A 72,089-nucleotide genomic window follows, 5' to 3' on the forward strand; every position below is an offset into this window, starting at 1 on the left:
CCTGTTGATGTGGATTGAGCCAGCAGGTGGCCTGTCACTGTACTTTACAGGGGTACATTGATGGTAAGTAAGACAAAACAGCTTGGCACAAAAGCAGCCTCTATATAGCATTTCCTTTGGGGAAGGGGTGCCTGGTGGGGTTGCGGTGTAGAGACGTTTTATCCAATATGGTTATCTGCAGATCCCGAGATTATTGCATATTCCAAAGTATCAATCCCTGATAACATTAAAGAGAAAGGATTCTGTCTGACAAGGTTGACTTTTGTGCTGGCGAAAGAGGAACACTGTCAGGTCTGGCATTGCATTTTTCTGCATGTCCAGGGAAGTACAAACTGGGATCCATGCAATCGATGCAACTCAAAACACCTTCTAAATACAATTCCTTCCAATGAACAATCCAGAAAATCATGGAACCTTCACCGAACCTTGAGGAGCACCTATTTCAAGATCTGCACCCTGAAAACATCTCGGTTCTGTCGAGGCTCGCTCCTTTCAGTAATATTATCACTGACAGCCATACAGAAGCAGCTCTATAACTCAGGGACTCAGAATCACTGATTTTATGGGGAGGGTGTTTTCTCTATTAACAAAGAAGCCATAAACAATGCATGTTGTAGCAGAAGGTCACGCTGCATTAGAGAGTCTTTTAATGAGAAGTACTGTATTTCTAACAAACCCTAATCAAGGCTAGGACAGACAGCTGGCATTTAAAAAAAAATCAAACAAAATGCTTTATTAGAACAACAGGAAAGCAAAATGAAAGAGATAAAAAGCCAGTTTATCGAAAGCTTGTAGTTTGTTCAAGTTTATATTGGGAGGATTACATTTTTATTAGTCACACAAAATACACATGTTGGCCAATAAATAGAAAGCTGTCACATTAAATTTGAGGTTTTAATATATTTGTTAGATACTGACACAGCACAGAAGGAGTGGAACATGCTAAACTGATATTTATCAAGCTCTTACTCTGCTGGGAATTAAAGGAAGGAAATAAAAAGGCGTGGGGGGGGGGTGGTGTGATTACATGAAATCTGAAACTAAATAGGATGGACACACTCTTGTGTTAAGTTCAATAGCAATCTAGGTGAACAGGGCTTATGGCTTTACTATTTTTAAATCTGCTGTCTATGATATGAAACGATACGTTTCAGTCTGATCTTTTTTTGTGCTGGTGGTGCTTGTAGGCAGATGAGTGTTTCTCACTGTGGCGTCCATCATTCCTTGCCAGTCTTGTCTATTAACAAGCACTATCATCCCATCTCAGGATGACAGCTGCAACACTTACTCTGGCGCAATAAACAGCTAAATGAGGCGCACAGCAATTTTGCTTGTCACCAGGGCCCTCGGCACGACTGGCTGCGCAGCTTGATGCATAAATTCATGAGGCTGTTGCATATGATGGAGCGTGTCCAGCTGAGAGAAGTGATGGATAACCGGGTGGCTAAAATTGGCCATCACCTTGACTGTGTCAGGACTTTAAAAAAAGACTAGGGGAAGGTGAGGGGGGGGGGGGGGGGGGGGGAGCGCGGGAGGAGAATGTCCTTGTATTTTGTGTACAGTACACTATCGTGTGGCAGAACTCATTGTTCTCATTTTAAGGGAACAACATTTTTTTAACCATTGGAAATTAAACCCATGAAACCTTCAGCACAATCTCCCTTTAAGTCTTTAAACTGTAGTCTATTATTGTTGTAAAGTTCAATGAACAACAACTAGTTCAGTGACTTTTCTGACACGTTTTATTGCAAAGATTAGGCTTTCCATTGCTGCAATGGTGTGGTGAAGGCACACTATTCAGCCCCACCTCAAATCAGTGGCTATGGATATTTAAATCTCCTTCAGTTATCTTATGTCAATTATAGATTATCATTATGTTGCTGGCGTGTCTATCGTTAAGCTAGTTAAATACCAGGAATAGCCTTGTACTATAATAGAAACCCCAAAGTACCTGAATAAATAATTCAAATCCAAAGTTGATCGAAAGAATAACATTGCAGAATATTGATTCTGATCACCTTGTTGTCTATTTTCTCCCTCTTTATCTTGTGTTACTTATTTATTCTGACTTTTTTTAACCTTTGAATTTGCCTTATTCGGTTTAATCTCTCATTTCCGCACCTTACATTCTGTTACTGTGAAAAGCCCCTCATCGCCACATTCCGGCGCCTGTTCGGGGAGGCTGGTGAGAGCAGATCCATAAAATAAGGCTTTTATTCAAACAACAATAATAATAATCTTTATTACTGTCACAAGTAGGCTTACATTAACACCGCAATGAAGTTACTGTGAAAAGCCCCTAGTCGCCACATTCCAGCACCTGTTCGGGTACACGGAGGGAGAATTCAGAATGTCCAAATTACCTAACAGCATGTCTTTCGGGACTTGTGGCAGAAAACTGGAGCACCCGGAGGAAACCCACACAGACACGGGTAGAACGTGCAGACTCTGAACAGACAGTGATCCAAGCTAGGAATCGAACCTGGAACCTTGGAGCTGTGAAGCAACAGCGATAACCACTGTGCTACCGTGTGCCCACAAAATCACAAAACTGATTTCTGTAGCATCATGCCACATGAGCTGACTTTGTCAAAGTGTGTCAAGCAAAATTGGATCCTTTTCACTAAACTGCCTTCAGAATTTCGGGAAGTAAACTAATTCATAGCGCTGGAAGAATTAAATCCAGTTGGTTATCACAGTAATTACATCAAAAGGGTAGTTAGATTATCGGTGTACCAACATGTCAACCATGCAATGGAAGATAAGGTCTGATTCCTTCAGACCTTCTGTGTGGAAATGCAGGAAGGAAGCTAAGTATATTTCTGACTTAACACTCATGTACCTTTATGATTCACAATTTGAATTTATATAGTGGCTTTGGAAAAACATCCCATGACACTTCAGTGGAGCAGCATCAAACAAAATAGGACACTGAGCCACAGAGAGATGTTGGAACAGGTGAACTAACCTTGGCCAAAGAAATAGATTTTAAGACGAGGAGGAGAGATAGGTAGAGAGTTGGGGATGGTTAGAGGGGCAATTCCAAAGTACAGAACCTGGGCATGTATGGTGATTGTCCCTTTAAGGGTAACACAGCAGAGTAAGGGTCACATGGCCTGTGTGACCAATTGGGACCCAGAGTGTCCGTGCTTAGACATTTTTGGAGCTTGCTGCAGCCAGACAGCTGCTGTACAGTTCCCACTGATAAATATCTTATGTGTTCACTATCGAAGTCTGTGGAAGTGTAACTTTACAGCATGGCTGCCAATGGTGGTGAAATAAAATTTGGGGATGCACAGGAATTTAGGTATCTTGGAAGGTTGTAAGGCGGAAGGAGTTAGAGAGATAGGGAGAAGTGAGTCCATGCAGGGATTTTTAAATTAAGGATGGGAATTTTAAAAGTGAAATGCTGCTGGACTTGCAGCCAATGTTCAGAGTTCATAGAATCATAGAGTGCATAAGGAGGCCATTCGACCCATTGAGTCTGCACAAACACTCTGATGGAGCACTCTACCTTAGCCCACTCTCCCCGCCCTATCCCTGTAACCTCACCTAACCTGCACATCCCTGGACAGTAAGGAACATTATTTATCATGGCCAGTCCGCCTAACCTGCACATCTTTGGACTGTGGGAGGAAACCGGAGCACTGAGTGGAAACCAACGCAGACACGGGGAGAAAGTGCACACTCCACACAGACAGTCTCCCAAGGCCGGAATTGAACCCGGGTCGCTAGCTCTGTGAGGCAGCAATACTAACCAGTGTAGGTCAACGAGTGCATGAGTGATTGGTGAATGAGACTGATGCGAGATAGGATACAAACAGCAGATTTTGGATGAGTTCCAGCTGACTGAAATTTACCAAGAAGCATTAGTGCAGACCTGGGAGTACATCATCCATCCACTTTCAACTGCACAATATATGCCCTGGGGGTATCAGGTGAACTGAACAACATACTCTAGTGTTTAAAGTTGGCTTTTCGTTATAATTGATTGGGCACAAAGTGACATTTAATTCAAGTAGGTGAGAAATAAATTGTTATAAATCTCTGTTATAGACTTGTACAACCAGAGAGAACCAAATTAAGTTAAGAGAACAAGATCAATGATTTGGATGGATGGATGGATTTGTTTATTGTCACGTGTACCGAGGTACAGTGAAAAGTATTTTTCTGCGTGCAGCTCAAACAGATCATTTAGTACATGAAAAGAATAAAAAATACATAGTAGGGCGACACAAGGTACGCAATGTTAATACCTAGACACCAGCATCGGGTGGGACATACAGGAATGTAGTATTAATCAGGGCAGCACGGTGGTGCAGTGGTTAGCATTGTTGCCTCACGGCACCGAGGTCCCAGGTTCGATCCTGGCTTTGGGTCATTATTTGTATGGAGTTTGCTCATTCTCCCCATGTTTGCGTGGGTTTCACCCCCACAACCCAAAGATGTGCAGGGTAGGTGAATTGGCCACTCTAAATTGCCCTTTAATTGGAAAAAATGAATTGGGTACTCTAATTTTTTTTAAAAAATGGAATGTAGTATTAATCAAGTCAGTCCATAAGAAGGTCGTTTAGGAGTCTGGTAACATCGGGGAAGAAGCTGTTTTTGAATCAGTTCGTGCATGTTCTCAGGCTTTAGTTTCTCCTGCCCCGATGGAAGAAGTTGGGAGACTGAGTAAGCTGGGTGGGAGGGGTCTTTGATTATGCTGCCCGCTTTCCCCAGGCAACGGGAGTTGTACATAGAGTCAATGGATGGGTGGTGGGTTTGTGTAATTGACTGGGCATTGTTCACGACTCTCTGAAGTTTCTTTTGGTCTTGGGCTGAGCAGTTGCCATACCAGGCTGTGATACAGCCCAAAGGATGCTTTCTGTGGTGCACCTGTAAAAGCTGGTAAGAGTTAGTGTGGACATGCCAAATTTCCTTAGTTTCCTGAGGAAGTATAGGCATTGTTGTGCTTTCTTGGTAGTAGCATTGACGTGGGTGGACCAGGACAGATTTTTGGTGATATGCACACCTAGGAATTTGAAGCTGTCAACCATCTCCACCTTGGCGCTGATGATGAAGAGTGGGGTGTGTACAGTATGTTGCTTTCTGAAGTCAATGACCAGCCCTTTAGTTTTCTGGCATTGAGGGAGATATTGTTGTTGTTACACCACTCCACTAGGTTCTTTATCTCCCTCCTATATCCTGACTCATCGTTGTTTGAGATCCAACACACTGTTGTCTTGTTGTGAGCAGACCTGTAGTTGGAGTTGGAGCCAGGTTTTGCCACACAGTCATGTGTGTATAGGGAGTATAGTAGGGGGCTAAGTACGCAGCCTTGCGGGGCCCTGGATTGAGGACTATCGTGGAGGTGGTGTTATTGTTTATTTATTGATTGTGGTCTATGGGTAAGAAAGTCAAGGATTCAGTTGCAGAGTGAGGAGTCAAATCCTAGGTTTTGGATCTTTGATATGAGTTTGGTTGGGATTATGGTGTTAACGACGGAGCTATAGTCAATAAATAGGCGTCTGATGTAGGAGTTCTTGTTGTCGAGTTGCACCAGGGATTAGTGTAGGGCCATGGAGATAGGGGTCTGCTGTGGACCGGTTGCGGTGGTGTGCAAATTGCAGTGGATCTAGGCGTTCTGGGAGTATGGAGTTGATGTGCTTCTTGACCAACGTCTCAAAGCACTTCCTTACCATTGATGCCAGGGCCACCGGACGGTAGTTATTGAGGCACGTTGCCTGGTACTTCTTTGGCACCGGTATGATGTGTCTTCTTGAAGCAGGTGGGGGACCTCGGAGCAGACATGTCAACATGACTGTTCCTTCAGTGTTCTCTACCATCTTATTTTTCACTACATTACACGTTTTGCAAATTTATAAATATGGCCTAAAGTTTTGCCCAAATTAACGGTAACAAGTTTCAGCATTACTGCTGCAATTCAGCAATAAAACATTCATCCACTTTACCTCTGATTACACGGTAGCCATTTTTTCTCGGAAACCTCTGGTGGCATGCACAGCCTCGTTGCTGATTATACCCTGTCCTTGCTTTAGCCACAACCATGGCGTTAAAAAATATCTAAAAATAAGAAATCAGGTATGGGGTACACTAAGGGGTGATTTTCATCTGAAAAATGGATGGCCAGCTGTGGAAAATCAGATTGAGGGGAGGCAGGGGCTGGAAGGTTGGCCATGCCATCAACACTGAAAGCCTGTTTGATACAGTTTTCAGACAAGCCTATAAATGGGCACACATCAGGTCCGCAGGAAATGCACAAGAATCTCCTGATGCAAGTTAGAGCCTCACATCAGCTGCTTAGCCGCATTTACAAGTTTCAGTACATGATCTGATCATTCGTATCAGGCAATGAGTAGACAATGGTCTTCAAAGGGATGAGTGATGGTTGCTGTAAAAACAGCCCGGTTCATTATTGTGGAGGGTGAGGGGGGGGTTATTTGTGGAGCTGAAAGCAGCAGAGATGCTCCTCTGTGTCCACAAAAATGCTACTGTCGACTGCAAGCCCAATATCTGTCTCAAAATTCTCACTTTCTCATTTAACTTCCAAATATTTAAGTGTGTATGTTTTTGTGAATGTGTTTGGACAGGGCGCAGTTTTTATTCCTGTTGCTCATTGCCCACTTGGAAGCTGACCTGAGTTAAGTGAAAGGAGGACCAAACCTAGAGACATTACAAATCTCTCAACACTGGCTTCAGGCAGGAGATGCAGCCACTCTGTTGACTTTGCATCTGTTCTATGCAGAATTTAAAAATTCCCCCCTACAATTTGATGTGCACGGGATATGACGATAAGTAGTAGGAACAGGAAGAGGCCAAACAGACCCTCGAACCAGCTCTGCCATTCAAAACAATTATGGCTGATCGTCTGCCTCAACTCTACCGATAGCCAACCTCCCATATATATTGGTTCCCCAAAAGAGCAAAAATCTGCCTATGTCAGCTTTGAATGTCTTCCATGATGGAGCACCAACAACCCTCTGGAGCAGAAAATTCTAAAGATTCACAACCCTCTGAATTAAGGAGTTTCCCCTCATTTCAAATCAAAATGATCAGTGCCTTATCCTGATTACCCCCAAGATCTCGATTCCCTAGCCTGACAATACTACCTCCCAGTGCCAGATCTTCATAACTCGAAGCGGAGTTGACTCACAATTGGTGACCATTAAAAATCAGAGTAGTGCTTGGTTCCATGATTCCCATTCCCATTCCTGGTGCAGTCAATTTTTAGCAGAGTAGGAAAGAGGGAGGCTTGTGAGCCCACACCTAGCTGCCCTATCACTGCTGGTTCCATTGCGGAATTGGGTATTTCAGAACTTGCAGTCAGGCCTGCTTTTGAAGATGATGTGGTTTACACCAGCATCGTGGCATCATGTACCATGGGGAACCCTTCTTTGGAGTCAGCATTCATATGAAAGATACGTTAAAAAGATGTTGTCAACTTCGCATCTCAAAATGAAATGCTATATGATAGGTTATGTATGTTTTTATTAGTGATTGCTGAAAGAGCTTCATTCCAAAATATAAGAGACTATTAAGTTAAACAGCATTATGAAAGTGGAAAAGCCTGCAGATGCATCAGAGTAAGTTCTTCACTGGATAAAGTGAAATTCTGCACTGTGAAATATTGAAATTCAGGCTGACTGTAACAATTGTCCTGTTTGCATTCATGCTTTCCTTGAATTTCAGCTCAGCCATGTGTTTGGCTTTGACAGATGGGTGAGCAACTGGTTGACTTCAAATGCTTTAAACTGTTCAGCTCTGGAGGCTTTATCTGAGCATCCTCATTGTGAATGCTTGGCTGAGTTCAAACTTAGAAATAGATTCAGATCACCAGGTTTGTTGACAATCAATGGGAATGTGAGTCTGATCTTATTGACAAATTAATGTCAGTTTTGAGAATTATAAGTAAAATGTGAGGTGGTTTGTTTATTTTGACAGACTTATGAGCTTCTCAAAGATTTCCCAATGTTATTATAGGACTCATGGGTTCTGCATATAATGGATGCTGGGTGAGTGGATAAGGGATGTATGGAGGAGTTAGGAACGGAATATGGGATGTATGACCATTAGGGAGTATGGCATTGAATGATATGAGGAGGTAAGGGGTGAGGGGTACGGATCCTCATACCCATCTTCAGAAGTGGGCCAATGACCTCGTGAACAGATATTAGACTTTTAACCTGGTCGCTTCAGCATCCGAACACCTGTCTCCATCTTAGGCCTGCGTGGGATGTGAGGGCCCCAGCCAATCTTTGTCACCCCGACATGAAAATAGCATTGGTGGGCACTGCCAGGCAGGAGATGGGATCATAATGTTGGGAAATCCCTCAGTTTCTGATTCTCATCTCCAAGATGAAAAACAAACCCCTAGATTTATCTAAGGAAATAAGGGAGAGTATCAAATTGAAGGAAAAAGCATATAAAGTGGCAAAGATTGCTGGGAGATTAGAGGACTGGGAAATCTTTAGGGGGCAACAGAAAGCTACTAAAAAAGCTATAAAGAAGAGTAAGATAGAGTATGAGAGTAAACTTGCTCAGAATATAAAAACAGACAGTAAAAGTTTTTACAAATGTATAAGACAAAAAAGAGTGGCTAAGGTAACTATTGGTCCTTTAGAGGATGAGAAGGGAGTTTTAATAATGGGAAATGAGGAAATGGCTGAGGAACTGAACAGGTTTTTTGGGTCGGTCTTCACAGTGGAAGACACAAATAACATGCCAGCGACTGATAGAAATGAGGCTATGACAGGTGAGGACCTTGAGAGGATTGTTATCACTAAGGAGGGAGTGATGGGCAAGCTAATGGGGCTAAAGGTAGACAAGTCTCCTGGCCCTGATGGAATGCATCCCAGAGTGCTAAAAGAGATGGCTAGGGAAATTGCAGATGCACTAGTGATAATTTACCGAAATTCACTAGACTCTGGGGTGGTCCCGGTGGATTGGAAATTAGCAAACGTGACGCCACTGTTTAAAAAAGGAGGTAGGCAGAAAGCAGGAAATTATAGGCCAGTGAGTTTAACTTCGGTAATAGGGAAGATGCTGGAATCTATCATCAAGGAAGAAATTGCGAGGCATCTGGATAGAAATTGTCCCATTGGGCAGACGCAGCATGGGTTCGTAAAAGGCAGGTCATGCCTAACTAATTTAGTGGAATTTTTTGAGGACATTACCAGTGCAGTAGATAACGGGGAGCCGATGGATGTGGTATATCTGGATTTCCAGAAAGCCTTTGACAAGGTGCCACACAAAAGGTTGCTGCATAAGATAAAGATGCATGGCATTAAGGGTAAAGTAGTAGCATGGATAGAGGATTGGTTAATTAATAGAAAGCAAAGAGTTGGGATAAATGGGTGTTTCTCTGGTTGGCAATCAGTAGCTAGTGGTGTCCCTCAGGGATCCGTGTTGGGCCCACAATTGTTCACAATTTACATTGATGATTTGGAGTTGGGGACCAAGGGCAATGTGTCCAAGTTTGCAGATGACACTAAGATGAGTGGTAAAGCGAAAAGTGCAGAGGATACTGGAAGTCTGCAGAGGGATTTGGATAGGTTAAGTGAATGGGCTCGGGTCTGGCAGATGGAATACAATGTTGACAAATGTGAGGTTATCCATTTTGGTAGGAATAACAGCAAACGGGATTATTATTTAAACGATAAAATATTAAAGCATGCCGCTGTTCAGAGAGACTTGGGTGTGCTAGTGCATGAGTCACAGAAGGTTGGTTTACAAGTGCAACAGGTGATTAAGAAGGCAAATGGAATTTTGTCCTTCATTGCTAGAGGGATGGAGTTTAAGACTAGGGAGGTTATGTTGCAATTGTATAAGGTGTTAGTGCGGCCACACCTGGAGTATTGTGTTCAGTTTTGGTCTCCTTACTTGAGAAAGGACGTACTGGCGCTGGAGGGTGTGCAGAGGAGATTCACTAGGTTAATCCCAGAGCTGAAGGGGTTGGATTATGAGGAGAGGTTGAGTAGACTGGGACTGTACTCGTTGGAATTTAGAAGGATGAGGGGGGATCTTATAGAAACATTTAAAATTATGAAGGGAATAGATAGGATAGATGTGGGCAGGTTGTTTCCACTGGCGGGTGACAGCAGAACTAGGGGGCATAGCCTCAAAATAAGGGGAAGTAGATTTAGGACTGAGTTTAGGAGGAACTTCTTCACCCAAAGGGTTGTGAATCTATGGAATTCCTTGCCCAGTGAAGCAGTTGAGGCTCCTTCATTACATGTTTTTAAGGTAAAGATAGATAGTTTTTTGAAGAATAAAGGGATTAAGGGTTATGGTGTTCGGGCCGGAAAGTGGAGCTGAGTCCACAAAAGATCAGCCATGATCTAATTGAATGGCGGAGCAGGCTCGAGGGGCCAGATGGCCTACTCCTGCTCCTAGTTCTTATGTTCTTATGTTCTTATTCCACCTTGTCAAGTCTCTTCGGAATCTTATATTTTTCAATGAGATCACCTCTCGTTCTTCTAAATGAGGGTGTGTATGGTCTATTCCTCTCCTATTTCTTCTGTTCATATCTTATGTACATCAAATGGTAGGAAGAGATTTTATCATTCTGCACCGAACAGGTGTGAAGTCAGCAGATCAGCTGCATCACCTGCTTGAAGCCAGTGTTGAGAGGCTTGTACTACCTTTAGGTTCGAATCTTCATGAGCTTAACTTGGGTCAGCTGCCAAGATGCGAAGTGGGCAGTGACCTATGGGAATAAAGACTGCCCTATCCAAATACATGCATGAAAACACACAGACCCAAAAAACTATTTAAATATAAGCCAATCCACTCAGCCTCTTATCAGAGGGCAACCTTTTCATTTCAGGAACCAATCTGGTGTACATTTGTGATATGGCCTCAAATGTAGGTATATCCTTTGTTAAATATGAAAACCAAACCTCCATATTGTACTCACTTTGTTCTCACCAAAGCCTGTAAAGTTGTTGCAAAACGTCCTTAATTCTTGTACTCCAGTCTCCTTGCAATAGAGGCCAACATGCCATTTACCTTCCTAAATGCTTACTGTATCTGTGTGTTAACCGTCTGTGTTCCTTATACAGGTGTACTCAAGTTAATGTTTACAAAATTTTCCCCTTTGAAAAAATATCTTGCTTTTATATTGTTATGACCAAAGTAAATAACCCCACACTTCCACATATTATAATTCATCTGCTACCTTGTAGCCCATTCATTTAACATGTCCATTTCTCTTTGTGACCTCCTTACTACTTACATTCCCATCTAAATTCATGCCATGAGCAAATTTAGTTACATTACTCTCTGTCGTTGTCATAACTGTGGAGATGACAGCGACCACGACACCACACAACCCTGCCAGGGCAATCTCTGCAAGACATGCCAGATCATCGACATGGATACCACCATTACACGTGGAAACACCAACCAACAAGGTACGCGGCACATACTCGTGCGACTCGACCAATGTAGCCTACCTCATACGCTGCAGGAAAGGATGTCCCGAAGCGTGGTACATTGGCGAGACCATGCAGACACTGCGACAACGAATGAACGGGCATCGTGCGACAATCACCAGGCAGGAATGTTCCCTTCCAGTCGGGGAACACTTCAGCAGTCAAGGCCATTCAGTCTCTGATCTCCGGGTAAGCGTTCTCCAAGGCGGTCTTCAGGACACGCGACAACGCAGAATGGCCGATCAAAAACTTATAGCTAAGTTCCGCACGCATGAGTGCGGCCTCAACCGGGATCTTGGATTCATGTCGCATTACATCCACCCCTTTACCATCTGGCCTGGACTTGCAAAATCCTACCAACTGTCCTGCCTTGAGACAATTCACACCTCTTTAACCTGGGATCACCCCTATCTCTGAATCTGTAATGATTTGATTACCCGCAAATGCTCGCATTCCAAGCATTATCTGGCATCTCTGACTTTGTCTATATAAATGTTTCTGGAACATACCTCTCCATTCACCTGAGAAAGGAGCAGTGCTCCGAAAGCTGGGGCGCGATTCTCCCAAGTTACGAAAAATCGGGAAGCTGGCGTCAAAAACGGGCGCGTTTGACGCCAGCCTCCGCCCCCCCGACCGGGAACCGATTCTGCTCCCCGGTCGGGGCTAGCATCGCGCGGCCGTGAACTCCGGCATTGCGGGCTTAACGAATTTCGTTAAGCCCGCTAGCCAAAGTTAGCGACGGCTGACGCGTCAGATGACGTCAGCCGCGCATGCGCGGATTGGACGACTTCAACCCGCATATGTGCGGATGACGTCATCACGCATATGCGTGAAACCCACGCATGCGCGGGCCGGTATGCCCCTCAGCCGCCCCGCGAATGGATCCAGCGGGGCGGTGGAGGGAGAAAGAGTGCGCGGGGTAAGTACCCGCTGCCCACGATCGGTGCCCACCGATCGCGGGCCCATGGCACCCTTGGCACGGCCGTGGTACGGCCGTGCCAATCGGTGCCATGGTTCCCCAGATCGGGACTTTACGGCCGTTTTTACGAACGGTCAGACCAGGTGTGTTTTACGTTCATAAAGACGGCCGTAAAGGCCTTGGAAATCGGCCCATCGGCCAGGGGAGAATCGCTGCTCGCCGTAAAAAAACAGCGAGCAGCGATTCGTGTCGGGGGGCGGCCGTGGGGGGGGGGGGGGGGGGGGGGGGGGGGGAGAATAGCGAGAGGGCGTCGGACCAGCGTGTCCGTTAAAATTTACGCCGCCCGCTATTCTCTGATTTTTCGTAAGTCTGGAGAATTGCGCCCCTCGTGTTTGAAACAAACCTGTTGGACTTTAACCTGGTGTTGTAAGACTTCTTACTGTTGTCATAACCGGCACACGCTTTTGGGGTGGCAACAATTAGACTCCCCGTTAACCACGCCGAATACAAGTTCCCCCGTTAAGGGGGCAGGGAAATCTGAATGATGTGTCATTAGCTCTTGTATGAAAGTCAGCCGGTTTAGGTACCAACGGGAGAGACATGGCTGAACCTTCCTTAAACCTGTAACAAACAGTGTAGATTTCACTGCCCGGCGAAAGCACTGAGAGGGGTGCAGGAAATCTAGGGGATGTTAACGCCTTCGGGCGCAACCCCTCCTGCCAGACAACCCCTCTGAAGATCGGTACCCCGCCCTGGATCGAGCACCGTACTGGCCTGACCTGCTGGTCGACAAAAAGTTTACTTAGACAACAAATATACCTCACCAGACTCTGCAGAGAGGGCACCAGGTCATTGTACGGCATGTGGTTGTGGGCCCCGACAGGAGTGCAAACAGTACGTCAGCCAGAGATCTAGGTGCCCCAGTAAAGGAAGGCGTTCACCTTGGGCCTGCACCTTCCATCTGGAAGAACTAGAGGGAGATGACTGCATGCAGCTAACTTGGGTGGTGGAACCTCGAGTTGCCCTCATAAAGTGTCACGGTGCAGGTGAACAGGCATTTATTGGATATGGAGCTGGATACTGGAGCTGCAGTATCCGTTGTGGGACAGCAAACGTTTGACCGCATAAAAAAGGGCGTTCAGAAATTGGATCTAATGGGCATGAAGGCTCAGTTGGCCATTATACCGGTGAGCCATTGGATATTGCGTGAACCACCATGACCCCAGTGGTTTATGCTCACCTGAGGGTGTGCCTCCCACTAATTGTAGTTAAGGGACATGTCCCCAGCTTGTTCGGCTGCGATTGGTTGAGGTGCCTACATATCAATTGACAGCACATGTTCCAGATGAAATCCAAGGGCCTGTACGAGGTACTGGGGAAGTACTCTGTGGTTTTCTAGCCCGGATTGGGAAAAATAAAGGGAGCTATAGCCGAAATCCACATCAACTTTGGTGCACATCTGCGATATTTCAGATCCTGTCTGGCCCCTTATGTGTTGCTGGCAAGGATGGAGGCTGGGCTCAGCCAGTTTGAAGGATTCCGGATTATCCAGCCCGTGTGTTTCACGGATTTGGCAGCTTCAGTAGTTCCTGTGCTGAAGCCAGACAAAACAGTACAGTTATGCGGGGATTATCAATTGACAGCGAATAAGGCTTTGTGTTTGGACCACTACTCGATACCCCACATAGAATACCTTTACGCTAAATTGGCAGATGTACTCTTGTTCACTAAACTTGATGAGAGTCATGGGTATTTGCAGCTCGAACTAGACTCGACCCCTTGAAAATACCTAATGATAAAGACGCATTGAAGCCTGTGTGAATACACCAGTTATTGTTTGGCATGTCATCTGTCTGTGCCATATTCCAGAGGGTGATGGAGAACATTCTGTGCGGATTACCGCAGGTAGCGGTATACTTAGATGACGTGTTAGTCGCCAGAGCTACTGAGCAGGAACACCTAGACAACCTGGCGGAAGTGCTTTGACGTTTCTCGAAATCTCCATTAACCATGCCGAATACAAGCTTCCCTGTTAAGGGGGCGGTGAACTCTAAACTATGTGTCATTAGCTCTTGTACAAAGTCGGCCGGTTATGGTATTGGCAGGAAGAGACCCAGCAGGGATCTTCCGTGTAACGTATTTAATAGTTTATTGGAATGTAATTTTGTTTCCTTTAACAATTCGGTGTAGACTCCTTCCGGTCCACAAAAGTCCTCATCTAAGCCATTCATATAGATTGCAAATAGCTGAGGGACCAGCGCCGACCCTGCCGGCACCCCACAAGTCACACCCTGACAACTTGGAAATGCCTCTTTATTCCGACTTCCTGCCCATTAACCAATACTCTATCCATGTCTCCAAATCTATGAGCCCTTATTATTTGTATTTTTTAAAAAATAAACTTAGAGTGCCCAATTATTTTTTCCCAATTAAGGCCAATTTAGTGTGGCCAATCCACCATCCCAGCACATCTTTGGGTTGTGGGGGTGAGACACACGCAGACATGAGGAGAATGTGCAAACCCCATATGGACAGTGACCCGGGCTGGAATTGAACCCGGGTCCTTGGCGCCATTAGGAGGCAGTGCTAACAACCGTGTCATCCCTATTATGTGTATTAAAGATTTGCATAACACTTTCTCAAATGCCTTTTGGAAATCCAAGTATATTACATCAATCTACTGGTTCCTTTGTGGACTCAAGTTAAATCCTCAAAGAACTAAAAACTTTGTCAAACGTATTTCTCATTTTGCTTTGTTTGATCCTACTATGATTTTGCTAGTGCATTGTTAATACTTAATTAATAATAGGTTCCAGCATTTGCCAGAAAACTGATGTCAAGCTTGTAGTTCCATGTGTTTTACCTCCCTCCTGTTTTGAATATGGTAGCACATTAGGTAGCACTGTTGCTTCACAGCTCCAGGGTCCCCAGGTTTGATTCACGGCTTGGGTCCCTGTTCTGCGTGGGTGCACTCAGGGTTCACTCCCACAAGTCCCGAAAGACGAGCTGTTAGGTAATTTGGACATTCTGAATTCTCCCTCGGTGTACCTGAACAGGCACCGGAATGTGGCGACTAGTGGCTTTTCACAGTAACCTCATTGCAATGTTAATGTAAGCCTAATTGTGACAATAAAGATTATTATTAGTAGTAGTAGTGATTACACCTGTGACTTTCTCAACCCCAAATGGAGGGTTAGCCACCATCTTTATTGGGGAGCAGAGCTTTAACTCTCTCATTATTGTGGAGCTGCTAGAAGTGAATACCATGATAAAAAGCAGAAATTGAACAGCCTAATATTAATACGACCTATTTTTCATAAAACTAAAACCGATAAATCATTTATTAAAATACTGGCTTCAAATGAGTCCAACAAAATCTTCACACTTGGTGTAACAATAATATGTTGAAGGAATTTCTCGCCAGTAACATATTTGAGAGGTGCTTGCCAATCATGAACCATTAACGACAATATGCAATGGGCTGGAATTTCAAACCCCCGACACCAGCAACATGGATCTCGATCGGGTGGAGAATCGGGCATCTTGCCGAAATTGAGGTCCACTCTTGGCGCTGTTCCGACCGCTGGTGGTGAGATCGGCTTTGTCCAGCGCGCAAGTGGGAGGATGCTAATGCGTGCAAATGGGTCTTCAACCTTGAGTGATTTTTAAGTGCTGAGCTGGGAATTGACAGCATTTAACTACCTTTGAAGTGGTTAATGTTTGTAAACATTGTGGGTTTTTTAATGTTACATTTTTTAAACTTTTACAATTAAGGGGTAATTTGGCGTGGCCAATTGACCTCTCCTGCACATTTTTGTATGTTGTGGGGTGAGACAACGCAGGCATGGGGAGGATGTGCAAATGCCACACAGACAGTGACATGGGGCCAGGATCGAACCTGGGTCATCGGCGCCGTGAGACTGCCGATCAGCATTGTGATGACAGCAATGCAGGGTTACTCATCCATGAAGGGAATGAATGAAGCAAGGCTAACAACTCTGTTCGTGGAAACTGTCCAACACAGCCCACTAAGAGAAATAAATGAATGGCTTACAGCTACAGGATCTGAGGGGTTTAAACACAGGTCACTGCTTTTCTCTTTCCAGGAATGGACACATGCCAGCAGGTATATGCCCTGGTGAGTTTACAACAGCAATTTTTTTCATTGTCGTGTCTGGACTGCTCTCTAGGTTCCAGACAGGGGTCTCCTTTCTGGGGGTGTGTAGGGTGGGTTCCTTTATTGGAGGGTCTCTGGGAGGGGGCGGGGCGGGTCCCTTTAGTTAGGGGGTCTCTGAGGGGAATGCCTTTAGTTAGGGGATTTCTGGAGGTCCCTCAAGTTAGGGAATCTTTGGAGGACCCCTTTAGTTCGGGGGCCTTCCTTAGGTTAGTGGGTGTCTGGAGGGGTACATCTAGTTAGCGGTTCTATGTTGGGGTTTCCCCTATCCAGGGGATCTCTGTAGGGGGTCCCCCTATTCAGGGGTTCTCGGCGAGGTCCCCCTATTCAGGACATCTCGGTAGGGTCCCCAATCTCGGAAATCTCAGAGTGTCCCCCTATTTAGGGGGCCTTGAGGTAGTCCCCTTATTAGTGGGTCTCTGGGAGGGTGGGTGGGTCACCCCTGTACCTGGGGCAAGGGGGCTAACCCAGAAAAACCAGGGGTGGTGGGGCTGATCTGTGATGTGTGCTGAGGGGGAAGGTGGCTGCTTTGCGATGCTCAGGGGTGGCCAGCTGCAGGGCTTCGCTATTGGGCCACCCACTCAGAATGGCGGCTCGATAGTGGGGTTCACTTGGGAAGCTGTCATATTCCACGTCATGCATAAATTGGCATGCAAGTGAATTGCTTCCTGATTTGCATTCCCGCTGAGAGCACAAATCAGTTCCCATTCACCTGGTGGTGTTATGTTTATTTGTTGCCACAAAGAGAAAATTTGTGGCAAATATAGCATGGCCAATCCATCTAAGGTGCACATCTTTGGACTGTGGGAGGAAACCGGAGCACCCGGAGGAAACCCACGCAGACACAGGGAGAAAGTGCAAATTCCGCACTGACAGTGACCCAAGCCGGGAATCAAACTTGGGACCCTAGAGCTGTGAAGCAACTGTGCTAACCACTGTGCTACTGTGCCCACCATCCCCCTGTATGGTGTACGATATTAGACCTGTTTTTGCTAGGATCATAGCTGCTACCCATTTCTCATTAATGGTTTAACTCCGAGCTAGAACTCACTCGCCATGCTTTAATGCTCATCTTTCAGAGATTTTCTCCCTCTTAGCAATTTATGTTTGTTGTTTGACAGTCTCTGAAGTATCAGGTGGTGTTAACAAATCAAACTGTTTCCTCGTGAACAACAGCAATGCCGGTGAACTTTGCTTTGTAGCATGTACGGTGTCCCGATAAGATATTAGGAATTTGTTAGTCTTCTTTTTGTTTTATAAAATTAGAGCACCCAATTAATTTTTTCCAATTAAGGGGCAATTTAGTGTGGCTAATCCACCTAACCTGCACATCTTTCGGATATGGGGGTGAGACCCATGCAGACATGGGGAGAATGTGCAAACTCCACACGAACAGTGACCCAGGGCCGGTATTCGAACCCGAGTCCTCAGTGCCGCAGTCCCAGTGCTAACCACTGCACCACATGCTGCACATGCTCTTCTTGATAACGCTCCCTGGTCCTTTGATGCTTAGATAGAACGCTTTAAGGATTGCACAGAACTTTCAGCTAATCCTTTTGTTGCTGGATGATATGGAGCTGACTTGATATGGCATATGCTGTTCCTTTTCAAATAGTCCTCAAGCACCTCCAAAGTAAACTGCGTACCATTATCACTGACAATCTGCTCCGGTGTTCCAAATCTTGCAAATATTTTGTCTCCCTTCTAGATGGTCTGTTTAGACATTGCTGACTTTATTATCGTGACTTCTGGCCATTTTTAGTGCATGTCCACAATCGCCCGAACATGTGACCCTCTAGTGGACTAACACAATCGATGTGTATTCTCTGCCATGGCTGTGTCAGCCATTTCCACGGATGTAATGCTTGTAATGGTGGAGTGTTCCTTAGTTTTGCATAAGATTGGCGTTGCCCAACCTTCTCTTCATTTTCAACGTCTAATCCTGGCCACCAATAATAATGCGTGCTATTTCCTTCATCCTTACCACAGCAGGGTGTCTGTTGTGCAGTGGGTCAATAAATCTGCTACATAAGATTGAAGGAAGAATGACATGGATTCACCACAATCAAACTCCATTCTGCACTGTCAACTCAACTCTTCGCGTGATGTCGGGCTTGAGGTCTGGGTTTTTCTTATGAACGTCTGACAGCGTTCCTTTTTGGACTATGTCCATCGCCTTTGCCATCACTGAATCAGTTCTATATATCCTTGAATGTGAGACAAAGTCACAGTACACTATCCATGAAAGAGAAATACAAAATATTGATTAAATGTTCTTCAGCGTCATGCTTAACTTGGAATAGCAATCATGATAAAGAATCGGTATTTGCACGATGCTCAGACTTGCGATACAGGAAGTGTGCGCAGACAATATCAATAACCATCTTTGCAATCTACTGGCTGCCAAAGAAGGTATAACTTTATTTGGCCCAATGAGTGTAGTCAAGGGTCGATGGTCCATCAAGTTTAGGTCAGTGGGCCAGAAAGCTGGTTTTTGATGCAGAACAAGGCCAGCAGCGCGGGTTCAATTCCCGTACCGGCTAAGCAATTCTGAATTCTCCCTCTGTGCACCCGAACAGGCGCTGGAATGTGGAGATGAGGGACTTTTCACAGTAACTTCATTGCAATGTTAATATCAGCCTACTTGTGACAATAACATTTATTATTATAAAAGGGTAAAATGCTCTCCTGAAGGCAAAACGTGTGAGACGTCTGAATCCCATAAGCCAATTGCAACTTCATTTTTGGATTATAATGAACCAACAGCTCTGATTTCAGTGAAGCTTCTTTCACTTCATTGTATGTATTTTCACATTCTTCTGACCAGTGCCATGCTTGTTTGACACATTGTAACCTGTGTAAAGGCTTCAATCATGTTTCTAAATCTGGCACGGATTTACCCTAATAATTGATCATTCTTACCCAATTCTTCTTTCTTTTTTCCAATTAAGGGGCAATTTAGCGTGACCAATCTACCTACCTGCACATCTTTGGGTTAGTAGGTGTGAGACCCATGCAGACACATGGAGAATGTACAAATTCCACACAGTCAGTGACCCAGGGTCGGAATTGATCCCGGGTCCTCAGCGCCTTGAGGCAGCAGAGGCAACGATTGTGCCATTGTGCCGCCCATAATTGATCAGTCCTATCAATATCCTTAATTGTATCACATATTGAGGATGTGGTGCTTTCACGATTTCTGAGATTTTCTTTGGTTCCTTGTTTAACTTGACGATAATATGACCTCACATAGGCAGCAGTGCTTCGCCCGTGCCTGTGTGTGTTCGAGTCCGGTCTGGGGATTGTCCGTCGCTCCCAATACCGTCCTGCAATTAGTCAACAAATATATTCTTTCCAGCGATTTTTTCTGCCTCAATCCTCATCGCCAGTATTTTTCTCTTTGTTGCCACATTTTGTTAAACCTTTACATTGGCGGCAGTGCTTCACCTGCGCCTGTGTGTGTGTGAGTCTGGTCTGGGGATGGTTCATCGCTCCCAATGCCGACCCACAATTAGTCAACAAATATCTTCTTTTCAGTGATTTCTTTGTTGCCACATTGAGAAAAACTATGCAAACAAGATGGTGACCAGCCCAAAGCCCGTACACTTTGTTGACGTCACTGCACATCATGTGACACAGAACCAGCATGATTATATTCCCAGATGTAAAGCAGATAGAAATTTTGACTTTGAAAATTTAATTTCCAAATGTTTTACTGACACGGTGAGTTTTTGCCCTGATTCATGCATTCCAGATTAAAAACAACAGGGTTATGCAAATTGCACTTTACCTTTCATAATGAGAGGGTGAAAGTTCTGCAGAAAGAATTGTCTCTAAATCTTTTGGTTGTTTGTTTGGTATTGGCAGGACCCTAGGGTGACTTTGCATTGCCAGAGAATGTCTTTGCTGTGGTGAATGTTGCTGCTAATCTATTGAATTTGTTGGGGAGCAGTTGACTGCAGGGACTGATGGTGGTTCCATTTCTTGTTCAACTGGTGAAACCAACTCTTTCTCATGAATTGACTGCAGGGAGCAGTTTCTTTGGTTGCACCTATATGTCTGCAGTTGTGATGCTACATCTTGTAATTTACTTTCACCCATGTACAATCGAGCTGACGTTTGTTGAGTGCGTTTGAAGTTTGCACTCTGACAAGATCTCCAACTCTCAACTCATAGAATAGAATTTACAGTGCAGAAGGAGGCCATTCGGCCCATCGAGTCTCCACCGGCTCTTGGAAAGAGCACCCAACCCAAGCCCACATCTCCACCCTATCCCCATAACCCAGTAACCCCACCCAACACTGAGGGAAATTTTGGACACTAAGGGCAATTTTATCATGACCAATCCACCTAACCTGCACATCTTTGGACTGTGGGAGGAAACCGGAGCACCCGGAGGAAACCCATGCACACGAGAACCCACACGAGAACGTGCAGACTCCGCACAGACAGTGACGGGAATCGAACCTGGGACCCTGGAGCTGTGAAGTAATTGTGCTAACCACTATGTTACCGTGCTGCCCTATAACTTTGGCAATGATTTGGCTGCTTAATCGGTGAAATTTGCTTTCCGCTGTTTCACTTTTATTTTGTCACTCATTCCTACTAATTATCCTCGTGCAGTTGTTTTGTTCAGCCATTGGAAGAGTAGTTTGGGTGCAGTGTGACATTTGGGTGGGGAATCTCCATTCCAGAGTCCAATTGCTCCTGCCAATCGAGACTTGGGACTGTTCCTGTTGGCGTTAGGAGCAGCACCCAAGTGTGAGTCACGATCCTTTGGCATGCAAATATATGACAAGCGGGTCGGATTCCCATCACTCACCTGCTTCGGCTGCCATTCGAAACGGGTGCCCCGATCCCAAAGTCCAATAGCAGGATGCCCTCCCTCCAGCAGAGCTAATGTGAAGTCCCCGCTGCCAAGGGGAACACCCCCACCCCCTCATCAAAGAGGGGCATCCTCCTCCCACCATGGGAATTGTCACAATATACACCAGTGTATCATGGTGCAGACACACACTGATGGACACACACAGGGACCAATCAACATGTACAAACACCACAACCAATCACCAGTTAGAATACACACACTATAAAGGCAGAGGGCACCACGGTTCCCGCTCATTCTGGGTGCTGCCTTTCAGTAGAACAAGAACTCATCCAGCCCAGCACAGACTCACACCACGTGCTGAGAGAATCAACTGGTTCGGACAAGGCTTAGGTCCCTAGTTTAAACTAACATTGTTTAAACCCACAGTTCTTGTATGTCGATTAGTTAATAGTTAGTTAATAAAATAGAGTTGAACCTTCCTCAGTGCTGGTGGTATATGTTCACCTTGCAAGCCTACACTATCCAACACTTCATGGTACCAGTAGCTGAGGGATGTTAGTACTTCTGAGACCTACCTACCAGTGATCAGCCTTCCAGCAGTCTCATGCCATTCTGCAGAATGGACTCCGTTCGCTCGCCGCCGCCCCTCCGCACTGCCGGGAACCTGGGCTCAAATCAGAAAATGTTTAAACAGCGCTTCCAGCTGTACCTCGAGGCCACGGTTCTGGAAGCTGCCTCGGACGCACGGAAGATTGCTCTCTTCCTCTCCTCAGCCGGGGACCATGCTCTCCACATCTTCAACTCACTCACCTTCGCGGAGGGGGAGGACAAATTGAAGTTCAAAATAGTCCTCTTAAAGTTCGACAGCCACTGCGAGGTCGAGGTAAACGAGAGCTTCGAGAGATACATGTTTCAGCAGCGAATTCGGGGTAAGGATCAGCCTTTCCAGTCCTTTATTACCCACCTCCGTGGCCTTGCACAGTCCTGCAACTACGGGTCCACCTCTGACTCCATGATCCGTGACCAGATAGTTTTTGGTGTCTAATCTGAGCCCCTGCGCCAGCAGCTACTAAAAGTGAAGCAGCTCACCCTGTCCATGGCCATTGAGACCTGTGTGCTCTATGAACACGCCTCCACGCGCTACTCCCGCATCCAGGCCGCTGAAACGGCGCGGCAAGCTCCCTACAAAGCAGAATGGGTCCAAATAATAAAATCTTTCCAGGGTCTGGATCTGGACGATGGCGGCCTTTTCGCGCACTTTTCGCGGACTCCTGCGCTGACACACAATGAACGCGGTGACGTCACGGACCGTTTTGCGGAGGCGCGCACCTTGCTGGATCACCCGCGCATGTGCGGTGGCGCAATGAACGTGCCGACGCACCGACGTGCGGCAACTGTGGCTCCGCCCACTTAAAGCGGCAATGTCCCGCAAAGACCCAACGCTGCCTGCAGTGTGGCAAACTCGGCCACTATGCTACTCTGTGCAGGTCCTCCCTGCCTGCTGCTTTTAGGAGGTCCACCCAGCCCCGCAGAAATGTCAGGGCCATTCAGCGACAAACCTGCTCCAGATCTTTCTTCCTACTTTGCCTGCGATGACCTACAGGCCCCATTCCAAGTTGGCATCATAACCACGAACAGGATGTCTCCCAAGCGTGGCACCAAACCCATCCACATTCACAGCATCGACCCGGATGATGAGTGGTGTGCCACCCTTACGGTCAACCGGTCCCCTGTCAGGTTCTGCCTGGACACTGGCGCCTCCGCCAATCTCATTGCGTCGTCTGATCTTCGCAAACTCTGTGTCCAGCCTGCCATCCTGCCATCTGCGTGTCAACTGCTTGACTACAATGGCAATGCCGTCGCTGCCAGCGGATCCTGCCAACTTGAGGTGACACATCGTGCTCACACAGCTGTTCTCCCGTTTGAAATCGTTGCCGCCTCAAAAGCCTCCTTGCTTGGTGCGCAGGCATGCAAGCTGCTCCACTTAATGCAGAGGGTTCACTCTCTCTCTCCCAGCGACGTGTCTGCATCTTCTGACACAGGCTTCAGGGTGCAACTCGACTCCATCATCCAGCAATACCACGGTGTCTTCGAGGTCATCGGTACACTCCCGTATATAAGATTCTACTCAAGCCCAACGCCACGCCTGTGGTACACACGCCTCGCAGAGTCCCAGCGCCCCTTAAGGACCGCCTCAAGCAACAGCTCCAAGACCTCCAGGACCAAGGGATTATTTCCAGAGTCACGGAACCGACCGACTGGGTAAGCTCCATGGTCTGCGTTAAGAAACTGTCTGGCGAGCTGAGGATCTGCATAAATCCTAAAGATCTGAATCAGAACACCATGCGGGAGCACTACCCGATTCCAAAACGTGAGGAACTCACGTCGGAGATGGCCCACGCCAAACTGTTCACAAAACTTGACGCCTCAAAGGGTTTCTGGCAAATCCAGCCGGATAAATCAAGCAAAAAGCATTCAACACCCCCTTTGGCAGATACTGCTACACCCGAATGCCATTCAGTTTTGGAACCGGGGGGATCTGTACCGTTGGGACGGTCTCCACCTGAACCGATCTGGAACCAGTGTTCTAGCGAAGAGGATAAATAGGGTGGTCAGTAGGACTTTAAACTTCTGAGTTGGGGGGGAAGGGAAAGTGAAAGCGACAGGGAGCATGGAGTTAAATGGTAAGATACGCAGGAGGATAACATGTAGGCAGGTGGATTTAAGCTTGATGCAGACTAGGAATTCAACAAAAAGGAAGGATAACTTTGGACATCTTAGGACTTCCAATATCTGTAATGATAAGAAAGTTAGCATTAAGGTACTTTACCTGAATGCTCGTAGCATTTGTAACAAAGTAGACGAACTAATGGCACAGATCATCGTGAATGATTATGATGTGGTAGGCATCACAGAGACATGGCTGCAGGGGGTTCAGGACTGGCAGTTAAACATCCAAGGATATACAACCTATCGAAAAGACAGGGAGGTGGGCCGAGGGGGTGGGGTTGCCTTGTTAGTTAAGAACAAAATTAAATCTATGGCACTAAACGACATAGGGTCGGATGATGTGGAGTCTGTGTGGGTAGAATTGAGGAACCACAAAGGCAAAAAAACCATAATGGGAGTTATGTACAGACCTCCTAACAGTGGTCAGGACCAGGGGCGCAACATGTACCGGGAAATAGAAAAGGCATGTCAGAAAGGCAAGGTCACGGTGATCATGGGGGACTTCAATATGCAGGTGGATTGGGTAAATAACGTAGCCAGTGGATCCAAAGAAAAGGAATTCATGGAATGCTTACAAGATGGCTTTTTGGAACAGCTTGTCATGGAGCCCACAAGGGAGCAGGCTATTCTGGACCTAGTGCTATGTAATGAACCAGACTTTATAAAAGATCTTAAAGTAAGGGAACACTTAGGAAGCAGCGATCATAATATGGTTGAGTTCAGTCTGCAGTTTGAAAGAGAGAAGGCAAAATCGGATGTAATGGTGTTACAGTTAAATAAAGGTAATTACGAGGGCATAAGAGAGGAACTGGCGAAAATCGACTGGAAGCAGACCATAGTGGGGAAGACAGCAGAGCAAAAATGGCAGGAGTTTGTATGCATAATTGAGGACACTGTACAGAGGTTCATCCCCAAGAAAAGAAAGATTATCCGGGGAGGGATTAGACAGCCATGGCTGACAAAGGAGGTCAGGAAATGTATCAAAGAAAAAGAGAGATCCTATAAAGTGGCCAAAAGCACTGGGAAATCAGAAGATTGGGAAGGCTACAAAAACAAACAGAGGTTAACAAAGAGACAAATAAGGAAGGAGAGGATCAAATATGAAGGCAGGCTAGCCAGTAATATAAGAAATGATAGTAAAAGTTTCTTTCAATACATAAGAAACAAACGACAGGCCAAAGTAGACATTGGGCCAATTCAAACTGATTCCGGAAGGCTAGTGATGGGAGACGAGGAAATGGCTGGAGAACTTAATAAGTACTTTGCGTCTGTCTTCACAGTGGAAGACATGAGTAATATCCCAAAAATTATAGAGGGTCAGGGGGCTGAGTTGAGTATGGTTGCCATTACAAAAGAGATGGTGCTAAAAAAGCTAAAAGGTCTTAAAATTGACAAATCTCCTGGCCCCGATGGGCTACACCCTAGAGTTCTGAGAGAGGTGGCTGAAGAAATAGCGGAAGCGTTGGTTGAGATCTTTCAAAAATCACTGGAGTCAGGGAAAGTCCCGGACGATTGGAAGATCGCTGTTGTAACCCCCTTGTTCAAGAAAGGATCAAGACAAAAGATGGAAAATTATAGGCCAATTAGCCTAACCTCGGTTGTTGGTAAAATTCTAGAATCGATCGTTAAGGATGAGATTTCTAAATTCTTGGAAGAGCAGGGTCGGATTAGAACAAGTCAACATGGATTTAGTAAGGGGAGGTCGTGCCTGACGAACCTGTTAGAATTCTTTGAGGAGGTGACAAGTAGGTTAGACCAGGGAAACCCAGTGGATGTGGTCTATCTGGATTTCCAAAAGGCCTTTGACAAGGTGTCACACAGGAGGCTGCTGAGTAAGGTGAGGGCCCATGGTGTTCGAGGTGAGCTACTGGCATGGGTTGAGGATTGGCTGTCTGACAGAAGGCAGAGAGTTGGGATAAAAGGTTCTTTTTCGTAATGGCAGCCGGTGACCAGCGGTGTCCCACAGGGTTCAGTGTTGGGGCCACAGCTGTTCACCATATATATTAATGATCTGGATGAAGGGACTGGGGGCATTCTAGCGAAGTTTGCCGATGATACAAAGTTAGGTGGTCAGGCAGGTAGTGCTGAGGAAGTGGGGAGGCTGCAGAAGGATCTAGACAGTTTGGGAGAGTGGTGCAGGAAATGGCTGATGCAATTCAACGTGAGAAAATGTGAGGTCTTGCACTTTGGAAAAAAGAATCCAAGCATAGACTACTTTCTAAACGGTGAGAAAATTCATAATGCCAAAGTACAAAGGGATCTGGGAGTGCTAGTCGAGGATTCCCTAAAGGTAAACATGCAGGTTGAATCTGTGATTAAGAAAGCGAATGCAATGTTGTCATTTATCTCAAGAGGGTTGGAATATAAAAGCAGCGATGTGCTACTGAGCCTTTATAAGGCTCTGGTTAGGCCCCATTTGGAGTACTGTGTCCAGTTTCAGGAAGGACATACTGGCACTGGAGCGTGTCCAGCGGAGATTCACACGGATGATCCCTGGAATGGCGGGTCTAACATATGATGAACGGCTGAGGATCCTGGGATTGTATTCATTGGAGTTTAGAAGGTTAAGGGGAGATCTAATAGAAACTTACAAGATAATACATGGCTTAGAAAGGGTGGACGCAAAGAAACTGTTTCCGTTAGGCGAGGAGACGAGGACCCGTGGGCACAGCCTTAGAATTAGAGGGGGTAAATTCAGAACAGAAATGCGGAGACATTTCTTCAGCCAGAGAGTGGTGGGCCTGTGGAATTCATTGCCGCGGAGTGCAGTGGAGGCCGGGACGCTAAATGGCTTCAAGGCAGAGATAGATAAATTCTTGATGTCGCGAGGAATTAAGGGCTACGGGGAGAATGCTGGTAGGTGGAGTTGAAATGCCCATCAGCCATGATTGAATGGCGGAGTGGACTCGATGGGCCGAATGGCCTTACTTCCACTCCTATGTCTTATGGTCTTATGGTCTTATGGCATCATCTCCGCGTCCAAAGTTTTCCATCGAATAATGGAGCAGATGATGGAGGGAATCGACGACGTCCGGGAATATGTCGATGACATTCTAATCTGGTCAACCACCCCGCAGGAACACATCACCCGCCTCAAGCGCGTCTTCAAGCGCATTCACGAACATGGCCTCCGCCTCAATAGGGCCATATGCTCCTTCGGCCAGTCGAACATTAAGTTCCTGGGATCACAACTCCCCCTAGGGGTGCGTCCGGATGAGGACAAGATCGCAGCACTCACGTCCATGAAAACGCCCGAGGACAAGAAAGTATTCCTCCGGTTCCTGGGCATGGTGAATTTCCTTGGGAAGTTCATCCCGAATCTCGCCTCACACACCACAGCCCTCAGAGAACTGGTTCGCAAAACTACGGACTTCCAGTGGCTCCCCGCCCACGTGCTCGAGTGGAGGGAACTGAAGGCCAAGCTTTCCACGGCCCCAGTGTTGGCTTTATTCGACCCGAACAAAGAGACTAAAATCTCCACTGATGCCAGTCAGTCTGGGATTGGAGCCGTGCTCCTGCAACGAGACGAGGCCTCGTCATGGGCCCCTGTTACGTATGCATCACGGGCAATGACCCCCACAGAACAGCGCTATGCGCAAATTGAGAAAGAGTGTCTCGGCCTTCTGACCGGAGTCGTGAAGTTCCACGACTACGTATATGGACTTCCGCTGTTCACTGTTGAAACCGGCCATCGTCCACTTGTTAACATTATAAAAAGACCTTGTCGTAGCCGATGCCCTCTCCAGATCGGTCACCACTCCGTGCGATCACAAAGGGTTCATCTGCCAAATCGATGCTCATGTTCAACTCGCAGCCTCCCACTTGCCAGCATCGGATGCACGCCTGGTACAAATTTGCCGTGAGACAGCGGCTGACCCCCTTCTGCAGCGTGTCATGCGTTTAATGACAGACGGGTGGCTCAAGAGCCAATGCCCACAATTTTACAATGTCTGTGACAACCTGTTCCACGCATTGGGCAGGGACTACGTCCTTATCATTGACTACTTCTCCAACTACCCGGAGGTCATCAGATTGCACGATCTCACATCTTCGGCTGTTATACGGGCATGCAAGGAGATGTTCGCCCGGCATGGCATTCCGTTCATGGTAATGTCAGACAATGGCCCCTGTTTCACAAGCCAGGAATGGGCCAGCTTCGCCCAACACTACAACTTTGCACACATCACGTCCAGTCCCCTGTACCCTCAGTCTAATGGCAAGGCGGAAAAGGGGGTTCATATCGTCAAGAGGCTGCTCTGCAAGGATGCCGATGACGGCTCTGACTTCCATCTTGCTCTGTTAGCCTATCGCTCCGCCCCGCTCTCCACTGGGCTGTCGGCTGCAGTTACTGATAAACCTCACCCTCAGGACGATGGTGCCATCGATTCTCACCCCCAACCTCGATCATGTCCCCGTGCTCAACCGGATGCAGATGTCTCAGATGAAACAGAAAGCGACACATGACTCACGTGCTGCTGATCTCCCCGACATCCAGCCACACGACACGGTTCGCATCCATCTTCCGGATGGTGGCTGGTCTGCGCCTGCTGTTGTTCTCAGGCAGGTGCCCCCCCCCCCCCCCCCCCCGCCCCCCCCCCCCCCCCCCCCCGCTCCTTCTTGGTCCGGTTACCCAACGGATCCATTCGGCGCCGCAATCGTCGTGCCCTTCGGCTTGTTCCACAGTTGTCACGGGATCCTCCGACCAGCTCCTCTGCTGACCCTGCCATGGACTTTGCAGAGCTTCCGGTCACTCTGCCTCCTCCTGACTGTGTTGCAGCCCACCCAGCTCCTGACCTGCCAGCTATTGACCCACCCTTGAGGCGGTCAACCAGAGTTCGTCGCCCACCTCAGAGACTGAACTTATGAGCTCTGCAAATAAGTGGACTTTCTGAGCTATTTTTTCCTTCCTTGTTAAATTTGTTCTCCAGTGGTTTGTAAATAGCATCATTTTTGTTCAAGTTCCTGTATATTAATCATCTGCACCAGGCACCTTCCTTTGTACATAGCCTTGTTTCCTGTATATAGATTTGTACATATGTTTTCGCACCTCACACTTAGTTAGGCACATTCTTCACACACCCACACTATTTATTGTCACATATTCACATCAACATTTTTTTTAAAGGGGGGGGATGACATAATATACACCAGTATATCATGGTGCAGACACATACTGATGGACATACACTGGGACCAATCAACATGCACAAACACCGCAGCCAATCACCAGTTAGAATAAACACACTATAAAGGCAGAGGGCACCACAGTTCCCGCTCATTCTGGGTGCTGCCTCTCAGTAGAACAAGAACTCATCAAGTCTAGCACAGACTCACACCACGTACTGAGAGATTCAACTGGTTCGGACAGGCTTAGGTCTCTAGTTTAAACTAGCATCGTTTAATATTAATCTCGTATGTCGATTAATTAATAGTTAGTTAATAAAATAGAGTTGAACCTGCCTCAGTGTTGGTGGTATATGTTCACCTCGCAAGCCTACACTATCCAACACATTTTCGCCAATTCCAGCGAGATGCCACCACCAAACACATCTTCCCTTCACTCCGTCTGTCAGCATTCCGCAGAGACCGTTCCCTCCGAGACAATCTAGTCCACTCCTCCACCATACCCAGTACCTCTCCCATCACCCATGGCACCTGCCCATGTTATCGCAGAAGGTGTAACACCTGCCCCATTACCTCTTCCATGCTTAACATCCTAGGCCCAAAACACTAATTCCAGGTTAAGCAGCGTTTCACTTGCATCTATTTCAATCTGGTCTATTGCAACCGCTGCTCCCAATGTGGTCTCCTCTATATCGGAGAGACCAAACGCAGACTGGGTGATCGCTTTGCTGAGCATCTTCGGTCTGTGCGCATTCAGGATCCTGACCTTCCTGTTGCTTGCCATTTTAACAAAAGACCCTGCTCCCATGCCCACATGTCTGTTCTTGGCCTGCTGCAATGTTCCAGTGAAGCGCAACGCAAACTGGAGGAACGACATCTCATCTTCCGGTTAGGCACACTACAGCCTTCCGGCCTGAACATCGAATTCAACAACTTCAGATGATCAGCCCCACCTCGACCCATTTGTTTTCATTTCATTTTAACTGTCTTTTACCATTTCTTTCTTTCTTAATATACATTTAATTCCCCCCCCCCCAATCTTATCCACCTTTCCTGCACCTTTCTCCTTTTTGCTTTCCCCTTCCCCTCCCCTCACACCTACAGTTCATCCTCTGATGTTAGTTTCCCTGCTGTTTGACCTTTCACATCTTTTGTCCTCTCTGGGGACTGCCATTAACACTCTTTCCCCTTGGTATCTGTGGCCATTAACACCCGGTGTCCCTGGGCTTCTGTGGCTATGACTCATCTTTCATTCTCACTCCACAGTATAAATATTTCCCACTTTCTCTGTCTGTTAGCTTTGACAAAGAGTCATCGGACTCGAAACGTTAGCCCTTTTCTCTCCCTACAGATGCTGCCAGACTTGCTGAGATTTTCCAGCATTTTTCCTTTCGTTTCAGATAAATTAACAAAGTCCCTAGAAGCGGTGTCTGAACCATTAAGCTGTCAATCGCAGGCTAGCGAAAGATATTGCTGAGCGAAATTGAATGGATGCTTCACATTTCAAAGGATCTCAGGGATTTGAAGTCCTTTCAACTGTTGGGGGCATTCTAGGAAGGCTCTGACCTTCAAAAAGCTGCAGCTTCAAAGGCTGAGGGAGCAGTTGTTAGCAAATTAGAATTAGAATTAGAACAGTACAGCACAGAACAGGCCCTTCGGCCCTCAATGTTGTGCCGAGCAATGATCACCCTACTCAAGCCCACGTATCCACCCTATACCAGTAACCCAACAACCCCCATTAACATTATTTTTTTTTTTAAGACACTAAGGGCAATTTAGCCTGGCCAATCCACCTAACCCACACATCTTTGGACTGTGGGAGGAAACCGGAGCACCCGGAGGAAACCCACGCACACACGGGGAGGACGTGCAGACTCCGCACAGACAGTGACCCAGCCGGGAATCGAACCTGGCACCCTGGAGCTGTGAAGCATTGATGCTAACCACCATGCTACCGTGCTGCCCCAAATAGAAAGTATCCCTGCATTGATTCTGCACTGAACTGCCTGGACTGCTCATCAGCTGTCAGGAAGACCAGTTCAAGGTGAGGAAGCCACGTTAGAGTTTAAAAAGTCGAACCAGGATGTTGTTGTTGAACAGAGGGCTGACTGAGATCACCAGCCCAAGGGTGATTTTTAGGTTGCCCAGTGCAGGAAGGGGATGTCCAGACATGGGACCTGCATTCCAGGGGAGGGTCAACAAAAATAATGTGTAGTCCCCTCAATGCATTGTCCAACTGGCTCTTCACTGTATGCAAGCCTTTTGACTCCACTACCCTCCCGATCAGTATAAAAACTCACATTCTCATCTTTTACTCCAACTGATACTGCCAGTGTAAACTAGCACCATCACAAAACTCTGTTTCCACTGAACTGGAAGGTTTGAACGAGCCAAAATTGTGCATTGTATAAAAGTATGGCACAGGGCTAAGGTTATATACAGTTCACACTACAGGAATAAAACATATTAAAGACTGTGTGTGCAAACAAATGGCAGCGAATGAGTTCTCGAGGAAACAGTTAAATAGAAAAAACAGGAAGCAGGATCTCTATCAATACCAATAACAGTGCTTAAAATGAAGAGCATCAATTGTAGCTAATGGTGCGCTAATTCAGGGATCGCTAGTTGGAGCTATTCCAGTCCCAAGAGGGAGTGTACCAGTAGGAACAGCTGGGGAAAATGCCATACCAGCAGAGCATTGATTCCTTTTGGCTTTTATTGACAAGTACACATTTCTTTTCCATATTACAGAGTGGTAAATGATGCATTTCTGTGTCTTTCTAATAGTTTAACAAGATTTAGAGAAATTTTGATATGTAGAATATTAGCATGCAGTATTCTCAGAAATGATTCAAAGAATACATTTTAAAAAGTCACTGTTTTCCGAATATAACATGTACAGGCTTATGTATTTCCACGGTATCAAAGTCCAATATCTTGCTAGTTCTAATTATGATATAACGTAACTCTAGTTCAAACCATATAATTCACGCTTGTCATCTATCATTGCAAACTGCAACCTCAACTGCTAAATACATTTACCCCAAATTCCATTTATGTTTTCTTTATTCTGCCATGAGATGTGGGCATTGCTGGCGCGGCCATATTGCCCGTCTCGAATTGCCTTTGATGAGGTGGTGGTGAGCAGTCTTCTTGAACTGATACAGTCAATGTGGTGTATGTACATCCACACTGCTGGGCATTCTGACACAGCATTTGTGAAAGAACAGCAATATAGTTCCACATCAGGTGAGTGTCTTGCACATGATGGTGTTCTCATGAATCTGCTGCCCTTGTCCTTCTCAGTGGTGGAGGTTGTGGGTTTGGAGCCTTAAAGCCTTGGTGAGTTGTTGAAGTGCATCTTGTACATGGTACACACTGCTGCCATGGCATATCAGTGGTGGAGGGAATGAATGTTGAAGGTGGCAGATGGGGTGACAATAAAGAAGGCTGTTTTGTCCTAAATGGTGCAGAGCATCTTGAGTGTTGTTGGAGCTGCATTCATCCAGGAAAATGAGGAGTCTTCCATCACGCTCCTGACTTGTACCTTGTAAGTGGTGGACAGGCTTTGGGAAGTCAGGAGGTGAGTTACTCACCACAGAACCTACTCTTGTAACTACAGTATGTACATGGTTGTTCCAGTTTAGTTTCTGGTTAGAGGTAACCCTCATGATGTTGCTAAGGGGGATTCAACAATGGTAATGTCATTGAATGTCAAAGATAAATGGTTGGATTCTCTCTTCTTGGAGATGGACATTGCCTTAGCAAATCTGAATATTATCCAGGACTTGCTTCAGACTGCTTCAGTATCTGAGGAGTCACAAATAGTGCTGAACATTGTACAATCATCAGTGAACAGCCTCAATTCTAACCTTATGATGGTCATTGATTAAGCAGCTGAAGTTGGTCAGGTCTAGGACACAACCCTGATGAACTCCTCTAGTGATGTTCAGTGACAGATAATTGACCTCCAATGACCTCTTCCTTTGTGCCAGGTATGACTCCAATCAGAGTTTTTCCCCTGACTCCCATTGACTCCAGATTTGCTGAGGCTACTTAATGCCACACTCGGTCAAATGCTGCCTCGATGCTGGACTGAATTTGTCCTGTTTTTTTATGGACAGGATCATTTTCAATATTGCCGGGTAGATGTCAGTAGTGTAGCTGTACTGGAGCAGCTTGGCTAGGGGCATGGCAAATTCTGGATCCCAAATTTTCAGTACTATGCCGGAATATTGTCGGGGCCCATAGCCTTTGGATTATCCAGTGCCTTCAGCCATTTTTGATATCACGTGGCATGAATAAAATTGCCTGAACACTGACATCTGTAATGCTGGGGACTTCAGGAGGAGGGTGAGATGGTTCATCCATTGAATTTTTGTTCATATGTAAAGAATAATATGTTTGAGTAGTAAGTAACAAGATCAAAATTCAAGGGCTTTGACAAAGGGTCATCTGGACTCGAAATATTAACTCTTTCTCTCCCTTCAGACCTGCTGAGATTTTCCAGCATTTTCTCTTTGGTTTCAGATTCCAGTATCTGCAGCAATTTGCTTTTATCCAAGATCAAAATTCATCTCAGAGTTGGTTTAGTCCTGACTGACTTTTGCTCATTTTACAATATCTTCAGAATTATATGTCTTATAATACACTATAGCTGAGGCTCTCACAGAGGTCCACAGAGGCTTGGGCCACTTCCAGCTTTTGAGGCCTGTAATAATCCACAGGAGGCAGGAGTCCCGTCACCACACCAATATTTATTGCCAATAACTATGTACAAGAGCAGCTCCAACAGTGCTGCTAGCATTCCAGTCAACTTAAGACTGGATCACAAAGCCTACAGAGGTGTTTATATGGGCCCCATCAATGAGCTATCATTAAACATAAATTTAAAAATGAAGATACATGAAAAAAAATGTCACCAAAAAAAGTAAGACATAATTTGAATTTTAAAAAATTTAACAAATGCTTTTCTAGCCTTTTCCCGTGCAACTGCATTGATTATTGAGGGAAACTCGAGCTGTCGTGCAATTTCACAGTTGAGATTAAGCATGGTGAGATCATTTGAATGCTCTTGTCCCACAGTTGAATGGTGTTAGTTCCTTACCTGCTTCAGCACGTTGAAAGTCCATTCAGATGAAACCACTGATGCATGCAAACTGACAAAAGTACCCAATTGTGATATTAGGAAACACCCCAGAGAGTATTTCTAGAAGCAATTCCTTTGACTTGCAATCCAGAGAAGAATGTTTTCATTCTTAGGACTTCATTTTGAAAAACTATCCATTAGAAAGAGATACTGTGCACGAATAGTACAACTTCAACCATGTGCTAGCTCTGCTGCCTTAATGTATTGCAGGTATTTCCACCCTCCTTCACAGGCCAATAGGATTGGCTGGGGAGGATAATTAAATGGAGATTTTAAAATTTTCCCCTTGTTTTCCCAAATTATTTGAAGAAAACACTCTGGGCATAAAATTGTACCTGATGTACAATGCCTGATGTACAATATGGAACAGAAAAACTTTCTTTCCCGAGATTATTTCCTGATGCACATAAAAAAAGTTGCAAAACATATCAAAGGACAAAAAATTAACAAGTGCCTAAGTTTGAGGCCCGCTTTGAGTTGAGGCCCCAGCACGCCCCCACCCCCAAACCAACCCCGAACCCCCGGGCACCCGTCGCGAATGGCCCTGGGTGTGCATTATGTAAGGTATTCTATGCACATGGAAGGATTTGGCCCATTAAGCCCGTTATATCAATTTTTGTAAAATTTACCCAGTTCCTTTTTTCCAATTATGGGGCAATTTTAGCGTGGCCAATCCACCTGCCCTGCACATCTTTGGGTTGTGGGTGTGAGACCCACGCAGTCACAGGGAGAATGTGCAAACTCCACACAGACAGTGACCCGGGGCCGGGATCAAACCCGGGTCCTCGGCGCCATGAGGCAGCAGTGCTAACCACTGTGTCACCGCCACCCGCTGTTACATCAATTTAATAACGACCCTTATTCTTCTAATTCTAATATTACACTCTTCTCCATTTCGTTTATGGCAATACTTCAAACTTATCTGTTTCTCTGCAACACTTCAAGTGACTTTGCATCTTCTAAGGCAATGCATTTTACATCCCTGCATTAGTTATGTGCTGGAGCTTTTTCTGGATTGACTTTTAGCTGACGGTCTAAACTCGAATATTTAAGCAGGAATTCCCATGTGTGTTGCCCCAGTCTCCCATCATATCACTAAAAGGAACATGGCAAATCACTGCCCACCCCCTCAAAGAAACAGCGGAGTTACAACAGGAGACTGGGAAGAATCCATGAAATTTCATCACCTAAGGTCAATATTGGCCCTTTAGAGGATGAGAAGGGAGATTTAATAATCGGAGATGAGGAAATGGCTGAGGAACTAAACAGGTTTTTTGGGTCGGTCTTCACAGTGGAAGACACAAATAACATGCCAGTGACTGATAGAAATGAGGCTGACAGGTGAGGACCTTGAGAGGATTGTTATCACTGAGGAGGTAGTGATGGGCAAGCTAATGGGGCTAAAGATGGACAAGTCTCCTGGCCCTGATGGAATGCATCCCAGAGTGCTAAAAGAGATGGCGAGGGAAATTGCAAATGCACTAGAGATAATTTACCAAATCTCACTAGACTCTGGGGTGGTCCCAGCGGATTTGAAATTAGCAAACGTGACTCCACTGTTTAAAAAAAGAGGTAGGCAGAAAACGGGTAATTATAGGCCAGTTAGCTTAACTTCGGCAGTAGGGAACATGCTGGAATCTATCATCAAGGAAGAAATAGCGAGGCATCTGGATGGAAATTGTCCCATTGGGCAGATGCAGAATGGGTTCATAAAGGGTCTAACTAATTTAGTGGAATTTTTTGAGGGAATTACCAGTGCGGTAGATAATGGGGAGCCAATGGATGTGGTATATCTGGATTTCCAGAAAGCTTTTGACAAGGTGACACACAAAAGGTTGCTGCATAAGATAAAGATGCATGGCATTAAGGGTAAAGTAATAGCATGGATAGAGGATTGGTTAATCAATAGATAGCAAAGAGTGGGGATTAATGGGTGTTTCTCTGGTTGGCAATCAAAAGCTAGTGGTGTCCCTCAGGGATCAGTGTTGGGCCCACAATTGTTCACAATTTACATAGATGATTTGGAGTTGGCAACCAAGTGCAATGTGTCCAAGTTTGCAGACGACAGTAAGATGAATGGAAAAGCAAAAAGTGCAGAGGATACCGGAAGTCATCAGAGGGATTTGGATAGGTTAGGTGAATGGGCTAGGGTCTGGCAGATGGAATACAATGTTGACAAATGTGAGGTTATCCATTTTGGTAGGAATAACAGCAAAAGGGATTATTATTCAAATTATAAAATATTAAAACATGCTGCTGTGCAGAGAGATCTGGGTGTGTCGCAAAAAGTTGGTTTACAGATGCAACAGGTGATTAAGAAGGCAAATGGAATTTTGTCCTTCATTGCTAGAGGGATGGAGTTTAAGACTAGGGAGGTTATGCTGCAATTGTATAAGGTGTTAGTGAGGCCACACCTGGAGTATTGTGTTCAGTTTTGGTCTCCTTACCTGAGAAAGGACGTACTGGCGCTGGAGGGAGTGCAGAGGAGATTCACTAGGTTACTCCCAGAGGTGAAGGGGTTGGATTATGAGGAGAGGTTGAGTAGACTGGGACTGTACTCGTTGGAATTTAGAAAGATGTGGGGGGGATCTTATAGAAACATATAAAATTATGATGGGAATAGATAGGATAGATGCGGGCAGGTTGTTTCCACTGGTGGGTGAAAGCAGAACTAGGGGGCATAGCCTCAAAATAAGGGGAAGTAGATTTAGGACTGAGCTTAAGAGGAACTTCTTCACCCAAAGGGTTGTGAATCTATGGAATTCCTTGCCCAGTGAAGCAGTTGATGTCTTTTAAAAAAAAAAAATTTTTATTCAAATTTTCACATCTTCACAAAAAAGAAAACAATAACAGAAAATTCTAAGAACAAAAAAAACAGAACCCCCCCCCCCCACCCCACCGCCGTAAATACAAAAGAGAAACAATAAATTAACACCCGTCATTGGCAAAAAACAGATATTCAACCCAAAACAAAAACAAAGAGACAACCCCCCTCCCCACTTCCCCCCACCCCCGGTTGCTGCTGCTGCTGACCTTTTGTTTTTACCGTTCTGCCAGGAGATCTAGGAATGGTTACCATCTCCTGAAAAACCCCTGCACTAACCCCCTTAGGGCAAATTTCACCCTCTCCAATTTAATAAACCCCGCCATATCATTGACCCAGGCCTCCACACTTGGGGGCCTCGCATCCTTCCACTGAAGAAGAATCCTTAGCCGGGCTACTAGGGACGCAAAGGTCAGAACACCGGCCTCTTTCGCCTCCTGCACTCCCAGCTCCACTGCGACCCCAAATATGTCGAGTCCCCAGCCTGGATTGCCCCTGGATCCTACCACCCTCGATACCATCCTTGCTACACCCTTCCAAAATTCCCCCAGCGCTGGGCATGCCCAGAACATGTGGACATGGTTTGCTGGGCTCCCTGAGCACCTAATACACCTGTCCTCGGTCCCAGAAAACCGGCTCATCCTTGTCCCGGTCATATGAGCCCTATGCAGTACCTTAAACTGTATGAGGCTAAGCCTCACACACGAAGAGGAGGAGTTCACCCTTTCTACCCCTCCTCAATCCCCTCACCCAGCTCCTCCTCCCATTTATCTTTCAGCTCCTCCACCGAGGCCTCGTCTACCTCCTGCATCACCTGGTACACTTCCGAGATCCTCCCCTCTCCAACCCATACCCCCGAGAGCACCCTGTCCTGGACCCCACACGGTGGCAGCAGGGGGAATCCCGCCACCTGCCGCCTGACAAACACCCTTACTTGCATGTACCTGAAGGTGTTCCCCGGGGAGAGCCTGAATTCCCTTCCAGCTCACCCAGGCTCGCAAACTTCCCGTCTATGAACAGGTTCCCCAGCCTCCTGACACCTGCCCTGTGCCAACTCAGGGACCCGCCATTAATTCTCCCCGGAACAAACCGGTGGTTCCCCCGTATCGGGGACCCCATCGAGGCCCCCACCTCCCCCTGTGCCACCTCCATTGTCCCCAAATCTTGAGGGTAGCTGCCACCACCGGGCTCGTGGTATACCTCGTTGGAGGGAGCGGCAGCGGCGCCGTTGCCAGTGCTTCCAGGCTCGTACCTACACAGGATGCCATCTCCAGCCTCTTCCATGCCTCCCCGTCCAATACCCACTTACGCACCATCGCTACGTTGGCAGCCCAATAATACCCACAGAGGTTGGACAATGCCAGCCCCCCCCCCCCCCCCCCACCCCATCCCTGCCCTGCTCCAAGAACACCCGTCTCACCCTTGGAGTCCCGTGTGCCCACACAAACCCCGTAATGCTCCTGTTAACCCGCCTGAAAAAGGCCTTCGGGTTAAGGATGGGGAGGCACTGGAACAGGAACAGAAACCTCGGGAGCACCGTCATCTTGACTGACTGCACCCTACCCGCCAAAGACAGCGGCAGCATGTCCCACCTCTTAAAATCCTCCTCCATGTGCTCCACCAGCCTTGTGAGGTTTAGCTTGTGCAAGGCCCCACAGCTCCTGGCCACCTGAACCCCCAAGTACCTGAAGCTCCTCTCCGCCCTTTTCAGTGGGAGCCTCCCAATCCCCCCCTCCTGGTCCCCCAGGTGTACTACAAACAGCTCACTTTTCCCAAAGTTAAGCTTATACCCTGAGAAATCCCCAAATTCCCGGAGAATCCCCATCACCACCAGCATTCCCCCCCACCGGGTCCGCCACATACAACATCATTAAATGTCTTTAAGATAAAGATAGATGGTTTTTTTGAAGAATAAAGGGATTAAGGTGTTCGGGCCGGAAAGTGGAGCTGAGTCCACAAAAGATCAGCCATGATCTCATCGAATGGCGGAGCAGGCTCGAGGGGCCAGATGGCCTACTCCTGCTCCTAGTTCTTATGTTCTTATTATGTTAGTTAAAATGAAAGTAAAACTAGCTGCAGATGCTGGGAATCTGAATTCAAATCAAAAAGTGTTGGATAAACTCAGCAGGTCTGGCAGCACCTGTCGCGAGAGAAACAGTGTTAAGGTTTCAAATCTGTATAAAGAGTGATACTGACTCTCTGGTTGCCTCCCCACAGGCACTGCCAGACCTGCAAAATTTAACCAGCATTTTCTGTTTTTATATCCTTAGTTCACTTGCAATGCTTCATTCGAACTGCAAAATTATTTACTTACAATAGTTACGTTTTACTTTCCAATAACCCTTAGCAGATTGATTTCCAGTAATCTTGTAGTGATTTCACATTGAATTTATTTGCTTTCTTCTGACATATTAAGTGAATTCTATATCCTGCCTGATGTTTTCTGCCCTGACAAGCTTCTTTCCATGGACAGAAAAAGATTATTCTAGAACACTGTGTACGTCTAAGTTAAAGACTGATGAGTTTGAAGTGACTATTTTGAAAACAGCCACCAGTGTAACGTTCAGGCAACCTCACTGTCAAGCAAGTCCAGAAATAAAATGACAACTTCCACCTCTCGATTTACTTCTGTCCTGTCCAACCCCTCCCCCTCCCCACCACGGTGTGTTTTCCGGCAGAGAAGGCGGTTCGCCATTGCCGCTGTTGGAGTCTTGAGGTTCCGCCACTGTTTTTTAAATTCATTTACGGGAGGTGGGCACCGCTGGTTGGGCCAGTATTTATTGCCCATCCCTTGTTGCCTTTCAGAAGGTGGTGGCAAGTTGCCTTCTTGAACATGTCTATGGCGTTTTGCGTTGCTCGACCGTCCCGCCATGGGGAACCCGTCGGAGGGGGTCACCTTCGGCGGGACCAGAAGATCCCAGCGGCAGGAAGGGTGGGAAAATTCAGCCCATCATCCCCTTTTTCTATTGAGCAATGGGAACTTCATAGTACCTTCTTAATCATAGCAATCACTTTTGTTGCATTTCATGAGCCAAGAGAGACAATGTGACGTAGGCTCACTAGAACTTCTCACCAATTTCAACGAGCAGCAGCAGCTACTTGTAGTCAAAATTAGGCACATGTGAGCCTTGGAAACAGAGACCCCAGTCAGGAGGTCACTTTGTGGTGAAGTTTTAAGACAACTCTCTTACCTGCTTTATGTACAAGAAGGGCTGCATTTGTCACAACATGGCTCAATGATACGGTCTTTCCTAAAATACTATTTCCATTTGTATTATTCCTGCAAAAAAGCAAAATAGCAATTCAATCTTAACAAGTTCTCTGTCCCTTGCTCTGCCCAGAACCAACTAAAGAGAGCTGCCAAAATAATGCTAAAAACTAATCATTTATTCAGAAGAATCCAAATTATTCGTGTCTAATTAAAATATTTGCACTGAACCTTTAAGAACATGTTACTTGTGCGCAGTGAAATCTATGTATGAACGCCAGTTTTAATAATATTATTAATGTTGCTGCTGAGTGAAGGCTCACTCATTCCATTGTGTGGGATAAATCTAAAGAACATTGTCAAACAGAACTATTAATCAGTAATGTCTACACATGAAGTGGAAAGGGTACAAATTTTAGCATGGATGAAGGGAAGTCTATTGAAAAACTGCTTCCATAAACAAGTAGGTAGATTAGATCAAATTTCAGACTAAAAAATGTCCAGTGTTTATTGGACAGATAGATTGTTTGATCAGATTGAAAATATGGGGCAGAATCTTGTTGAGGCCTTCAGGCCTGTTGGCTGGAGAGCCAGTGAGAGAGCTCTGCCCCTTATTGGGAAGGCCCACTGAATCACAAGCCAATCAGGAGCGGCAAGGCTGTTGCCGGGCCTTCCCCTGGAACCAAGAAATCAGGAGGTGAAGTCTTCTGTCAATAAGAGGTCAGCAGGTCCTGAGCTCAGTTGGAGAAGTGGCGGTTGCTGCAGGAAATACACCTGCAAGAATCCCAGGAACGTGGAGTATCCCAAGCCAGATATAAGTAATGTGGTGGGGAATGCTCGTGGGGTGGGGGTCACTGGGAGAGAGGTGTAAGGGGTTTGGCAGCAAAGGCAGGTGGTAGTTCTCAGCACACACCTTACCCCCCACCTTCCAATATCAAGTCTCTCGATCAGGACTATTCAGCCTTTGATCAAGGCCACCGCCGCACCAAACCACCCCCCGATGGCGATGGATCATGGCAAATCCCTACCCCCAACCTGGAGGTAACGAACTAGCCATAAGGCTTTAGCTGCCATGCACACAGCATGGTAGCAGGCCTGCCTGCAGCCTGGCTAATACCAGTTCTGAAGAAAGATCATTGAAATCCGAAATGTTGGGCGGAATCCCACCAAACAATGGCAAAGTATCAGTCCCGGCAAAAAAAGCAGAGTGAATCCTGGCAACAGAATCGTCAGGGTTTCTCATGGAATCTTGAGACTCTTAGAACAAAAAGGTGTGTGAGCATAGTTAACGGCAGCACTCTGGCGAGGTGGGGACTTTTAGAGCCAGAAACCGGCTTCAAACAGAGTGCGTCTTTGAAGGCCGCCTGACAAGCGCTGCAGCCAAAAGCCACCCAGGCCACATCGGGGAATCTTGGAACTCCCCACACCCTCATACTCCTCGCCAACAGATTCGCCCTCCCCTCCCCAAACAGTCCACACTCTCCCCTTCCGGCCATACACATATTCAGCCCCCCCCCCCCCCACCGTCGCTGGGGCTCCCCGTTCTGCCCTGGTATGCCCCCAATTTCAATGTGCCAACCTGTGCCAGAGGACAAGTCTCTTTACCCCCCTCCCTCCCCCCAGGGGCTATACTGACCTCTGCATTCCCAGAGGGATACTCTCGACTGCCTCATGCATGGCCAGACTTGGTGTCAATGACACGTCGGCACCGGGCCAAGATTCCGTGAGAGGGGAATGTCCGGAGTGAGTGCTAGCTGATGGCGGGGGATGGGTTGAGTCCCGCTTCTCTCCAGATTTTGAGCCAGCACCGACTTTCTGGTGGCCGGAGAGAGAGGGCTCAAAATCACTCTCGTTTCTCTCCGCAGATGCTGTCAGACCTGCTGAGTTCATCCAGAATTTTCTGTTTTTAATTTAGATTTCTAACATCCACAATATTTTGCTTTTATATTAATACCAGCTGTGGGACGGTGAGGCCCTGAAGTGATCATTAATTGGCCATTTAAGGATGTCAATAGGCAGAAGGACGGGAACAAAGAACAAAGAAAAATTACAGCACAGGAACAGGCACTTTGGCCCTCCAAGCCTGCGCCGATCCAGATCCTCTATTTCTAAGGATCAGTATCCCTCTGCTCCCTGCCCATTCATGTATCTGTCCAGATACATCTTAAATGATGCTATCGTGCCCGCCTCTACCACCTCCGCTGACAATGCGTTCCAGGCACCCACCACCCTCTGCGTAAAGAACTTTCCACGCATATCTCCCTTAAACTTTTCCCCTCTCACCTTGAGCTCGTGACCCCTAGTAATTGAGTCCCCAACTCTGGGAAAAAGCTTCTTGCTATCAACCCTGTCTATACCTCTCATGATTTTGTAGACGTCAATGAGTGAGGTCCCCCCGCAACCTCCGTCTTTCTAATGAAAATAATCCGAATCTACTCAACCTCTCTTCATAGCTAGCACCCTCCGTACCATCCTGGTGAACCTCCTCAACCTTCTCCAAAGCATCCACATCCTTTTGGTGATGTGGCGACCAGAACTGTACGCAGTATTCCAAATGTGGCTGAACCAAAGTCCTATACAACTGTAACATGACCTGCCAACTCTTGTACTCAATACCCCGTCCGATGAAGCCACGCATGCTGTATGCCTTCTTGACCACTCTATCGACCTGCACAGCCACCTTCAGGGTACAATGGACCTGAACTCCCAGATCTCTCTGCACATCAATTTTCCCCAGGGCTTTTTCATTTACCATATAGTTCGCTCTTGAATTGGATCTTCCAAAATGCATCACCTCGCATTTGCCCGGATTGAACTCCATCTGCCATTTCTCCACCCAACTCTCCAATTTATCTATATTCTGTTGTATTCTCTGACAGTCCCCTTCACTATCTGCTACTTCACCAAACTTAATGTCATCTGCAAACCTGCTAATCAGACCACCTATACCTTCCTCCAGATCATTTATGTATATCACAAACAACAGTGGTCCCAGCACAGATCCAAGTGGAACACCACTGGTCACAGTTCTCCATTTTGAGAAACTCCCTTCCACTACTACTCTCTGTCTCCTGTTGCCGAGCTAGTTCTTTATTCATCTAGCTAGTACACCCTGGACCCCATGAGACTTAATTTTTTCCATCAGCCTACCGTGGGGAACCTTATCAAATGCCTTACTGAAGTCCATGTATATGACATCAACAGCCCTTCCCTCATCAATCAACTTTGTCACTTCCTCAAAGAATTCTATTAAGTTGGTAAGGCATGACCTTCCCTGCACAAAACCATGTTGCCTATCTCTGATAAGCCCATTTTCTTCCAAATGGGAATAGATCCTATCCCTCAGTATCTTCTCCAGCAGCTTCCCTACCATTGACATCAGGCTCACCAGTCTATAATTACCTGGATTATCCCTGCTACCCTTCTTAAACAAGGAGCCAACACTAGCAATTCTCCAGTCCTCCGGTACATCACCCATGTTCAAGGATGCTGCAAAGATATCTGTTAAGGCCCCAGCTATTTCCTCTCTCACTTACCTCAGTAACCTGGGACAGATCCCATCCGGACCTGGGGTCTTGTCCACCTTAATGCCTTTTAGAATACCCAACACATCCTCCCTCCTTATGCTGTCTTGACCAAGAGTAATCAAACATCTATCCCTAACCTCAACATCCGTCATGTCCCTCTCCTCAGTGAATATCGATGCAAAGTACTCGTTAAGAATCTCACCCATTTCCTCTGACTCCGCGCATAACTTTCCTCTTTTGTCTTTGAGTGGGCCAATCCTTTCTCTAGTTACCCTCTTGCTCCTTATATATGAATAAAAGGCTTTGGGATTTTCCTTAACTCTGTTTGCTAAAGATATTTCATGACTCCTTTTCACCCTCTTGATTCCTTGTTTCAGATTGGTCCTACATTCCCGATATTCTTCCAAAGCTTCGTCTGTCTTCAGTCGCCTAGACCTTATGTATGCTTCCTTTTTCCTCTTAGCTAGTCCCACAATTTCACCTGTCATCCATGGTTCCCTAATCTTGCATTTCTATCCCTCATTTTCACAGGGACATGTCTGTCCTGCACTCTAATCAACCTCTCTTTAGAAGTCTCCCACATATCAAATGTGGATTTACCTTCAAATAGCTGCTCCCAATCCACATTCTCCAGCTCCTGCCGAATTTTGGTATAGTTGGCCTTCCCCCAGTTTAGCACTCTTCCTTTAGGACCACTCTTGTCTTTGACCACTCTCGTCTTTGTCCATGAGTATTCTAAAATTTACGGAATTGTGATCACTATTCCCAAAGTAATTGCCGACTGAAACTTCAACTACCTGGCCGGGATCATTCCCCAACACCAGGTCCCCAGTATGGCCCTTTCCCGAGTTGGACTATTTACATATTGCTCTAGAAAACCCTCCTGAATGCTCCTTACAAATTCTGCACCATGTAGACCTCTGATACTAAGTGTATCCCAGTCAATGTTGGGAAAATTAAAATCTCCTATCACCACCACCCTGTTGCTCCTGCATCTTTCCATAATCTGTTTACATATTTGTACCTCTATCTTACGCTCGCTGTTGGGAGGTCTGCAGTACAGCCCCAACATTGTGACCGCACTCTTCCTATTTCTGAGCTCTGCCCATATCGCCTCACTGGTCGAGTCCTCCATAGTGCCCTCCTTCAGCACAGCTGTGATATCCTCTCTGACCAGTAATGCAACTCCTCCACCCCTTTTACCTCCCTGTCTATCCCGCCTGAAGTATCAATACCCTGGGATATTTAGTTGCCAATCATACCCTTCCCTCAACCAAGTCTCAGTTATAGCAATAACATTATACTACCAGGTACTAATCCCAGCCCTACGTTCATCTGCCTTACCAACTACACTTCTTGCATTAAAACAAATGCACCTCAGACCATCTGTCCCTTTGCGTTCATCATCTGCTCCCTGACTACTCTTCCCCTTAGTCACACTGACTTCATGATCTAGTTCTCTACAGGCTTTAGTTACTACCTCCTTACTGTCCACTAACCACCTCATTTGGTTCCCATCCCCCTGCCACATTAGTTTAAACCCTTCCCAACAGTGTTAGCAAAAGCACCCCCAAGAACATTGGTTCCAGTCCGGCCCAGATGTAGACTGTCCAATTTGTAGTAGTCCCACCTCCCCCAGAACCAGTCCCAATGTCCCAAAAATCTGAATCCCTTCCTCCTGCAACTTCTCTCAAGCCACGCATTCATCCTGCCTATTCTTTCATTTCTACTCTGACTACCACGTGGCACTGATAGCAATCCTGAGGTTACTACCTCTGATGTCCCACTGTTTAACTTGGCTCCTAACATTCTAAATTCTGCTTGTCGGACCTCATCCCAATTTTTATCTCTATTATTGGTGCCTATATGCACCACGACAACTGGCTGTTCACTCTCCCCTTCAGAATGTTCTGCAGCTGATCTGAAACATCCCTGACCCATGGAAGGCAACATACCATTCGGGAGTCTTGTTTTCGACTCTACTCCCCTTACAATTGAATCCCTATGACTATAGCCCTTCCACTCTTTTTCCCGCCCTTCTGTACAACAGAGCCAGCCATGGTGCCATGAACCTGGCTACTGCTGCCTTCCCCTTGTGAGCTATCTCCCCAACAGTATCCAAAATGGTATACCTGTTTTGGAGGGAGATGACCGCAGGGGACACTTGTACTGCCTTCCTGCTTTTTCTCTGTCTTTTTGTCACCCATTCCCTTTCTCCTTCAGCAATCCTAATCTGTGGTGTGACCAATTTGCTAAACGTGCTATCCACAACCTCCTCAGCATCACAGATGCTCCAAAGTGAGTCCATCCTGTCACTTGACAACAGGTCCTCCACAAACCACCTTCTGGATACAGTGACCACAATGCACTGATGTAACTTTGCCCCACAACAGCCAATCAGCGGTTCCACTCTGCTGCTCTTTGCTGGATCCTTGCCTTCACTTGAACACGGAGGGTGTCCTGCTCAGGCACACGTTATGGTTGCAGTTACCGCAAGGCACTGATGCAAATTTTCCCAGCAACAACCAATCAGCAGCTATGCTCTGCTGCCCTCTGCTGGATGCTTACCTTCACTTGACCACGGAGGGTGTCTTGCTCAGGTACACCTTCTGGTTACAGTGACCGCAATGCACTGATGCAAATTTTCCCCGCAACAGCCAATCAGCGGCTCCGCTTTGCTGCCCTCTGCTGGGATGTTAGACCATTGGCCTTCCCTCCCAGAACTTAACTCTGACGAAGATGTGAATGTGGCAGGCTTCTGGAGTACGCCATCTTCCTGCCTAATTACATGTCCTTCCTGCATTTAAGCTCGCCACTAGTGAGCGGGCACAAGGTTCCACCCATAAACATAGGCAAATCTACAAAATAGATGAAAAGCTAATAAAAACAAAGAAGAGCAACAAAAAACGGCTTCCTTTAAGATTGTGTTGGGAATGTTATGAGGTGAAGGAAATGAAGGCAATTTATCGTGGAGAGGGATTAATTGGCAGAAATATTAAATATATTGCTTAAGTGTTTGCAGAGGAAGTAGACATCAAAACTGTAGAAGCACTGTAGGTGAGTGTAAAACAGTTAGTGGAGATTGTTATTCAAAGAGATGACATTGAATAAGTTACTTAAACTAAGTGTTGACAAATTATTGAGACCTGGCAATTTACATCCTGGGATCCTGAGGGAAGCTCAGAAAGAATTAGAGGGCACTCAATCTCTAATTTTTCAAAATTTTGTGGAAAGAAAATTTGTGTCAGAGAACTGGAGAGTGGCAAATGTGAGATAATTATAGACCTGTTAGTCTTACTTAAATTGTCGGCAATCCATTAAAATCTCTAATGCGGGATGAAATTATTAAGCTCTTGGAGAAACATGATTTAATTAGGGCCAGACATGGATTTTTAAAAGCCAGGTTGTATTTGACTAACTTAACAGAATTCCTTGTAGAATTAACAGAGGACAAATAAAGAAAATGAGGTGGATGTGGTTTTAAGGACTTGGTAAGGTACCACCTAAGATATAAGGAGAAAAAAAACAAAGAGGATGTTATTAAAAGGAAGAGTAAATACTTGTAGTTGAATAAGGATATGAAAGTGGCCGTGGTGTAAATTTTGTTCTGTTCAGCAGCATTTTGTCAATGGAAGAACATAGATAATATTGCTTTCCACCACTTTTCTGTGTTGCTTACCCTTGGTTGATAAGTATGACCTTTTCAGTTGTCTGATTGTGAATGGGAATATTTGAATATGCGGCTGATAACCAATGGAGGGCTGAGGAATGGTGCACAAGTGGCTTTAGAATGTGGTTGTTAGATGGGTGCACTATTGGTATCTAAGTCAATCTCACAGTAATCAGGGCATCCTGGCCAGCAATGTGAGCCACTTTGGTGCATTGCACTCAACATCACCTGCCTTTACATCTTCCACTTCTTCAGAATTCAGCAAAAAGGCTCTGTGCCTTGGACAATTAAACATCTAATTAGAGGCGGAGGCTCCACAAATATCCTCATCCTCAATGATGGGGAGCTCAGCACATCAGGGCAAAGGATCAAGGCTGAAGCATCTGCAGACATCTTCAGGTAGAGGTGCCAAGTGGATGATTCTTCTCGGCCTTCTCCTGAGGTCTCCAACATCACTATGACAGTCTTCAGCAATTAAATTCACTAACTGACAGGCTACAGGCCCTGACAATATCCTGGCAGCAAAACTAAAGACATGCTCCAGAACTGATCGCGTCCCTAGCCAAGTTGTCTCAGTACAGCTGCAACACCAGTCTCTACCCAAACATGTGGAAAATTACCCAAGTATGTCCTGTTCATATAAAAACAGGACAATAGCAATCTGACTAAACACCATCCCATCAGTCTACTACCAATTATCAACAAAGTGATGGAAGGTGTCATCTACAATCCTAACAAGTGAACACTGCCAAGAACAGAGAAGAAAGCAACTGCCAGCACAGAGTACTTATTGGAATATTTCCCTGACATGGCTTCAGTGGCTCAATTGCTGCTATCCTCTCAGTTTACCTGAATGATTGATTGATTGATTTGATTTATTGTCATATGTACCGAAGTACAGTGAAAAGTATTTTTCTGCGGCCGAGGGAACGTTCACAGTACGTACATAGCAGGCAAAAGAATAATCAACAGAGTACATTGACAAATGGTACATCAACAAATAGTGATTGGATACAGTGCGGAACAAGGGGCCAAACAAAGCAAATACATGAGCAAGAGCAGCACCGGATGTCGTGAATAGTGTTCTTACAGGGAACGGATCAGTCTGAGGGGAAGTCATTGAGGAGTCTTGTAGCTGTGGGGAAGAATCTGTTCCTATGTCTGGATGTGCGAGTCTTCATACTTCTGTACCTTCTGCCTGATGGAAGGGTCTGGAAGAAGGCAATGCCTGGGTGGGAGGGGTCTCTGATAATGCTGTCTGCCTTCCTGAGGCAACGGGAGGTGTATACATCTGTAGAAGTTTGTGAGAGTCAATGCAGAGATGCCAAATTTCTTTAGCTTCCGTAGGAAGTAGAGATGTTGTTGGGCTTTCTTGACTGTTGCATCAACGTGAGTGGACCAGGACAGACTGTTGGTGATGGTAACCCGTAGGAACTTAAAGCTATCGACCATCTCCACTTCAGAGCCATTGATGCAGATGGGAGTGTGCGCCGTGCTACGCTTCCTGACGTTGATGATCAGTTCCTTGGACTTTAACATTTAGAGAGAGGTTGTTTTCGATATACCATGCAAGTGATTTATCTCACTCCTGGGGCGAAATTCTCCCATCGGGAGACTAAGTCCCGACGCCGGAGTGAAAACCGGAGTGTTTCACTCTGGCGTCGGAGGCCGCTCCGCGCCCCCATATTCTCCCACCCCCAGGGGGCGGAGCAGCGCCGTGTCATTTACACGTGCCGGGCCTTGGCGCCGCATAAAAGCGGCGCCCCGTATATTACGCGGCTGGCGCCACATAAATGACGTCACCCACACATGTGCAGGTTGGCCGGCGCCAACCCGCGCATGCGCGGTTGTTGTCCTCCCCGCGGCCGCACCGCAGGAAATGTCGGATGGATCTTGCGGGGTGGCGGAAGAAAGGAGGTCCTCCTTCAGAGAGGCTGGTCCTCCCTCCCCCCTCCCCTCCAGGAACCCGCGCATGCGCGGATGACATCAGCGCGCAGACGACGCAAACCCGCGCATGCGCGGTGCCGTCTTTCTCCACCGCCGCTCGGCAAGACGTGGCGGCTTGAACTTGCCAGGCGACAGAGGGGAAAGAGTGCGTCCGTTTTGGACGCAGGCCCGACGATCGGTGGGCACCGATCTGGCACCCGTTTCACGAATACAGCGACCAGGTGTGGTTGCTGCTGTGGTGAAACGGGTGTGAAGGGCAGGCCGCTCGGCCCATCGGGCTCGGAGAATTGCCGTTCGCCATGAGAAACGGCGAGCGGCGATTTTACCGAAGGGGGGGGGGGGGGAGAGAGAAGAATCGAGGGAGAGCCGGGGGGGCGTAAAAAATGTCGGGAGGCCCTCCCACGATTCTCCCACGCCGCGTGGGGAGTGGAGAATTACGCCCATAGATTGAGTTGGAGTTAAATCTTGCCACACAGTCATTCGTGTATAGGGAGTACAGTAGAGGACTGGGCACACATCCTTGTGGGGCCCCGGTGTTAAGAACTATTGTGGAGAAGGTGCTGTTGTCTATCCTGATAGATTGCGGTCTGTTGGTGCGGAAGGCAAGGATCGAGCTGCACAGGGAAGGATCAAGTCCAAGATTGCGGAGTTTGGTTATTAGTCTTGTTGGGATAATGGTGTTGAAGGCTTAGCTGTAGTCGACGAAGAGCAGTTTTATATAGGTGTCCTTATTGTCGAGGTGTTCGAGTGTTGATTGTAGAGCCAGGGAGATAGCATCTACTGTGGACTGGTTGTGGTGATAAGCGAACTGCAGTGGATCGAGACCGTCTGGGAGGCTGGCAGTGATCCGTCTCATGACTCGCCGCTCGAAGCATTTCATGATAACAGATGTCAGGGCCACAGGTTTGTAGTCGTTGAGGCAAGCTACCTTGTTCTTCTTTGGTATTGGTATTATGGTGATCTTCTTGAAGGAGAAGGGGAACGCAGAGCGGAGGAGCGAGGAGGTGAAGATATCGGCGAATACACTCACCAGCTGGTCTGCACAGGCTCTGAGTGCTCACCCAGGGACACCGTCGAAGCCATCAGAAGGAGATAGTTGGACCTGAGCAGTAAGACACAAAAACAGTAACATTGACACAGCCTCCATCTGATACGTACTGCAGTTTAACACAGCAATTACGACTGTTTGTTATTTGTCTATCTTCAGCGGAGAATTAGTTTAATTCAACAATTACTATAAATCGAGGGTGTCATTCCGTCTGTTCACATCTATTTACTGTTCAGTCATTTATAGACTAAATCACAGTGTTGTTGTGATGTGTTTATTCCATCGCTTTCCGCAGTCAAAGAAGATCTTGGGAGGACACATTACATAATCACAGCCAAAATACAGCAACAAGAATCTCTTCGGCAGTCACTTGGCTCATTGCAAATCATTTAAGTACAAGGCAAGTAGAGACACATTCACAGGAAACAAGGGCTCACCTTCAGGGTTGGGTCACAGTGCTGAATCCATGGAAAATATCAAGTGTAAAAATACAGCAGTTTATCAGAGCTAATGTCTTCATGTAAAATCTGCTAACAAAAAACTTTTACTCTTTCCTTATAATTAGATCATCCAATGACGTAAATCATTGCAAAAGAGAGCATAACCTTAACTCGGAGCCAACATACGATTAGCCTTCTTTACCGCCTGCTGTACCTGCATGCTTACCTTCAGCGACAGGTGTACAAGGACACCCAGGTCCCGCTGCACACTCCTCTTCCCCAATTTTCAATGATTCAAGTAGTAATCTGCCTTCCTGTTTTTGCTTCCAAAGTGAATAACCTCACACTTATCCAAATTATACTGCATCTGCCATTGGTTTGCCCACTCGCCTAACCTGTCCAGATCATGCTATGGATCCCTGTATCCTTGACACAATTCACCCTCCCACCTAACTTGGTATCATCTGTAAACTTTAAGATGTTACATTTTGTTCCTTCATCCAAATCTTTAATATATATTGTGAATAGCTGGGTTCCTAGCACCGATCCCTGTGGTACCCCACTAGTTACTGCCTGCCAATTTGAAAAGGACCTATTTCTTTCATTCATTCATTTTAATCCCCATTCTTTGTTTCCCCTCTGCCAACCAGTTTTCCATCCACCTCAATATATTTCCCCCAATCCCATGTGCTTCAATTTTTCACAATAATCTCTGATGCGAGACTTTGTCAAATGCCTTTTGAAAGTCCAAATACACCGCACCGACTGGCAACTGTACTAGTTACATCTCCAAAGAATTCCAACAGATTTGTCAAGCATGATTTTCCTTTCATAAATACATGCTGACTTATGTAGCAAAGGCTCACCAATCTTAGATTTAAAATAATGAATTAAGCTGGCGTTTTCTGCTTTTTGTGAGAAAGAGTTCCAGACTTAGAATCATAGAACCCTACAATGCAGAAGGGGGCCATTCAGCCCATCAAATCTGCACCGGCCTTTTGAAAGAACACTCCACCTAGGTCCAATCCCCTGCCCTATTCCTGTAATCCCACCCAACGTTTGGACACTGAGGGAGAATTTAGCACAGCCAATCCACCTAAACGGCGCATTTTTGGACTGTCGGAGGAAACTGGAGCACCTGGAGGAAACCCACGCAGTCCCTGGGGTCAGAATTGAACCCGGGTCTCTGGCACTGTGAGGCAGCGATGCAAACCACCGTGTCACCCTACCTTTGTGTGAAGAAGTGTTTCCCAATTTCTATCCTGATTGACCTGGCTCCGAGTTAAGGTTATGCTCTCTTTTGCAATGATTTGTTTACATCATTGGATGATCGAATTATAAGGAAAGAGTAAACGTTTTTTTTAAACAGATTTTACATGAAGACATTAGCTCTGATAAACTGCTGTATTTTTACACTTGATATTTTCCATGGATTCAGCACTGTGACCCAACCCTGAAGGTGAGCTCTTGTTTCCTGTGAATGTGTCTCTACTTGCCTTGTACTTAAGTGATTTGCAGTTCTATTCCCCTGCTCTATCTCCCTAGCCTTGTAAGTATACTTCCTTCAAGCGCCATCCAATTTCCTTTTCAAATCATTGATCGCATCTGCTTGCACCATGGCTTTGGGCAGAGAGATCCAGGTCATACCACTAACTGCATAAAAATATTGAATGTCAAAACAGACTCAAGGGGCTGAATGTCTAACTTCTGTTCTTATGTTCCTAAGCCTTGGCAGGTGAATTGTCATGTTTCGTGGACATAATGCCGATAAAACTGAATATGATCAGGAACACACAATAGACAATATTACGTTGATCACCAAGTACGCAGATATTTAGTTCCATTTAATGAATATCAGGCGTGTCACATAACAGTCAGCAAAAGTGATTCCACCTGTTTTGCATCCACGTGCATGTCTTTTCATTAAAAAAAGGTTCTCCTCCCTGAGAAATAAAGAGAAGATTTGCCAAACATTTGTTCTGAAAGATTCTCTTCCTATATTAATCAGAACGATTTCACACATTTCCAAAATGTATTGGCGAATATACCACTGCTATACTTTCCTAAATGGACCATAGAATTGACTGAATTTACCCCGTTGGCCCCTCTAACCGAGTTGACTTTAAGAAATTGTACCTGTCCAAAGTTGTCTGATCTCTAACACTCTGTATATCAACTGTGAGATTTGTCACTTCTCTTCCAGACCCTTGGAAGATGGATGTTGATGGAAGTGTTCCATCTTAAAATAAATCATTCACCTGAGGAAGAAATTGCACTCCGAAAGCTAGTGATTCGAAACAAGCCTGTTGGACTTTTACCTGGTGTTGTAAGACTTCTTACTGTGCCCACCCCAGTCCAACGCCGGCATCTCCACATCATCTTCAAGTGAGTGGAGGGGGGGAGTGAGTAGAGGAAATTGATACTTCCCGTCCTGATCCTTCTGTGTTAGACATTTCCATGGATTGGACCATAGAAAAACTTTTGTGTTTGGATGCTTCGTCTTTTCAGGTGAGCGTGGATTTCGGGAGAATATGGTCTGTATCAAGACAAAAAGGAGAAACACAATGACCAGGAAGAATATGAATAATAAAATGAAGCTTACTTGGCTTTCATAACCAGTGCCAGGATTCCTGTGACCGTCGGCACAGCACCGGATGTGCCGCGGAAATGTGAATTACACCTCTTCACACTGTTAGTGCCTGTCACCTGAAAATGACAAATGCAGTGAGCAAGAAAATTAATGAGGCAGATTCTGGAAAAAAGCAACAGGCATAAATCTCTATCATATTTTTATACCATCAACAAAGAGAGCGTTACTGCTTTTTTTCCCCCTTTTAATTCAACAAAAGTCATAAAACTAGGTCGTTACTACTGGAATGAGACAGCTGTACTTGTCCCTTGGGAAAATCTTAATAGTAAGCAACAGGAAATAAAATGAAATGGCTTTCATATTCTGCTATTACTGCTCAACAAGAAACGAAATGGGGTCTTTAAAATTATTTTTTGGGGGGATATTATTGATTATGAAGTTGTTCTATTGTTACAAACAATATAAAATAAGCGACGAGTTAAACTTTTTCTTCCTTTTAAAGTAAATGTAAATTAAATAATTCATAGATAAAGTGTTGCTGGTATCCACAGTACTAAAAACTATGTGGAATATGTAAACTGCACAACTCCCTTGCTGAGTAAGGCAAAGAGGGCTTTTTATTTGACAATCTTGCCTTTTCTTTTCTTATTCAAACTTTCAGACACAAATCTGAAATATATATCCCATTTAAGAGCCTGTCTTACCCACATTAACAGAGTGACTGAATAATATCATATAGATAGCAACAGAACCAAGAAACAGTAAATTTTAGTCAGTTCAAAGCTGGTACGTTGCTGTATTTCCAATACCCAGATGGCCAGCATTATCCTCCTCCGTTAACCAGAAACAAGCAATACTCACTATGGTGTTGTCAACTTATAGGGGGCCTTACACCAACAACCGCTGTGTGTGTAATTTGTTTCTGTTTGTGAGTCACCTCAGTTCCTGTGAATTCATAAGTGAGGAGAATAACAAACATCGACTTTGGCTGACTATACCTGCACAGGAAATACAAGGACTGGATAATGATCCAGATCCAAAGGAAATCTAAGTTTTGCAGATGTATGTATCTCCAGTCTCTTCTGACATTTTGGACTTTATTTTGTTCATAATGAATACTTCAACATGTTTTATGCTAGAATATGGGCTGAGCATTTCATGATTTAATCAGCTCTCTGTCCCCTATTCCAACATAAAACACATTGAAATGTTCCATATACTATAATTTGGAAGAAAAGGAATTGAATATAAAATTGAAAACAATAATATTGACGGGCTATGGGGAAAGAGCGGAGGAGTGGGACTAATTGGGTTTCTCATTCAAAAAGCCAGCACAGGTTCAATGCCAAGTTTAACAATCCATTCAACGGCTTCAGCTAACACAGTGTGAAGGGGTGCAATGCTACCAGGAATGGATCTCTCAGGGCAGGAATTCTGTATCTGGACGATGTCTGCCTTGTATGGCCACAATCACAATTTAAGCTGTTGCTCATATTCCGCATCTGGAGTAAGTGGCCAAATATTCTCTTGGCCTGTTCTCAAGCAGTTGTGTGCTGTCCAGGGTTTCCGTGGTGGTTTGAAGCCTGCAACGTCACCCCTCGGGTCAGTTACCAGATTGTGTTTGGACATTTTTGCAGTCAATAAGGAGGTCCACTATCGAGAGGTGGTGCAGCCATCAGTCTGTATAGTGCAGAGTGTATTCCAGTCGGGGCGATGGGATTTTGGAAGAGTGCATTTCTTTTTGAGGTTTTGTTTTATTAAGCGGGCAGCTGTCGATGTTCCTTGAGGAGGATCCATTCCCTGCAGACATTAGGAAGCCCAATGTAGGGGGTTCCAGTGACAGGAATGTGCTGAACGAACGCAGGAAAGATGAGTCTTCTCCTGGAAGTTTGTATTTAGTCCAAAAATAAGCTACTACGTTTGCGAACATATTGACAGTCAGAGAGATCGAAGTGTACAGATACACAGGTCACTGAAAGGGGCAACACAGGTGGAGAAGGTAGTCAAGAAGGCATACGGCATGCTTGCCTTCATTGGCCGGGGCATTGAGTATAAAAATTGACAAGTCATGTTGCAGCTGTATAGAACCTTAGTTAGGCCACACTTGTAGTGTTCAATTCTGGTAGCCACACTACCAGAAGGATGTGGAGGCTTTAGAGAAGGTGCAGAAGAGATTTACCAGGATGTTGCCTGGTATGGAGGGCATTAACTATGAGGAGAGGTTGAATAAACTTGGTTTGTTCTCACTGGAACGAAGGAAATTGAGAGGCGACCTGATAGAGGTCTACAAAATTATGAGGGGCATAGACAGAGTGGATAGTCAGAGACTTTTTTCCAGGGTAGAGGGGTCAATTACGAGGGGGCATAGGTTTAAGGTACGAGGGGCAAGGCTTAGAGGAGATGTACGAGGCAAGTTTTTTACAGAGGGCAGGGGGTGCCTAGAACTCGCTGCTGGAGGAGGTGGTGGGAGCAGGGACGATAGTGACGTTGAAGGGGCACCTTGAAAAATACATGAATAGAATGGGAAGAGAGGGATTCGGACCCAGGAGGCGTCGAAGATTTTAGTGTAGATGGGCAGCATGGTCAGCGCAGACATGGAGGGCCGAAGGGCCTGTTCCTGTACTTTTCTTTGTTCTTTACTTACCAAAAAAAACCTGCAATCAATTATACGGCTGAAAAGACGCCAGGATCAGTAAGTGCCTGGAAAGGTAAGACGGGGTGATGACGAGCTCGCGGAGTGGGTCAGAGTTGTCTGTAACCGAACAGCCCGAGTCACCAAGGCACATAGCGGACTACCCCCTGACAAGTGAGTAGATGGACCTCAGAGACACCATCAAGTGAAGGTGGAGGTCGCGGACTCCCTGGCTCCCTTTAAGGTGGCGTTAGGAAAAGACAGAGTGATGACTGGAGGCACAGGAGGCAACCATCAGGGAGCTGGAGAAGGCAGCAACCGACCAGAGAGACCAGGGGCTGGATTCTCCCAAATTAGGACTATGTCCCCAAGTTTCACTCTCAAGATTTCTTGGAAGTGGAGCCGATTCACTGACCTGCAGGGGCCCAGGGTAGTTCTTGCAGCTTTAGCTGTGGATATAGGCGTCCGCACTTCCAGTTTCAACTCCACGAAGCGCACGGCGGCGGCCTCCAGCAGCCGCGCCGAACGCCATGATGGACTCAGAACACGGAGGCAGATGAAGAATGTAGGCCCTCCCGATCCGATGCGGGCCCGAAGATCCAACTGTGCCGATCTGTCCCCCGGCTGCCTATAAGGTCCCACCAATGTCTAATCCCTGCCGACTGAGTCCGCAGCTTCCTGAATGGCGATAGGTGGTTAGAACCACGCTGCCGGGAACTCAGCCGGTCGGAAGTGGAGGATCGCTGGTCAGGCCTCTGGCAATGGGCTCCAAACTGTGCAAAGTACTCTGCGAACACGCTGATTCTTGGGTCCCGGAGGATCGCCAGACCGGCATTGGGCCCGATGTCGGCATGAAATTGGATTCTCCGCCAAACACGATTTTGGTGCGGGGCTGCGGAGAATCCAGCCCCAGATCTCCTCATTGGAGACAGAGGTGCCAAGATTGGTGGCGACCCAGGGAACGCTAAAAGAGAAGGTCAAGGACCAGGAGAACTGGTCACGATGCTAGAACCTCCGTATTGTGGGCCTATCGGAGGGCATCAAGAGCAGGAGCCCCATGGAGTAAGTGGCCAAAATGCTGGAGAAACTGGCCATGGGGTGGGAAACTTCCCAAAATCCTCAGAGGTAGACAGAGCTCACAGGTCATTGTAACCGAGGCCCAAAACAGCAGAGCAGTCCCTAGCCATCATTGCGAAGTTGTATTGTACCAAGACAAGCAGTAGATCCTGAACTGGGCAAGGCACACACAGTCCTGTAAGTGGGAGGGGCACTCAATTCTTGTGTACCATGACATTGGGGCAGATCTGGTCAAGGGCTGGGCTGAACTCAACACAGCTAAGGCAGCCCTATACAAGATCAAGGTGCGGTTTGGGATGCTGGACCCAGCCAAGCACCATAGAACATAGAACATAGAACATTACAGCGCAGTACAGGCCCTTCGGCCCTCGATGTTGCGCCACCCTGTGAAACCCCTCTAAAGTCCCTCTATACTATTCCCTTATCGTCCATTTGCCAATCCAATGACCATTTGAATGCGTTTAGTGTTGGCGAGTCCACTACTGTTGCAGGCAGGGCATTTCACGCCCTTATTACTCTCTGAGTAAAGAACCTACCTCTGACATCTGTCCTATATCTATCTCCCCTCAATTTAAAGCTATGTCCCCTCATGCTAGACATCACCATCCGAGGAAAAAGGCTCTCAATGTCCACCCTATCTAATCCTCTGATCATCTTGTATGCCTCAATTAAGTCACCTCTTAACCTTCTTCTCTCTAACGAAAACAGCCTCAAGTCCTTCAGCCTTTCCTCATAAGATCTTCCCTTCATACCAGGCAACATCCTTGTAAATCTCCTCTGTACCCTTTCCAATGCTTCCACATCCTTCCTATAATGTGGCGACCAGAACTGCACGCAATACTCCAAATGCGGCCGCACCAGAATTCTGTACAACTGCAACATGACCTCATGGCTCCGAAACTCAATTCCTCTACCAATAAAAGCTAACACACCGTACGCCTTCTTAACAACCCTCTCAACCTGGGTGGAAACTTTCAGGGATCTATGGACATGGACACCGAGATCCCTCTGCTCGTCCACACTACCAAGAATCTTACCATTAGCCCAGTACTCTGTCTTCCTGTTATTCCTTCCAAAATGAATCACCTCACACTTTTCTGCATTAAACTCCATTTGCCACCTCTCAGCCCAGCTCTGCAGCTTATCTATGTCCCTCTGTAACTTGTAACATCCTTCTGCACTGTCCACAACTCCACCGACTTCAGTGCCATCTGCAAATTTACTCACCCATCCTTCTACGCCCTCCTCCAGGTCATTTATAAAAATGACAAACAGCAGCGGCCCCAAAACAGATCCTTGTGGTACACCACTAGTAACTGGACACCAGTCAGAACATTTCCCATCAACCACCACCCTTTGTCTTCCATCAGCTAGCCGATTTCTGATCCAAACTGCTACATCACCCTGAATCCCAAGCTTCTGTATTTTCTGCAATAGCCTACCGTGGGGAACCTTATCAAACGCTTTACTGAAATCCATATACACCACATCAACTGCTTTACCCTCATCCACCTGTTTGGTCACCTTCTCGAAGAACTCAATGAGGTTTGTGAGGCACGACCTACCCTTCACAAAACCATGTTGACTATCTCTAATCAAATTATTCCTTTCCAGATGATTATACACCCTATCTCTTATAAACCTTTCCAAGACTTTTCCCACAACAAAGTAAGGGTCACTGATCTATAGTTACCGGGGTTATCTCTACTCCCCTTCTTGAACAACAGGACAACATTTGCTATCCTTCAGTCTTCTGGCACTATTCCTGTAGACAATGATGACTTAAAGATCAAAGCCAAAGGTTCAGCAATCTCCTCCCTAGCTTCCCAGAGAATCCGAGGATAAATCCCACCCGGCCCAGGGGACTAATCTATTTTCACACTTTCCAGAATCGCTAACACCTCCTCCTAATGAACCTCAAGCCCTTCTAGTCTAGTAGCCTGTATCTCAGTATTCTCCTCGACAACTTTGTCCTTTTCCTGTGTGAATACAGATGAAAAATACTCATTTAGCACCTCTCCTATCTCCTCGGACTCCACGCACAACTTCCCACTACTGTCCTTGACTGGCCCTACTCTTACCTTAGTCATTCCTTTATTCCTGACATATCTGTAGAAATCTTTAGGGTTATCCTTGATCCTACCTGCCAAAAACTTCTCATGTCCTCGCCTGGCTCTTCTTAGCTCTCTCTTTAGCTAACTTGTAACTCTCAAGCGCCCTAACTGAGCCATCACGTCTCATCTTTACATAAGCCTCCTTCTTCCTCTTGACAAGTGTTTCAACTGCTTTAGTAACCCATGGTTCCCTCGCTCGACCACTTCCTCCCTGCCTGACAGGTACATACTTATCAAGGACACGCAGTAGCTGTTCCTTCAACATGCTCCACATTTCCATTGTGCCCATCCCCTGCAGTTTTCCTCTCCAGCCGACGCATCCTAAGTCTTGCCTCATCGCATCATAATTGCCTTTCCCCCAGCTATAACTCTTGCCCTGCGGTGTATACCTATCCCCTTCCATCGCTAAAGTAAACGTAATCAAATTGTGGTCACTATCACCAAAGTGCTCACCTACCTCCAAATCTAACACCTGTCCTGGTTCATTACCCAGTACCAAATCCAATACGGCCTCGCCTCTTGTTGGCCTATCTACATACTGCGTCAGGAAACCCTCCTGCACACATTGGACAAAAACGGACCCATCTAAAGTACTCAAACTATAGTCTTTCTAAAGTACTCGAACTATAGTCTTTCCAATATTTGGAAAGTTAAAGTCCCCCATAACAACTACCCTGTTACTTTCGCTCCTGTCCAGAATCATCTTTGCAATCCTTTCCTCTACATCTCTGGAACTTTTCGGAGGCCTATAGAAAAGCCCTAACAGGGTGACCTCTCCTTTCCTGTTTCTTAACTCAGCCCATACTACCTCAGTATTCGAGTCCTCATCAAATGTCCTCTCAGCCACCGTAATACTGTCCTTGACTAACAATGCCACCCCTCCCCCTCTCTTACCACCTTCCCTGAGCTTACTGAAATATCTAAACCCCGGCACCTGCAACAACCATTCCTCGCCCTGCTCTATCCATGTCTCCGAAATGGCCACAACATCGAAGTCCCAGGTACTAACCCATGCCGCAAGCTCACCCACCTTATTCCGGATTCTCCTGGCATTGAAGTAGACGAACTTTAAACCACCTTCCTTCCTGCCGGTACACTCCTGCAAACCTTACTCATGACCTCACTACTCTCAGCTTCTTGTGTACTGGAGCTACAATTCAGCATCCCAATCCCCTGCTAAACTAGTTTAAACCCTGTCTCTCTTGCACGTGGCACGGGTAACAACCCAGAGATAATAACTCTGTCACCTGCCAACAGCCCCTCCACAAACCACCTTCAAATTACGCTGACCGCACTGCACGTATGCAAATTTCCCCGGAACAGCCAATCAGTAGCTCCGCTCTACTGCCCTCTGCTGGATGGTAACCTTCCAGGGGAGCATTACTTAACCTCACCGACCAATGTGGATGGATTTGTGTGCAGGCATGGGCTGGGAAGGCAGCAATAGCACTGAACATGAACTTTTAAAAAAGGACAATTGCATGTGATAGAGCTGCCTCGTTTTCGATCTGCTATGTCCCAGGAAGGAGGGGGTGATAGCGATGAGGTGCAGAAATGGGTGGGGAGAAGGAGGAAAGGGGGAAGGAACACAGAGGTTACGGAAAGGTGAAGATCTCTCCTGGGGCGGGGGCTACCACACTAGCGTGCAAACTAGCACAGGGAAGTTCGGGAGAAGGAGGGGTTGCAGCATAGCTCCTGAGGGGGAGAGATTGCCTGGAAAAAGGGAGGGAGAAAACTCTAGATGGGGGGAGGAATGTAGTAGATATGGAGAGGGGGGGAGGGGGAGGACAACGGTGATGGGGGGGGGGGGGGAAGGGAGGTAGACAAGCTCAAGAGGGGAACGAGGGGGTTGGAGGGGCATGGGTAGAATGCTAACTGGGACAGAACGTACATGGCAACAATAGAAACAAGTATACCAAGAACAGCCATCTTGGATGGCCCCCAAACAAAAGGGAACCCTGGAGTGCTGGGGTCCGTCCACGGGGCGAATATGGAAACAACGGCTATCTTGGATGGCTCCCGGACAAAGGGATACACCCACAAGGAGGAGGGGAGGGGGACAGAAACCGCCCCCCCCCATCAGATTAGTCACCTCGAATGGCAGGGGACAATGGCCCAGTGAAAAGATCCAGAGTCTTCACCCATCTGAAAAGTCTGAGGGCTGATTGTCTTCCTCCAAGAGACGCACCTGAGGCAGAAAGGCCAACTGAGGGTAAGAAAGAGCTGGGTGGGACAGACTTACCAATCGTGCTATAGACGAGGGCTGGCAATGGCCATACTACTATCCAAGAAGACAGCCTTCATGCCACAAAGACGGTTCCGGACCCAGGGGGACAGTATGTCATGGTTCGTGGTGCCCTAGAAGGGGCACAAGTGATCCTTGTAAACATATACTCTCCCAACTGGGACAATGCGGAATTCACAAAGATAATAATGGCATAAATCCCCGACATAGTCTCACAATGACTAATTATCTGGGCAGACTTTAACTGCGTACAGGAACCACTTCAGGGCAGATCCAGCCCCAAATCAGGGAAACTATCAAACATGGTGAGAGTTGGACAACTTCATTGAGCAGATGGGGGCAGTGGACTCCTGGAGGTTCACACACCCACGGGAGCAATTCTCCTTCTTCTCCCAGGTACACAGGGTCAACACCAGGATTGACACCTCCTTCAAGAGGTGGAGACAAGATGAGCGGACACTGATATTTCAGGAAATATGCAGGGACAATAGAGTAGCCTGTTGCTAAGTGTGCTTTACACTTAATTTGCTCTGTTGAATCACCTTGCTCTAGAGTCGCCGGGTATCTTTATGATACCACCACGAGGTTCAAGTGCAAGTGCTGATCAATAACTCAATACACCAGTTAGTAAGGTTACAATCAAAACACATTTATTATATACACAGTCAATCGCTACCCATGCATAAAATACTACTCACTAGACTATTTCTAACACTAACAGGCCAATACTTAGCTTTGGAAAAGGGACCCACTAGGTCAGGGGAACAATTGGCCTCTCGTTCAATCCTGAGTCTGCAGGCTTCCAGCTGGTATGGACTAATGGTTAGGAGCGCCTATCTCGTAGCATGCGTTGACTGGACACTTACTTGGTTGGTGCAGCTGCTAGGCAGGTCACGGTCAAGAGTTGTTTCGAGCTGCTGAGAGACCCTGCCAAGAAGAACGAATTGAACTTGGGGACTCTACTTTATAGTCCCCAGGGTTAGGAGCGCCTATCTCATAGCATGCTTTGATTGGACACTTACTTGGTTGGTGCAGCTGCTCGGCAAATCTCTCCGAGTTGAGAGTCACGGTCGAGTTCTTTGAGAGCTGTCAAGAAGCTGTTAGGCCGGTCTCTCCTCGCTGAGGGCCAAGTGCCAAGAAGAACGAATTGAACTTGGGGACTCTATTTTATAGTCCCCAGGGGCTTTGCGCCTTTTGGGCGGTACCGTACCTGGTTCCAATTGATTGGAACATGTTCCAATCAATTGATTTGATTTCCCCAATACTGGAGCTGTTCCCTGATTGCTGGGCGGTTCCTATATGTCCGTTGGCCTTCCTTTGTCCTGGCTCCCGCTGGCGCCGAGGAGTCTGGCTTGGCCTCGATTATCTTAAATGTTTCCAATTGTTCAATATGTAGATGGTTGTTAGTTTCAGTGCTGTCTGGGTTTCTGCAAGATCTGATACACAGGAAGCTTTGCATCTGCTTGCTTCCCTGTGCCTGTCCATTTCTCCCTGCATTCTTAGCGGATCTCCATTTTAAAGTCGGGAAGTGGCCAACCCAGGTGGCTACAAGCCACCCTGGGGGAAATCACTGAGAAGTTTTGGCTCCCGAGAAGGAACAAGTCCCGAGAAGGAACGACATGAGGTACATACAGATCAAAAACGTCCTCCTCAAGGAAACGATCACTTACCCCCAGACACCAGGACATTCAGTGTGAGAAAAACTACTGAATGCAGGCGACGTAGGGGAGGGGAATTTGCGGACATGTATGGACAACTGTTAGAAAGGTATGCTCACCCCTGGATGAGACACAGAAGAAGTTGGAGGAAGAACTAGGCAGGGGGATGGGGGGTTGACTCTGGATCAAAGAACTGCACAAGGCAGACGTTACATGCGCAGAGCTGAGCCTAACGCAGCTAAAGGTGGTGCACAGGGATCACTTTATGAGAATACGAATGAGCGGCGTTTTTTTCCGGGGGTGGAGGACACATGCAAGCAGTGCCAGACAGGCCCAACCAACACCCACATGTTGTGGGCATGCCCCAGACTTGTTGGGTACAGGACGTCCTTCTTTGAGGCTATGTCCAGGGTTATGGGAGTAAGGGTGGAGCCGTGCCTACTAGTGGTGGTCTTCATGGGGAGGGCGGCTGACACCCTAGCCTTGGCCACCCTGATTGTCCACTGGAGACTCCTGCTCGGCTGGCAATCACAGCACCACCCAAGGCTGCAGACCGGCCGTCCGACCTGACAAATGTGGAAATCACCTGCTCTTACTCAGGAGAGTATGACATGACCTTTTACAACAACCTGAAATGGCAGATAGGCCCTTGGTATAACATTACATTTAAGGCAGCACCTCTAACAATGCAGCACTCCTTCAATATTGCGGCAACCTGTCACTTCACAATATAAATATTAATCTTTGGAGTAAAGACAAAGAGTGCTACCAATGAGTCCAGTGATGTGCCATCAATTAACACAAGATGAGTAGTGAACGAAACTGTGGCTTCAATAAGCTAAACAGGAAGCCTCCTGGCTATTAATCCCAACTGGGACAGGGCCGGAGGTCAGCCATCTTTATACCAAGCCCGAGGGAAGGAGCCACAGGCGGAGCCATCAGGCAGTGGGTTACCACAATACATGTAGTACAGTAACAGTTTACAACAATACATATAATACACTATTTATAATGCACTAACAGTGGTTTACCACATTCACCCCCTGTTAAAAAAAGAGTCCAGCGGGGGTGAAGTGGACTTAAAGGTCGAGTCTGTCGGGGGCTTTGACCTTCTGCCGTGATTGCCTCAGTCCCGGCTGTGGTATGTGCACTGGTGTCGAGACCTGCGTGTCCGGGAGCATGTTGTCTTCTTCTTTGCCCAGTAGTTGAGCCGCTGGAGGGTGGGGCGGTGTAGGGGCGGGGGTGGTGGGGATGGTCACCAGTGGGTCTGCGGGTGCCAAATCTCGAAGTAGCTGGGTAGTGGTGGAGGGAAACGGTGTAGGATCTGGGGTGGTGGTGATGGTCGCTGGGGAACCTGCAGGTGCCAAATCCCGGAGGGAGACTGTGTCCTGCCGCCTGTCATGATGTGCCACGTAGGCATATTGTGGGTTGGCATTGAGGAGCAGGACCTTCTCGACGATGGGATCTAATTTATGACCCCTTGCATGCTTTCAGAAGAGGACGGGCTCTGGGACTGTCAGCCAGGACGGGGAGCGAGACCCCTGAGCTGGACTTCCTACGGAAGGCAAACAGACGTCCGTGAGGGGTCTCATTGGTGGCAGTACACAGGAGCGACCGGATGGAGTGGAGCACATCGGGAAGGACCTCCTGCCAGTGGGAGACTGGGAGACTTCTGGACCAGAAGAACGGCCTTCCAGACCATCGCGTTCTCCCTCTCCACCTGTCCGTTTCCCTGGGGGTTGTAGCTGGTCGTCCTGCTTGAGGCAATGCCCTTGCTAAGCAGGAACTGACGCAACTCGTCACTCATGAAGGAGGAACCCCGATCACTATGAATGTAGGTGGGGAAACCGAACAAGGTGAAGAGACTGTGCAGGGCCTTGATGACGGTCATGATGTGGAGCTACCGGTGTTCGACTGGGGTGAGCACAGTAAGAAGTCTTACAGCACCAGGTTAAATTCCAACAGGTTTGTTTCAAACACTAGCTTTCGGAGCACAGCTCCTTCCTCAGGTGAATCCATGGGCGTGCCCGCCTGGTTGAGGGTAGCGGCCAGGCCACAGTCTGACGCATTGCTCTCCACCTGGAATGGAATGGACTCGTCCACAGCGTGCATCGCGGCTTTGGCAATATCTGCCTTGATGCGGTTGAAGGCAAAGCGGGCTTCAGCCATCAGAGGAAAAATGATGGAATAATGAGTGGACGGGCCTTGTCCGCATAATTGGGGACCCACTGGGCATAATAAGAGAAGAACCCCAGGCATCTCTTCAGAGCGTTAGGTAGTAGGGGAGGGGAAGTTCCAAGCATGCGGTCGGGGTCGGGCCCTAGGACTCTGTTTTCCACAACGTAGTCAAGGGTGGCTAGGTGGGTTTTGCAGAAAACACATTTCTCCTTATTGTATGTGAGGTTAAGGAGCTTAGCGGTGTGGAGAAAATGCTGGAGGTTTGCGTCATGGTCCTGCTGGTCATGGCCGCAGATAGTGACATTATCTAGGTACGTGAACGTGTCCCACAGCCCGTACTGATCAACCATTCGGTCCATTTCTCGCTGGAAGACCGAGACCCCATTGGTGACACCGAAGGGAACCCTGAGGAAGTGGTAGAGGCGGACATCTGCCTCGAAGGCAGTGAATTGGCTGTCCTCCGGGTGGATAGTGAGCTGGTGGTATGCGGACCTCAAGTAAACTGTGGAGAAGACTCGATACTGGGTAATCTGGTTGACCATGTTAGATATGCAGGGAAGGGGGTACGCATTGAGTTACGTGTACCGGTTGATCGTCTGACTGTAGTCGATGACCATCCGGTGCTTCTCCCCAGTCTTGATGACCACCACTTGGGCTCTCTAGGGGCTGGTACTAGCCTCAATGATCCCCTCTCGTAGGAGTCGCTGGACCTCCGACCTGATAAAGGCCTTGTCTCGGGCACTGTATCGTCTGCTCCTATGGCGACGGGCTTACAGTCCGGGGTGAGGTTAGCGAAGAGCGAGGGTGGGGCGACCTTAAGTGTCGCGAGGCTACAGACGGGGGCCCACCGAACTTTAAGGTAAGGCTTTGGAGGTGGCACTGAAAGTCGAGCCCCAGAAATAGGGCAGCGCAGAGATGGGGGAGGATGTAGAGTTTAAAGGTAGTGTACTCTACGCCCTGTCCCGAAAGGGTTGCGACACAGTACCCCCGGATTTCTACAGAATGTGATCTAGAAGCCAGGGAGATTTTCTGGGTCGCGGGTAAAATTGGGAGGGAGCAGCGCCTTACCGTATCTGGATGGATAAAGCTGTCTGTGCTCCCGGAGTTGAAGAGACAGGCCGTCTCGTGCCCGTAGATCCGGAAGGTCATCGTGGATTACGTGAAGTTATGTATTTGGCTGTACAACTTTCAGTTTTTCTAAACACTTTTAGTGAAAGTTAATAGCTTACCTTTCTCTCTCTTTGCTTGTAAATTGTGCTTGATTTTCACTCATACCTTCATTTTGATATGCTGGTGTTGTCTGTAAAACCTCAGACACTTCAACCAGTTTATTATTCAAACGTTTTCCCCAGGTCCATTTCTTTGCGAGATGAACAAAGGGCAAATACAAGTGTATGATTCAACCAAATTTATTATTAAACACAGTAAACAGCCTTAAATTAACCCAAACAATAATGACACTCCCAAGATACTTTATACTACTACTAATAATAATAACTTATTCGTACAAGGAGGCTTCAATGAAGTTACTGTGAAAAGCCCCTAGTTGCCACATTCTGGCACCTGTTCCGGGAGGCCGGTACGGGAATTGAACCCGCGCTGCTGGCATTGTTCTGCATTAATAGCCAGCTGTTTAGCTCACTGTGCAAAGCCAGCCCACTGTGCTAATACTACGCATGACGATGAACTCAGTCGGGATGCAAGTCCAATTCTCTGACTCTCGATTGCCTCAGGGCCTTTGTCTGCGAAGGTGGGTCTCGCACACTGCTTCCTTCTGATGTTGGAGGGTCATCCAATCTTCTCTGCTACCTCTGTGTCGAGTCTTCGCTGAGCCTTTCCAAAAAGTTCTCTGGCTCTCAGCCAGTGAGGTCTAGAGGCAGAGATTGCAACTCTGCAGGACACCAGGAATGCACTCCCAGGGGTCCATTTCTAGGTGCATTGTTTGTATTTAACCTTACTCCATATATGGTTCCTGAAAGTCTAGCTTTATCTGGGAAACCCAAAACAATCGATCTATATGAATGAGACCGATTATCTCCTGATGTGTTGTTGACAGGGCAGGTCCAGACACGTCCTGGCAGTCTGCGTTCAATGCATTCGATCTTGGCCAAGTTTTAATTCCCAGCAGGCCAAGTTCGAATTCCCAGCAGGCCTGCTTGGAGCCGGCTGTGGTTTGATTTAAAATTCTTAATTTAGAGTGCCGAATTTTATATCAGGCCTGAATTCGGGCCATTTTACCACACTAGCTTGGACTTTAGTTTTAACATGCCCTATATTTTTGTTTCTCTGTGGTCTCTGTACTCTAAAACCTTCTTTTCTCTATCCCTCTCTTCAGTGTCTCAGTGTGGACATTGCAATCCTCCCTTTGTGTTTTGAGTGTGTGCAAATAAACTTGCCCTTTGAGTTAATCCTATCTCAAGTTTGCTGTACAGTTATTAATAGAAAATAGAGAAACCTAGGGGTGGGAAATATGCCACCACTTATAAAGAGGAAAACAAATCAAAATAACTTTCTGATTATGGACAGGTGGCGAGAGGAAAATTAATGATCTTTAAATTAACCCCATGTCCATAATAGCACCTTGTTTTTGGAGGCGCAAACACTAATTCGCCTAATCAATTTTAAGCCTTATATCTCAAACATAATTAACCCTAAACTCAGTAAGAATATAAAACAAAATTAAATATAACTTACTACAAACAAATGGCAATTGAGGCATTTATTCATTCGCTAAAGCAAGTCTGGTGTAAAGAGAATTAAAGGCCTTAATTCCCTTGAGTTTTCTAGGGAGAAATGGCAGTGGGAACTTATTGTAGTGGCGCAAGTTGGAGTGATATTCATTTACAGGCTAACCTATTCTTTGTAATGACGGCTGGGATCGGGGTGTTTGTTTTCTTCACCCCTTCAGCAACAATGGTATTTAACATATCTGTCTTGATAGAGTTATACCACAAATATGTTTATTGTTCCTACACGACTGTGCTCTATCTTACTTACAACCATATAAATGTCAGGATCAACTAAACCTAAGGGTAGTGCTGCATTCTAAAGAGCTCACTGGAGAACTGCTGCCACACCTCCACTATGCCTCCAGATTTTTCATGTTCTTCCATTGCAACAAGATACCTCTCATTGAGAGAGCAAGAAGCCCCAGCTTCTGCAGAGGTGGTCACCTAGAACACAACAATACGAGATCTCAACTTGGAGCAAGCTAAAATCCCAGCTGCCAGGAAAAAGTCTCGGCAAATTAATGGTAAAATATTTTCGCGAGATTATTAGCACCCTTTTGATGCATCCATCATACATTGCCTCCAGGGTTATTCCAACTCTTGCGGAAACATTTGCCTTTGTACTTCATCTGATAGTTCATCCCAACTAGACCTAATAAACCTAATGAGCTCATTGAAAATCACCATCAATGTATAAATAAACAGCTCTTAAATAATGAATACCAAGTTCACATTTCCGAGGAAGAGACACTAACTTGATTCTGCACCACCTCTGTGAGGAGGAGGTGAAAGAACTGTTGGGAGTCTGTAATAAGGCTGTGATGTGCTCCATGAATATCTGCATTGAACTGTTCTGGTGTCTCAAGCTTCCCCAGCCAATGGCCAACAGTTCCAAGATATTCTGTGCTATTTTCTATGAGAGTAATCTGAAGTGCATCACCCAGGCGCCAGCTAACAGATGATGTGAGACAAAGGACCCAAGGAAAGATCTGCACTGCGGTCTGCTAAGTGAGAGAGTTCTGAGAGTTAATTTCTCTCCAAAGTCCAGGTTTCTTCTTTAATTTAGGATTGAACTAAAAATTGCTCTTTCAGGGAAGAGAAGTTAACGTTCTTCCAACCTAAAACAGGGATCTGCAAGCTCTCTGAGAGCAGCTCCAGCTATTTCATTAGGTAGCTAGCTTCAACAGATTCTCCAAGATTGACTCATTTGTTTCTCATAAAGTATAAAACAGGCTTCCTTAGCACTGCTTGCTCAGATTGTCAAGCTGGGAGTTTGGTGAGTGAGGGAGTTTGGTGATGAAGGGAATAATAAATTAATTTAAAGAAAACTGCATTTATTTAATTAGCACAATAAAGATGACAGGGTGAGTGATATGTCATAACTGTGGCATTTGGGAGCTCCTGGATGCCATTGCAATCCAGGGCAACCACACCTACAGTGAGTGTCTGTGGCTTGAGGAGCTTTAGCTGAGCTGCATGTATTATGGATATATCAAGTGGTGTTGTTAATCTAGTGATCATATTTTAGCAATAATTTGCTGAGCCTTTTACCTGGATGCTGAGCTACAGACATTGTGACTCATCAGCAAGGGGGTAAATTCCAAAAGACAGTCTGAGGTTGGTGTCATCTGATTTGGTCAGTGATCAGGCACAGGAGGGTGTGACATTTAGGCAGGTTGGTTAGGGGATTGAGTGAGTGAGAGTGGCGGAGCCTCAGCCCTTGAAACTGAATGAGTTTGAGGTTCTTTCCGCTTGTATGGAGAAGAATGAAGGCTGCAGTATAGATGTGCAGCTGACCATGGCACGATGGTACAGGAAGACTTTTAAGTGAGGGAGTTAAAAGGAATATAGTTTTTTTTTTTTCTTTTTTTTTAGAACAGTACAGCACAGAACAGGCCCTTCGGCCCTCGATGTTGTGCCGAGCAATGATCACCCTACTCAAACCCACGTATCCACCCTATACCCGTAACCCAACAACCCCACCCCCCTTGAACCTTACTTTTTAGGACACTACGGGCAATTTAGCATGGCCAATCCACCTAACCCGCACATCTTTGGACTGTGGGAGGAAACCGGAGCACCCGGAGGAAACCCACGCACACACGGGGAGGACGTGCAGACTCCGCACAGACAGTGACCCAGCCGGGAATCGAACCTGGGACCCTGGAGCTGTGAAGCATTTATGCTAACCACCATGCTACCGTGCTGCCCTAAGAACATTAAGGAACAGAACAGTCAGGAGGTAATAATTCATTTCAATCACTTACTTAGCTTTAGATAAAGGGTTAATGGAATCGTGTTTTTATTGCTGGAGATTCCCTGGAGTGCAGATAATTTATGTGGGAACGTATTTAGTCCTACCTACCCAGGTCATATAAGTTAGTGGGGTACAGATGGTGTTATTAATGGAAGAAGTCATGCTTATCTGTAGTTTTTCAGTCTGTTATAAGGCTTTAAGTTTTGCCAAATGTTGTTAGGTTGATCAAAAGTGTATTGGATCTGGTCTTGAAAGCAACTCTCTCCAAAAGTCTTGAAACAGCTAAGGAAGTAATCTGTTTTGATAACTTTATTTATTTATAAGTGGCATTTGAACTGTATTGAGTTGCTTAACTGGAATTAGTGGCAGGTGTAGGTAGTGGGTTCACGTTTTTCCTTTCAAAAAGGAACAGTTTAATTGATAATTGAAAAGCTATTTATTTGATTTTAATGTAGTTAATTCAGTGTTTAAAGTTTATTTTAACATAAAAGATACCTATTGGTCAGAATCATTACTCCTGGAGTTAAGTATCTTAATGTTCTTTCGGGAAAGAAATCTGCTATCCTCATCTGGTCTGGCCTACATGTGACTCCATATCCACTGAAAAGTGGCTGACTCTTAACTGCTCCCTCAAGGGCAATAGGGATGGGCAATAAATATTGGCCCAGCCGGGGATGCCCACATCCCATGAACAAATAAGAAAAAGTATTAGTCTCCTTATTTAAGGAAGGATGTAACTGTGTCGGAAGCAGTTCAGGGAAGATCCATTAAATTAATGCCTGGAAGGGGAGGGTTGTCTTCTGAGGAAAGATTGGACAGGCTAGGCTTGTATCTGCTGGAGTTCAGAAGAGTAAGAGGTAACTTGAATGAAACATAAGGAACTTGAGGGGTCTTGACAGGGTGGGTGTGTAAAGAATGTTTCCTCTTGTGGGAGAACCTAGAACGAGGGTTACTGTTTAAAACTAATGGGTCGCTTATTTAAGGCAGAGATGAGGAGGAATGTTTTCTCTCAGAGCATGAGTCTTTGGAACTTTTTTTCCTCAAAGGATAGTGGAAGCAGAGTAGTTGATTATTTTTGAGGCAGAGTTCGATAGATTCTTGATAAGCAATTGGGTGAAAGGTTATCGGGGATAGGTGGGAATGTGGTTTTGAGCTTGCAGTCAGATAAGCCATGATCTTACTGACTGGCAAAGGAGGATTGAGGAGCTGAAAGTCATATCCCTGCTCCTAATTTGAATGCTTCTCTGTCTATAACACTCTGAAATATATTTCATTCCCCAATTCTAGTCTCAAGCTTGCCTGATATTAGTTTATTTCCACCATTGCCAAACCCTAAGGTCTGAAATTCCCTCCCTAAACTTCTCAGCCTCTCGATTCCCTTTCTTACAAAATACACCATGAAACCCATCTCTGACCTACATTTTCCTGGAATCTGGGACTTACTTTCCAGGGACAGCATATAGTCCCAGTCCTGTCCACTGCAGCCCATGGGGGCTGCCAGCCAACCAGTTTGGCTGAAAACTCTCTAAGGTGGGACTCCCTCCCAATTGAGGGCCAGAGGTCCTGCCTGCAGCCAATAAATGCCC

Source organism: Scyliorhinus canicula, chromosome 6 (genome assembly GCF_902713615.1).
Source record: "Scyliorhinus canicula chromosome 6, sScyCan1.1, whole genome shotgun sequence".
In the NCBI taxonomy this organism is placed as follows: domain Eukaryota; kingdom Metazoa; phylum Chordata; class Chondrichthyes; order Carcharhiniformes; family Scyliorhinidae; genus Scyliorhinus; species Scyliorhinus canicula.